The 72,089-nt window shown below is 35.3% G+C and overlaps 1 protein-coding gene across 2 annotated transcripts; it reads left to right on the top strand.

Moving 5' to 3' along the window:
- The first annotated feature begins 11,879 nt into the window (after positions 1-11,879).
- On the top strand, positions 11,880-56,275 carry LOC131060764 (uncharacterized). 2 transcript variants are annotated; one of them, XM_057994141.2, is made up of 3 exons: positions 11,880-12,256; positions 54,934-55,348; positions 55,509-56,275. In XM_057994141.2, the coding sequence occupies exons 1-3, from the start codon at positions 12,033-12,035 to the stop codon at positions 56,220-56,222; spliced, it is 1,353 nt and encodes a 450-aa protein (XP_057850124.1). In that variant the 5' UTR covers positions 11,880-12,032; the 3' UTR covers positions 56,223-56,275. The 2 variants fall into 2 exon arrangements, with proteins under 2 accessions (XP_057850124.1, XP_057850125.1); XM_057994142.1 differs by lacking the exon at positions 11,880-12,256 and adding an exon at positions 54,126-54,228.
- Positions 56,276-72,089: the final 15,814 nt, after the last annotated feature.

The following is a 72,089-nucleotide window of genomic DNA, read 5'->3' as shown; positions in this document are numbered from 1 at the left end:
ATAGGGGGATCATCATGAGTGTCTAGGAAGATGGGATCTTGGTCAGCAATTGGATAGAATGATAAGGTTTCAAGATCTTGATCTTGATTTCCTTTAGGACTCATTTCTTCATGCTTTATTAAATTATTCTCTTGATGTGGGGTTGGACTTTGGATATGCACAGGGGATTCTAGCAAGGAATCAATTTTTTGACATGAGGGAGATGGAATTTGAATGGGATCTTCTATAATAGGTTTGATAGGAAATGAAGCACATGGTGGCATTGGGTCTAACATTTTTGAAGCATGGAAGGGAAGTGCATCATGAACTGGATTATCTTGGCAATCAATTATGGATAGCCCTTGGAGAATTTCATCCTTAGGTGTATCATTTGATGAGGATGATATGGAAGGGTGTTGCAAAGCTTCAAACGGTGTAGGGATAGAGGCCACTGGAGAGTCAATATGTGTATGAGGGGACGAGCCATTGCTAGACATGAGCATTAGATTTTGATCTTTCTCAGAAAAATCACTTAGGACTCTCTTTAAGAGCTTTGTAATAGAGCTACCTTTCTTTGGAGATGCATTTGAATCCTTGCGAGGTTTTGGCATGGTTGGGTTTTGATGTTGCATTTGTTTAAAAGGTATTTGGTTTTGTTTTGGTGTAACGTTTTGATTTTGAATTGGGTTTAGTTGAATTGGTCTGACATGTTTGAAATTTGGCTTGGTGTGTGTTGCAAGTTTTATTTTTGAATCTCTAGTTGTAGTTGTTGATACTGAGTTTGTTGTTGATACTTGACAGTTGGTTGAACCAATTGTTCACATTATGTGATTGGTTGAGCATATTGTTGAAATTGCACCATTTTTTGTGTTGGTTGGACATGTTGGACTATTGGCTATGTATGTTGAGTCATTGGTTGTGTTAGTTGGAAATGTTGGACCATTGGTTGTGGTGGTTTGATATGTCAGACCATTGGTTGTGTTGGTTAGATATGTTGGACCAATGGCTGTGTATGTTGAATCATTGGTTACGTTGGTTGGAAATGTTGGACCATTTGTTGTTGTTGTGAGATTTTGCCAAGATCAAGAGCTCAATGAAATGTACAAAATAGAGAGACAAAATATAGGACAAGAATTAAACTATATTCTCATCAATAGATAGATGATCAAAAGATCAATAGTTATTCAATATTTACATACAATGAATATGAGCCTACATATATAGGCAAGGCAATATAGATATGTGAGCACACAAACATGACATGTGGCTCAATGAGAAACAAGGGTAGGTAGGAAATAGGTGTGGTAAGTAGGAGAAACAATAAAATATTGCACATGAGGTGGATCACCCACCGAAGGTGGAATTATCACTCCATAATAAGTGGATATGATAGAGTAGTAACAAGATCACACCATAAAAGGTGGAAATTCTCCTACACACACTATCCCAATGTGGCACAAACACCCAGGTATCTCATACCCAAACTACTATGAAATGCATTTCCTAAGTAAACTTAAGTAAGGTGTAATAATATCCACGATGAATAATTATTTACACCAACACCCCCCCTTAAGTGAAACTTAGGGGAATGCACTTAAGTCTATAATGCAACTAAGCAATGCAAGATGGGTCCCGGCAACGAGACCATGTTAGGTACCCATGTATAAATGCAAATGCATGCAAACCAATACAATGAAATCTCTCACAAAGCGGAGAAAGAGAGAAAAACCCAATGGGAAAAAACCCTCTGCCCAAAGAGAGATGAAAACAATACAAGAGAACTCTCATAGAAGTATGTGAGGAACAAAACCCCATGTGAGGAAAAATTTTCCCCCATATGAGAGAAGAAGAGAAGCTAGGAAGCCCCCCCTCAATGTAGAATCAACACCAATGATAGAAGCTCGATGATGTATGAAGAAACTGCTCCACAAACGTCGAACAACATTCCTCCCCTTAGGAAGAAAAAAAACCAAAGGTGTATCCATGAAGTCTCCCCAATCATGAAGGGAAGAGGTATGAAAAAAACTCATGATGAATGAAGTCTTCGAAAACTGCTCAAGTGTCCCCATGTCAATGCTAAAAGATACCCCCTCCAAAGGTGGTAAATTGCTCCACATTGCTGAAAAAGGAACTCCAAGATCTAGTGGAGATGGATGTAGAACAATGTACAAAGACTCACATGTCTCCTCTAAACATAAAGAGACCTCCTCCAACTGTTGTACATAAGAATCCACAATCATATCAACTTAATGATCATGTAGAGAATGAACAAGAGGGTCAAAGTGTTCCCTCGCAACAATCAAAGAAGGATCATCTTCATCAAAGAGAAGATGAATATGATCAATGATGTCTCCCAAATCTGCAATGTAGGGCTCCACAAACAAACCTGCAATGTTTGTCAAGTAATCATCCCATGAAACTAAAGCTGGAAGACAAGATATATCCTGCTACACTGAATCACATGAAGGCAAAATTGTCACACTATCTGCATTATTAGGTGCAATAGCTGATGTAATATCAATAGGAGGATATGAAACGCAAGGCTCAAGAACAGGGTCACATGTGAGAATCGCCAAGTTCAAGTACCCAAAGTTCTCCTCAAAATCTGAATCATCACAAGAAGTGTGATCATCATGTGAAGAATCATCATATGTGAAATTATCATCATCAACAAAATCTGAAAAGGAGTATAACTGAGATGCATTATCAACCACCCCAGTCACAATAATAACTCTAGTCTCCAAGTTTCTAATGAAAACTGACTCAGGTGTGAACTCCACAATTCTCTTAGTTGCCCCATGTGTGTTTTGATAGATGGAAAGGAGATTGTTTGTCAAATGGGGTACACACAACACATTATTGAAGGAGTTATCCCCAATGGCAATAGATCCTTTACCAATCACATCCATGTATGTATGATTGCCCATTAAAATCTGCAGCATGGTGCACGGCTCAAATGAAGAGAACATAGACTGCGAAGATGCCATATGATGAGAATCCCTTGAATCTAGAAGCCATCTCCCTGAATCATGACTTGTAGTAGCACAAAGAGCTTTTCCTTTTCTTGTCCCAAAAGAGTGAGTCTTCCCACTTGTTGAAGCCATGAATGCTTTCTCTTTCCCTTTTGATTGTGACGAAGTGGAAGTTGATGAATCATCCTTCTTGTAGACATTAGGTAAATCAATGTTGTGCTATTTGAGGATATGTGTGAGCTCATCAATCTTCTTAGAATGGCAATGACACTCCTCATAACCAAAATTTTTACAATAGGCACAAGTAGGTCTCTCCCTCTTTGGTGAATTGTCCCTCTTGGAAGAGGATGAATCTCTTTGTTGTGGAGAAGGTGATGCTTTGTCCTTAGGCTTTGATTGCCATTTCTTCTTGTTTGAGTTGTCCTTTCCTTGATTTCCTTTGTTCCCTTGATTTGCCACTAATGCTTGGGACTTAGAAGCCTTAAGAATGCCCATTCTTATCAACTTAGTTTGGTCCTTCATCAACATTTCGGTGAAAGCATCAAATGTAGGCATTGTGTAGCTTGAACCCATTGTCATCCTATGGGTTTGGAAACTAGAAACAAATGTTGCATATTCTGTGGAAGTTTGCCCATCAAATTGAAGATCAATTGAGTATCCTTCTTATCAATGCCACAATCCTTGAGTTGTGCCCTCAACTCTTTTTCCTTAGTGACATAATCTTGTATAGTATCAAAGTTCTTGGGATCTAACATGGTGAGATCACTATCAATCTGATATCCCCTAATCTCATCAACTTGACCATATAAGTCTTGAAACTTTTGCCAAGCATCCTTGATTAGAGTACATTTCTCAATATTAAAAATGAGATCCTTTGATGCATACTTTCTAAAGGTACCAATTGCCATGATATTTTTAATGAGCCAATCCAAGTGACCAACATGATCAGCCTAAGGATCAGCGGGAGCAACAATAGTTCCATCAAAGTAATGAGTTAGTCCTTTTTCCATAGGTTTACTCCATGCATCAATTTTCCAAGTAGCATAATTATGAGGAGTTAAGAGATGAAACTTAGAAGAACCCATGGCAAAAAAAAAGGAAAGAACACAAGAGCACAAAAGCACAAGAGAAACCCCCCAAATTCAATCAATCAAAGTACCCCCCCCCCCAAAAAAAAAAATGATGATTTTGGCACTTTATATGTAGTGCGTGTACAATAGGCCACTTGCAAACAATGGCAAGGTGGACTTCTGATTTTGTTTTACAACTGCCCCAATAGGCTGAGAACTACAAAGCAAAAGACCAACAAGATAGATCTATGCAATACAAGTGCTAAATTGGCCAAAAAAGACCATATTCTGAAAGTATAATTTCTATCCAAAATCGCTGCAAACTGATAGCATATAATGAGAGTAGACAAAAAATTATGCACTTTCAAAAACAACGACACCTGAAAAGGAGTTCATATGAGCCCAAATGGAGTCCCAGAAGTTGTAGAAATGGGGATTGGACAGGTACAGTCACCAAAAGCTGAGATTTCTGAAAAATCTGTCAATCAAAATTAGAAATAATGCCACCATGAGAAAGTACACGAAATTATAGCCCATTTCAAAAAATAATTGCACCAAGAAAGGAGCAAAAATGAGCAAGATATGGCCATTTGAAGTTGAACTGCAAAATTAAAAAGCTCAATGAAGGGGGCCTACCAAATTTTCAAAAACAATGATGACTTCAGCAAAATGAGGTTAAATTTGACGCTCGTATGGCCATCGCCAAAACTTCACCTCGCTGCTGACTGGGCGTCCGTACGGTACGGACTGACACGTGTCATAATTTGATTCTCTAAAAAAGTGACATGGTAGGTGAGTCAGCAGATGACGGGGTGCTAGCATGTTGTGCTGATGATTTGCCAGCCAACTTGGCTGCTGACTAGGTAATGACTTGGCTGCTGAGTGGCGGTCGACGTGGCGGAGGGGCCCGACAAGCGTGCACCAAACAGAAAGGAGGCTGCGAGGTCTGCTTGAAGGAAGTCAGTCGATGGGAAGTCGGTGACAGGCGGTCAGGTCGGTGCTAACAGGGAGGCGGGAGGCAGTGAGATGAAGATGTTGGTGCCGACGAGTGGCAGGGAGGCCGGTGTCGGCGACGACAAGGAGGCTGACTGAAAGGAAGCTGGAGCCGGGAGGCGGGAGTAACATCGGCCAGAGCGATTGCACGGGTTGGTCAGTAGGGGCCCACAGTCATCGACAAGAAGCAGTCGGAGGCGACGGGGAAGAATGGAGAGGTCGGCTACCGGCAGCAGTGGAGTCGGTGGCCCTGCAAAAATTAAAATCTACAGTACGATGGTCGGCGGGGGGGAGGAACCCCCGTAAGAAAAGATTTTTTTTATTTTTTATTTTTCAAAAAACTTTTCAAAAGATTATTGCGAAATGAATGAAATTTAAAAAAAAAAAAAAATCACTTATGCCTTCTTTTTTTTTAATTCCGAAATCCGTACCGTACAACCCAAATTGGGCAATTTTTTTCCTCCAAGTCCCAAATTTGACTTTCACCAAAGTAGACCGAATTTCTACTCAAAAATCATGGAAACAACCACCTGGACACAATGGCGAGGTCGGATCTGGTCTAGGACACCTCCAAAAGATGCTACTCCTCAGATCTGCCTCTTGACATCGCAATAATGGCTCTCAAAGATGAATCAATGACGCTCTAATGGCTCTGATACCATGTGAGATTTTGCCAAGATCAAGAGCTCAATGAAATGTACAAAATAGAGAGACAAAATATAGGACAAGAATAAACTATATTCTCATCAATAGATAGATGATCAAAAGATCAATAGTTGTTCAATAGTTACATACAATGAATATGAGCCTGCATATATATGCAAGGCAATATAGATATGTGAGCACAAAACCATGACATGTGGATCAATAAGAAACAAGGGTAGGTAGGAAATAGGTGTGGTAGGTAGGAGAAACAATAAAATATTCCACATGAGGTGGATAACCCACCGAAGGTGGAATTATCACTCCACAATAAGTGGATATGATAGAGTAGCAACAAGATCACACCATAAAAGGTGGAAATTCTCCTACACACACTATCCCAATGTGGCACAAACACCCAAGTGTCTCATACCCAAACTACTATGAAATGTATTTCCTAAGTAAACTTAAGTAAGGTGTAATATTATCCATGATGAATAATTATTTACACCAACAGTTGTTGTTGATTCAAGATTTGATTGAATGAAGTTTGATCAAATGAGGTTTGACTTGGGATTTGGTTGGTTTGATTTGGAATTTGGTTAAAATTTGTGCTTGTTGCTTGAAATTATTTCAGCATGTCTATTTGTGAGATGAGAGCTGGTATGTCTGGTCGTTTGAAAAGAGTTTTTACATCAATTAGATCGAGGTTTGGATTTGGACCTTGAAATTTTTGAAATGTTTTGGACATTTGGGATCTAATCTTTTCATTCTTTTTCACTTGTGTTCCAAGATCTCTTTTTCTCGAGCTTGTTTCTCCTCTAGTTTTCATATTTGGACATTTGTTTCGTCATAAAAAGTTTGATCAATGTTGCCTTGTTGTTGGGTTGGATAGAATTGTGATTTCCTTGGATCAAAACTTGATTGTATTGTTTTATTCATTGGACCAATCATCGGTTGATATGTCAAACTTTGTTGCATAATAGGAGCTTCAAATCTTGTTTCAACAGGTATGCCACTCTGCAATGTTTTTGAGATTTTTGAATTTTAAGGATGCAATAAGATGCAAGTAATGGAGTGAAAAATGCAACCTAAGAGGACAATAATGCAACTTGTGTTTTTGGACCTTTTTGGAATTTTTTGAAATGATAATGAAATGAAACTAAGTGCAACCTTGAAAGATGATCATGCAACCTAGGACAAGAATGCAATCTATGTTTTTGGACTTTTTGAAATTTGGACAAACTCTTGAAAAGAAAACCTAAAGATGCAACCTTTGGAAATTGAGATGAAGTCAAGACCTTAATTGATAAAAGGGCAAAGGACAAAAAGACAATATGACGACGTCACACCTAATGCTTGGATACTAAACTAGGTTTGACAAATGATGTTGATAAATTGATAACTTTTTGGAAAAGGTCAAGACTTCCTAACAACAACTTAGGGTTTAGTCTAAAGTTTTTATTTTCAAGTTTGAAAAACCTAATTTTGAGACTAATATGCAAGAGGACAATGATAATGACAAGACCTAAGAATATGATATGGTCTCAAGATATGATATGATCTAAGGATATGATATGATATAACAAAAGGATATGAACCAAGGATATGAATGCAATTATTTGACAATGTCAACCTAAGACAAGACCTAGGGTTTGAAGTGTGCAATGATAAAGCCAATGTGATATAGATATGAGAGGACCAATGACTTTGGAAAATGCAAAAATGCAACCTAAGCCAAGACCTAATTTTAGGATGATGATGATAATGCAATGAAGACTTAGGTAAAATGATCCTAAACCTAAGTGCAAGAGAGGACAAATGACTAAACAATGCACCTAATATGAAAGGAGATGGATGTATGCCTTAAGACCTAAGTTTGGATTATGAAAAACCTAACTCTAAGTGACATGAATTTTGAAACAAGGATATCCAATGTTTTGACAAGCCATGTTTATGAAATATTTTTGAATGTTGGATGAATACGTTGAAATGTTTTGGACCAGGTTTGACTTTGTTTGAACATTGTTTGGGCACTTGTTTATTTTGAGAACCAAAGTTGATTATGACTGCTTGGGAAGATTGTTTTGTTTGTCAATGTTTGATGTGTTGATTATGTCCTTTGTTTATGATTCACTTTAACAAGCACATAAGATAAAAATGTTTGTTTGACTTTGAAAGAAGACACTCATGCGCATTCGACAACAAATCTTAAGGCTGGCTAGGACAATACTTGTTGAATCCTCTTACCCATAGTACTACATTCAACCAGATAGTTAGAAGCTTGGTAGCACTGACTCCACTCCACGTTACTCACTTCTCGGGCATACCAAGCTTTGAATTTATTAGGTCATCACTTCCCAAGAAATTTGCTATCTTGAATTGAGGGGCACATGAGGGATTTCTTCGGTATGTGTGTATCACAACACTTGAGTTAACAAGTAGAAGGTTTTTAACAAATCTAAACACAAGGGCTCATAGTTAAGGCATCCATACGAGTGGCCATAATCAACAACATTTTCCACTTTGTTAAAGGAGGCCTCCTAGCCTATAGAGGTTACGCTCTACAGGTTTTTATGTACCATATAGGCACTAAGGAAGACATAACGCCATTATGGTAGCATGTAACAGTCGTTGTTTGGAACTTTCATCACAAACAGATTTGTTTATAGTGGCTCGGAAGGGCTTGGCTTTAGCCTACTGCCACTTGGGTCATTCCTTGTCACCAATGCCTATGCGAGGTGCCAGACAGATTGGGAGACAAGCCCTCTAAAGGTAAAAGCACACAATCGAAATAAAAGAAGACATGACAAACAATGATTCTTTAACCTTTAGAAAATGAAATATTCTCTACACTAAGGCAACCAGTCTTGCTTCAAAATTTGCATGATATGAGTTCATTGATCCATTTGCATCCTAGTTAAGACTAGATGAGGTTAATTCCACCTTAATTTGAAAAGGATTTGATCAATTTAAACCATGATTAAATGTAATTTATTGTTCATTTTAAACCCTTTGCATGCATGAAATGTGAAATTTGTTATAGTTCTTTGATCCAAATCCTAATTAAGGCTATGTGAGAATCGTAGGATTAATTCAAACCTCCTAATAAAACTATATGAAGAATTGTTGTTCATTGTATGTTAATAAATCCTACATAAATCATTGTTTAGACTCCATAAAGTGCACATGCAACAATAGATCCTCACATAAAACCTGCATGCAACCACAAATTAGTTCAAAAACCTACATGCAACAATGGATTAGTGTAAAAAACCTACATGCAACAATGGATTAGTGCAAAAAACCTACATGCAACAATGGATTAGTGTAAAAAACTTGCATGCAATAATTGATTAGTGCAAAAAACCTGCATGCAACAATGGATTGGTGCAAAAAACTTGCATGCAACAATAGATTAGTGCAAAAAACCTGCATGTAACAATAGATTAGTGCAAAAACTTGCATGCAAACATATATCAACATCTAAAACTTGCATGCAAATAGATTCATAAAATTGTTAGATTTTGCATGTTCACGTCAGGTTTACCAAAAAATATAACTAGGAATTTGGGGATAAACATCAAAGCATAAAAATTAGCTAACCACGAAAGATAAAATGCTATGAAAAGAACTCCTAATTCAATCAATAAAGATATGAAGACAAAACACCTAAAATGAAATGCAAACCATCACAAAGTGCCTCCTCCATGATTCTCCATTGCCATTCTTTCTCCTTCAAATGCAAGTGAAATGCAAGATTGCAAAGTAAAATTCGTAGCATAAGGTTACTCGAAGCGTGGTTAAAATTGAATGAGAAAAGAGTCCAATTTATAGGCAAATTGAGGATTGATTGGATGGCTAAGATTGATTTGAGATTGAAAGTAATCAATGGACAAGATTAAATGAGATGACTTGTTAAGTGAGGACAAAAAGGAAATTGTATTTCCAATGTTGAGGAAGAAATAGAAATAAAAAGAGATAAGTGAAAATAATTATTGGAAGCATCTATTTTCACCAAAATATGCCAAAATGAAATAGAGGAAAAGACTAGTGGAGAATTAGCAAGTTGAAGAGATAAGGGAGATAGAAATTAGAAAGCAAAAGAGTTAAGTGGGGTCATAAATAAAAAAAACAAAATTTATTTATTTTACCCACACATGGTAATTAAATAAATTAAAATTTTATTTAAATAAAATAATTTGAAGAAGGGGATTAATTATTCATGGAAGAAAAATTAGCTTAGAATAAAGGGATTAAATAATTATTTAATCAAAGAGGAATAATTAGGATTAGTCGATTAAGATCAAGATTAATTGATTAGAAAGAGATAATGATGAAAATTAATTAAATAATAAAGATTATTTCATTAATGGTTTAGAAGAACAATAATTAAATAATTAAAAATTATTTAATTATAGGAAATTAGCAGAAGAATATTAGTACTAATCAAATAATTAAAATTATTTAATCTATTTAGACCAAAAAGGTTAGTGAAAAGTGTCGTCGAAGACTTAGAACAATTTTCACTGTCTACATTAATCTTTTTGGATTTGTGTAATTTCTTCTAAAAAATCTATTTGCAAACAATTGTGTTGTACTAGGACCAAGTTCCCCAAACTTTTATGAAAAAGTAATTTTAAAATAACAAATTTCTTTAGACTTATTATTTAAAAACAAAAAAATCTTTTTGAATACTGTTATTCTATATCCATAACCTTTTTTAAGAATAAGTTCAAACATAGGTTTTATTATTATTATTATTTATGTTATGAACTATTTTCTTTAGGTTTTGTGTTTTTTTTTGAAAAAATTATACAAATTTTTATGTTGAAGCATTTTATCTATACTTATTTTTTGGTCTTAAATTTGAACATAGATTTTTTTTTTTTTTACATAAAAAACTTTTTAGTACAAAATTTAACCATAAAAATTAGGATTACTTTTGAAAAATTTATTTGGAGATTACTATTTCGCATCCACTTTTTGTGCCAATTTTTTTGGATCTAATTTCAACCCTTTATCATTGAAGATACACAATATGACCAATGATTTAATTAGTGTTGAATAAGGATTGAGGTTTTAGTCACATTAGATGCATTGTACTCCTACCTTACATTTATTGTTATTGATATTGTTGCATTAAATTTAAAGTGGCATAATATAAATTTCAATTTAAATAATGAAAGTTTAAATTTAAAGACTATAATTTTTAAAATGATCTCTCCACGTATTTAACATATACTTTTTAAAAACCATAGGAACCCCATATCGAAGTCATTGTGATATGCTACCATAGTATTTTACAAACCATAAGAACCCTATATTAAAGTCATTGCAATTTGCTACTATAAATTTACAACTAGGAAAATAGAGAATCCAAAGGAAAACCAATTATTTAGCAACAAAACTATATTAAAAAAAAACCCATCCTCTACACTTAGCCATATCAATAGATTAAGAGGGGCTTCACTCCTTTGAAGAGGATTCAACAAAAGTCAAACAAAAAGTAGAATGATACATTAGATCATTAATAATATTGCCAATGCATTCAGAAACAGCTACAAAGTCTTTATATCTTCAACATTGTTTCATATATTTCTACCACCAACACGACACCATCCAACGTGACACCATCTTAAAACATGAGGGATTAAAATGTACGTGGATCCCGTGTTGCCACTATAGGCACCTCCCAACATAATAATAATATTTGAATTGTAAATGGTTGTGAAATTTAAGATAAAAAATATAATCTCAAGACTCTATTTTTAAGTAATTATGTCGACGCAACTCTACAATGGCAACAAGCTTTCTTATCTTTGTAAGAAAAAGAAACAAGAAGCTAACGCAAAAGCATTATTTTTTAAAAATATGATTAATTTTTTTTTCATTTTTATTATTTTGCTAATTATTAGAAAAACAGATTTTTTATTTTCCCTACTTTAATTCTATTTTAAAAATTTGATATCTTATATAGAGATAGACGATATGAGATTCTATAGCCTGCTCCTAAGGGGACGTAGAACGTCTATTTGCCTCGATTTACGTAAACATGTGATGGACTACATTTGACGTCTTGCAACGTAGAAGATGGAGATGTCCACATGGCTTGCTCAAAAACTGCATGCAATCAACTATATCCAGATGGCTTGCATGCAAACCTATCGTACCCGGCACACAAATCAACATTCCTTTTTAAGCGTCATGGCACAAAGTGCAACTCTATTCTCTGTATTACTATCACAATTTACATCTCTAATGATTGGTTTAGTAAGACTAATTAGCAAAGGGAAAGGAAATAGCCGAGCAGATTGGCAATGGCGTTAATTAGTTGTATTGTCTCACTCTCATCACTACTGCAGAAGAGGGCGCCATGAGTAATCTCTCAAAATACTATGAAAAACTTGTGGTGAGAAAAAGACGTGAAGTGGAAGCAGGGCAGGAAGAATTGAGGGTGGTGGAGGGGCATAATGATGATAATGGGAAATCGGGATCAAATGCTTCGGAGCATTTCATCAGCAGATATTATTTTAACATACTTCAGTCAATGGGCCACGCCGTTTGCATATTCAAGCTTTCTGGAGAAATTGCTTACTGGTATGCAGTTCTTCCAATAAATTTGGGGTTTCTTGTTTTTAAATTGCTTCTGTTGGTTTTTATTTGTCTTTTTTTTTAAATCTATTGTTTTGATAAAAGTAAGTAAATTGCCCAAATGGGGTTTGCATAGTTTTCCGAATAGATTTCAACACTGAAGAATTTTCCACTTCATATTTTGGCCTATGCATTTCAAGAAATAGGATTAGGATTTTTACTTAGGGCAATGTTTAAACAAATTAGTTTGCCAAGCATTTTGGGAAATGATACAGGGCTTTTGAAGTTTATGAGGATTTTGATTCGATGTGTGCGTATACATGTACATGTACATATACACACACATTGTGTATATGTGTACATGTATATACGTACTGGGTATATCTATATTTCTAAAGGATAGAGTAGCGTATGGCTAACATATGTTAACTCCATTTTTGCTCTCCTTTTATATGTCCATTTTGTTTGGCATGTGGGCTCCCTTAAGCGAACTAAAAATATTTTAAATGAAGATTTCTAATTCATTTTTTCTCCTTTTATATGTTCATTTTGTTTGGCATGTGGATTCTCTTGAGCGAACTGAAAATCTTTTATATGAAGATTTCTAACTCGTTTTTACCTTGGACAAGACTCATCCATATTAAGGTTTTACTCCCATTTTGCAAAATACACCAACTTACACCCTTTTACAAATTAAGAACTATTTTAGTGTATAGATTTATGTATCATTAAATAAAAGTGTAAAGGAAAATGAAACTTTTATGTTTTACTCCTATTTTGCAAAATACGCCAACTTACACCCTTTTACAAATTAAGAACTATTTTAGTGTATAGATTTATGTATCATTAAATAAAAGTGTAAAGGAAAATGAAACTTATCCCAACTCAAAGTGTTATCTAAACTTAAATGTAAATAATATATACATGGATTGATCTAAACAATGGAGCTAGGCATAGGTATTAAGAAGAAAGCATACATGAATAAGGTTAATGGTGCTTATCTTTAAGACAAATGAATGGTGAATGTGTCTACTGATGCATTGAAAACAAGGGACGCAATGCATCAAGTCCCTGTCAATAGTGTAGTTAGTTTAGAGTAGGTAGAAAGATAAAGATAGAGATGAGAATTGATATATGGAGCTAGTTTGAGAGATATATACCGATAGAGAGAGATAATGAGATAGAGAAAGGGAATAGATTAAATAAGAAATATGGAGGGATGGAGATAGAGGGGCGAAGAGATATAGATATAGGGGGTCTAGGAAGAGGGAGAGGGAGAGAGAGTGATGAACTTGAGTCTATAGATAGAGGAATATAGATATAGGGGTCTAGGAAGAGGGAGAGGGAGAGAGAAAGATGAATTTGAGTCTATACATAGAGAAAGATGGAGGTAGAGAGGGAGAGGTAGATAAATAAATAGAAGGTGGAGGGAGGGAGTGATATATATTTCAAAGATATAGAGAGATAGATGAAGATATAGATAGTGATATAAAGAGATAGTGAGAGAGATATATAGATAGAGAGGGAGTTCGTGAAGTAACATACTTTGTAAATTATATTCAAAGTATAATCATTTATAAAAACACAATCTTTTAAGTAAGCATAATCTCAACTTAAACATTAAATTATGTAATGGTAAAATATAAATGTGAATTTTATATATTTACTAGAATTTACAAGTAATGAAACATATCAATTTTATAGAGATATAGTGGAAGATAACTGAGATAAATTTCTTAATTTAATATAATTTAAAAATTAAAATAGAATAAACTAAATGCAAACTTAGAATATATCAAAATCCAAATAGTAATTTAAAAAATTCATAACACATATTAAACTTATTAAATTAATTAATAACTAATAAAAAATAAAAAAATTAATTAGAATTAAAATATTAAGAAAATATATACTAAAAAATAGTAAGAAAGATAAAATCAATATTAAAAATAGAAAAATATTATTAAAAAAAATGAAATTTAAAAAAGATAACTATACCTCAAATAAAATATAAAAAAATAAAGATAAATTATAGAAAAATTGTTAGTTAAAAATAAAATAAAATATTTTAAAAAGGTATTTTATTTTTATTTTTAATTATGTAATTTGTTTTTCATCTTTTGATATTGTAGACTATGAAATTGTCATGTTTTTATTGTATCAAATTATTAAAACTGACTAGAAAAAATGAATATATGAAAGGAAAAATTTAAAAAATATATATTAATAATAATGAATATTTTTTATGATATTTTTTTAATTTTTTTCAATAAAAGTGGATTATTCCACTAAACTTTTTTATTAATATTTTTTTATTTTATTTTTTACACAAGATTCAAAGAGCATACCAGAGGAAAGAACCCTGGGAAGAAAACCTCTGGTCACAGCTCATAAAATAAACCTATAGTATCTAGCAGATCAGTTTATACACCCCGTGCAAAACCACATACAAAATGCGGTCACAACACCTATAATATCAGTTTTACATAGAGCCCATATAATTTTCAAATGTAGACTCCACAATTTCTTTCAATGGAAGAAGACATAATTTTCCAAAGCCCTATGCCAAATCCCATGAGCCAAAAACCTTCCTGCCAAAAAAGAAAGTATCAAAAAACCTTTGGAAAAACACTATTGTATCAAATACCATGAGCTCGAACACTCCTCCAGACAACGAACATGAATACTTGAAATGAAAGGGGAAAGCGGGAATAATTATCATCATAAAATTTTACATCAACATTACTCAAGAAAATCACATAACTATTGTTGCAAACCTTCCATACCCTAGAAGGAATTTCCTCAAAACCCACCTCTCGCTGATTAGCATTGCTATCAATGGCTAAATTTGCCAAATAATCTACAATCTTATTAACTTCTCTGTAACAATGGGATAACAAAAAAGATTCAAACAATTCTAATTTTTGTAAAATTAGATCAAGTATATACTGCAAATTCCAACAATTTGATTTCTTTTTCATAACACATTGAATAATCATCATAGAATCACCTTCAATTATTAAGTCCTTAATTCCCAAAGAGATTGCCATATCCAATCCAAAAGACAAAGCATGAAATTCCGCATAATTGTTAGTTTTAAAACCAATAGCATGACACTTAGCTCGAATAAAATTTGCATTGTGATCATAAATTACCATGCCTACCCCAGCTGGCCTAGGGTTACCACGAGAGGCCCCATCAAAATTCAGTTTAAAGTGCCCCTTCGGAGGAGGTTTCCATCTAGCAAAGCATCTCTTACCTATTGCATCATGAATATTTTTTATGATATTGTAATTAATAAAAACATTAAATTATAGATATGTAAAGGGGTTTTATTAGAATGGCTATGTGTTTATGAGAGTATGGTATGAATGTACATATTTGAAAATAATTTTAAATGCTACCAACTTAATAAAAAAACCCTAAACAATATTCTATTAAAATTCAAAATTAAATATAAGATTTAATTTATTTTTGTTCCACCTTTAATTTTTATCAAATATCTTAATTACTCAAGGGCATAAGATAATGATCAATATTAATACTGAGAAGAACATGAACTAAATCAAACACAAGAATATGTCACCCATTCGTATGCTATTACATTAAGATATTTTCATTGAAAGAAATATAAAACTAAGCAAAAAGTGACACAGTATGCAAATTTAATCATTATAATTAATCATGTACATAAAATATCTCCTTTATATATATATATATATATATATATATATATATAACTTTCAAATTCACAACTATACTACCTTTTACAAAAGTTCTTATCTACGAAATATAATTACTTTTTTATGAGTCACAATCGAAGCAGTATTTTTAGTTTTTCCTTGGAGCTAAGATCCAATCAAGTAGACTCGAACCTAAGACCTCCTGTGTAGGAGGCTCGCAACTAACCATTGCATTGTGGGGTCATCCCTTACAAATTATAATTTTAAATAAAAATATTCCTTTAAAATTATTTATTAGAACAAACTTACGCCCAATTTTGACACTTAATTTAAAAATTTATAATAATTATGCATGGGTAATTGGGAATGGAATTTGTATGTGAAAAAGGAAGAAAGTTTCTTGTAAAAAATTATCCTCTAAAAAACATGCATAATAAAAAGGCTATAATTACATGTTGTACAAGAGTGGAAAATGATGTCATCACTAAGTACTCTTTTTTAATGTCATTTCATCTTTTTTGTAAGAGTAATAATGTCTTAATATAAATTGGTGATTTTTTTGTGTGGGAAAATTGTTTTCTCACCCACACAAACCAATATGAATGCAAATAAATGATATTTTTATAGTCATATAAAATAAAAATTAAATTTAAACTATAGAGATTTTGATGAAATTTTTTAATTCTATGCATTCATTGGTTAAACTAGTTGACAAAAACAAAAAACAATGACTCGCAAGAACTAACTAGATAATTTGAATAAAAAAAAAGTAAGATCTACATTGATGCTTTGCCTCATAATTTACACAATTTTTGTGTTTCTATTTGGGTTGAGTCCATACCTATGGATCATTTTTGCTTTTGTAGATTTCTACTATGACACATGGATCTAATCTACTAGATGTATAATTTTATGACTTGATTTATTGAGTCTATTCGTGTCTACTCTAATATCTAGATTGTGGGTGTTTATGAATACCTTTAGATGATTAGTAGATCACTAAATGACAAGTTTTCCTTGTCAACCTTGGGAAAAAGTTTGGCTTTATGATCATGTTAGTGATTGAAACCAACAAATTCTAGCCATGCAAATGCTTCTAAGATTATTGTGCAAATATAGATACATTTTGAGTACTCTAATGTAAGTGTTCCTAGCTGGTTCCTTAAATGTGAATGATATTTTCTTGATGTTTTGTTTTGATAAATAAATGCAATGAAATGCATTTAATTAAAAAGACAAAACAATAAATTGTGTAAACAAAAGGAAACAATGAGAGTTGGTCAAATTTGTAATTTGAATTTTCAAATTGTAGGGGTCAAATCTATGGTTGTAGGATCAATTTTGCATGAACATGGAAGTGACTTCGGTGTATCTAGGAAATGGTAAAATCCATGCGGAGAATGAAAGTATGGGGATATCTATACATGGATGGGCATAATAAATGTATAATCTAGTTTGTTATATCAAAATTTATGTGCTTAAGGTGGGGGATAACTATTTAGGACTATGTAAATGAATGAGCAAAGGTGTGAGGAAAGATGAACTTCACACAAGATTGCTCCATTTCTTGATATTTAAAATATTAAGTCATTCTCTCAAAATGAGCATAAAACTAAATGAGATGCGGGAATGCAAATTTCATCATTACATTTTGCCTTGACTTTAAGGTGCATGTGAATGGACTACAATGACATGTACCTAAAAGTGTGTGTCACTGAAAAATATGTATATAAAGTACATATTTAGATATAAAAGGATACCCGAGATCCATATAAAGTAATGGGAACTGTGTGTGTGAAAAGTGGACCTGTATCTGTATTTGGAATACACAACACTTAAATTAAGTCATTACATGCATGGTTAGACAGATATAAACGTGAATAATAAAACCATAACAAATCAACCCATTGCCTTCTAGTAGATGCGAGTTTAGATTGCTCTCAGATTGCTAAGCTATCCAGTGACTAGAAAACACCTAAACGAAGGATTTTTAATCTATATGAGCATGGTTTTAAGTTAGATGAATGCAAGATTAAGCTAGATATGCAAGATCAATCCAACATGATTTAAGCAATATATGAATATTTAAGCTAAATGATTTAAGCAATATGAAATAACTAATATGCAATATCTCAATGAAAATTCTCAATGAACCTAGAGCAAAATCAGCATAATAACAATATATTCCCCTAGATTCTTGAATGAGAGATGAGAGCCTGAATTTATACAAAATTCAGAAAGAAACCAATGGCTGAGATCAAATGATGATGAGCGGTCAAGATTTTCCAAGAGGAAGTACAATCCAGGTGAATTGATGTGATTGGATGCTTTTCTCAGTTTTAAAGGAAATTGGACTAAAATTAGGATAAAATCAGGAAAGAATTGATTTATTCTCTATTTCATTCAATTTTAATATTTAATTGTTTTAATTGCTTTCTCTAAGATTATTTATCAATTTTTAATTTTTTTTTTTCAAGATTATCTCCAATCGATTTATTTTCTCAATTTTTTAATTCTTTCTTGGTCAATTAATTCCTTTTTGATGATTTATTTCCTTTTTTGAAGATTTGTGCTCATAATTTCCAATTCTTCTTTCTTGATTTGTTTCCTTTTTTGAAGATTTATGGCAAATTGATTTATTTAATTAAATATGCTAGGATATTTAATAAAATAAATAAGATTATTGTTTTAAAAATGATTTACTTGGAATTATTAATTAATTAATATTGGTTGATTAATTTGCCATGTGACATTTATGATTAAAGAATTAATTATGTGCTCAAGATTGATTTAATTGCCTTTGGTTAGGACCTTGGTGATGTTGTCGAGATTAGGGGTTCATAGTTTAGATGACCATTTTTAGGGTATTACATTTGCCCCTCTTTGAATTAATGTGCGAGCAACACGTTAGTTCAAAGAATAGTTTATGTCTAGGAGATACCAATTCTGAACTTGATTGATCATGAACTAGATGAAAGCGAGGTGTTTAGCTTGTTTCAAAGCGACGAAGCTAAATGAAGTTTGATTAAAGCGATACCGTTCCCGAACTTGATTGAACTTAGGAACGATAGAAAACAAAAGATACCGAACTTGAACTTGATTGATCAAGAAGCGGATCTTACTGATCTAGAACTTGATTGAACTTACATACAGTGAGTGATGATAAAAATCGATCTTGAACTTGATTGATCAAGACACGATGAGCGAAGATAAACTGTCCAGCTTGATCCAAAACAACGAAACTGAACACCTGCTTAGATTGAACGTGATCAAAGAAACTCTTTAAACCCTTGATTGAGTTTAAACAAATAATTAGCTAGATGAAAAGTGATGAAACCGATTAACGTTAAGAGATTGATTTAGATGAAGACAATTATCAGCTTGATTTGAAGCGATGAAAGTGATATGCCCCTAGAGATTGATATGATTCAGATGATCGAGAAATCTCAACTTGATGTGAAGCGATGAAGCTGAGATGCCCCTTAGCGATAAGAATTTGATTGATTTTCTTTAGTTGAAAAAGATTTTACTCGACTTTCAATGAAGATTTGAATTTTTTCTTGACTTTGAAGATGTGAGGTCATAAGGTCACTAGTATGCCCCCTCGGGAGTGAAATCGAAAGATAGCGAGGGTATATGATGATTATAGGCAACTTTTAGCGATGATAAGTTATTTGAGCACAAAGATTAATGTTGAAGATTAAAATCAGAGTTAATGTGAGAATTCAATTGAGATTTAGCGTTGATTAACGAGAAATTGAGCGCAAATTGAAGAAGAGAATGAGCAGTTGATGAAAGCGCTAAGTGGTCAACATCGTGAAATTTCGATGAGAGAATTGACATCAGATTTTGATTTCGATCCCGAAAATGGACTCAAGATAGCTGATTTAGAAGCTCTTGATTTGATTTCATCGTACTTGTGTTGATTGATTATGAGATTGTGTTCTATATGCTTGATTCTATATGTTTGCATATCTTTTCAATATAGATGAATGAATGCAAATGGAATATGGATGTTTATTTTTGTTTCTTTTTCATATGCAAATAAATGATGAAAATGAGTAACTAGTAATGCAAATGTTTATTTTTCTTCATGCAATAAGATGAATGCAGATGAGTAAATAATGAAATGTATGAATCTATATAAAATGCTTATGTATACAGCTAACATCTCAATACAAGTACTCGATCGGAGAAACGATGATGAAAAAGAGACCACTTAGCTGAGAAATGATGATGCTTCCAACTCTCATTCAGAAGATAAAGAGATCATTGTTACCATACTGAAATCACTCTAAATTCACAAAATGTAGAATGAAATGCAAAATGAGATGCAATCCTAAACCTAGTCACTGGATTTTGAAAAGCTTAATTGTCATCATTGAGCATTTTACAACCACAACAGGCAGATTAGAGTTCCTTTCTTTTCATGTGCAATATTAATTATCTTGTCCGCAATGACCCTTTTTTCATTCATATCCTTGGACAGATTACGCATGGACCTAGATTGCACAATAAAGAAATTACCTCAAAACAGACAAAGAAATGACGGGAACCTCCCTGTAGCATTCAAATAAGCGGAGTCGAGGTATGTGTGGCAATTTCACCTGAATGTGAAGGCACTTATCATAGACACCTAGCTGATTAGATTTTTTCAGATCATCAGAATCATTCCTACAAGCAGAAAACAATGAAGATATTATGCCCCCAATCCTTGCTCCTCTTAGTCGAGATAGACTTCCTCGAGTTACTCAGAGAGATAATAATCGAAATTCAATAAAAGACATCACACAAAGAAATTTTTTATGCATAGCTCAAATTGTTCAGTGATTGACTCGGAGTGGACAACCAGGTTTCACTGACGTAAAATTGACTTGGTTGATACTGCTTAGGACATGTAATGTGCTCTTGTTGATTAACCTAAGACTATGACATTGATCAGTTTCAAGCCATGAGGGTTCCAAAAGAACCAGGATGTCATGAAAGTGACTAAAAGATATGTACAAGCGAAATCAAAGATGCAACATTTTAGTACAAGAGATAAGACTAGCCTGGACAAAATCCAGCAGCCATACTGATCTATGTCATTGTTTTGATTTGTGTGATCATTGATAGGGATGTCTGGTTTCAAAGAGTAAGTACCCTGTATAAGACCGATCTGTCTGGTTTCGAGTGTACCCTTCCTTGTATAAGACATGTTGATGTTTGATAGAGTTTAATAGATTGATTAACAAGACATGTGATAAGTTTGATTGCAGACTTGGAGAGTTTGTCTGATGTTGATTTAGTTTGATGGATAGTCTATGATTTATTGCTTTGATTTTTTCAATTTATTGATTTTGTGAGTTTTTTATTTTTAGGATTTTGTTTAGGACATTTTATGATTTTTTAGGATTTTATTCAGGACTTTTTCTGATTTTTAGGATTTCTTCAGGATTTTTATGATTTTGATGTTTGCCCCTAGTGTCTAGCAAGGCAAAAGGGATTTTGAGTACTTCAATAGATAAGGGAATGATGGTGGACACTTTCAAGGACTATCTCACAACGTTAATCCAAGCACAGGGTCTAGATATAGCAATGTAAAGCAAGGATTTTAGCGATGTAAACCAAAGATTTTAGCGATGTAAAGCAAGGATATAGCGCAGAGAATCAAGGATATAGTGTAACGAAGCCATATGTTCCAAATAAGTGGCCATGTCAAGAGGTTTGTGGAAAACATGTTTTTGCATTTTGTCCATAGTGTTGATCAAGATCAAGGGATAGATTTGGATAGGAGACAGATATGATAAGCAAGATCAAAATGGAGTAATGAAGGATGTAAGCGAGCAATGGATAGGAGCTAAAGGGTGTGGGTCAAGTGCAATATATAGGACATACAAAACCTGTAAAGATCCTTAACCTTGTCAAGATCAAAGGTGGAAAAGGGATATGAATGTAGATAGAGCAAATGAGGGATAATGGAGGATGAAGGATAATAGATGGATGAAGGATAATAGATGGATTTACATGGATGGAACTTGCCCCCTGTGTAAAGTGCAAAAGGATAATGGATTATGCATGACGCCTGTTTGCCAGGTTTTCATCATGGTACTTGCCCAATGTTGGCATATGCACACTCCAATGAGACAGTGAATGTGATTGAAGGTTTTGTCATTGATGGCAACCTTACAATCCTATGACACTGACAAAGAATTACACCAGCAAGGCATTACATCGGCAAGATAGTTCACTGGCATCAACAGATCACACTCTACATCGACACTCAGATCACCGACACCAACACAGAGAAAGGAAGCATACCGGCACAGAGGTCGACAGGATTTTTGTTATATTATATTTTGTTTATTATTATAAAAACTTTGTAAGCCGACTTGGCAAGTTGTAAAATGACTCTTATATATAAGAGAGATCATTGTAGACATTTTGTAAGTAATGGAAGCGAAGAAAAAGAAGATATTAGGCAGACCTATTATGTGAAATATAGGTTAAAGGTTTTATGTAAAGAACAGAGCAGAAACCGGTACTGGATCAGGCATTACAGATGCTATTGTAAAGCAGTACAAGATATTGGATTTGTATAATCCACATTGTAAGTCAGTGAGACTTCCCATTGAGTAGTGAGCTCTAGGCAATTGGCCTTCCTGCATGTGCAGACCCCTCTTGTAAGTAATATTCTCTTATTGGCCAGTAAGTGGATATTGTGGGTCACAAATCCCATCGAGGTTTTTCCCACACCGGGTCTCCTCGTTAAATCCTTGTGTCATGGTGTGCTTTTCATGTGGATGTTTTTAATTCTGTTTATTACATTATTTCTTGCATACCGATACACTGTTATAATATGTTTTGCATGTTTTAAGTTGAGAAATTCTAATTACCGGTCAGATACTGATTCACACCCCCTCTCAGTATCTGTGGGATTCCTAACAATTGGTATCAGAGCCTGGTCCTCTATTTTCAGAAGCCTAACAGCTTGAGGAAGATCTTGACACCGGTAGATATGGAAAATCCGATGAAGCAACTTGAAGGAGCTCTCTCAGACTATGATACAAAAAAATTGAAAAATATCAAACTAGAAGATGATCCAAAGGCGTCTCAGGATATCATTCAGGCACTTCAAGAGAATCTTACTATTGCAAGAAATAAGAGAAGAGAACTTTGTGAAAAAATGCAAAATGAGAATGATGAACAGGAATCACTTAATGATATGTTAAGTAAGCTGAAAATGGAGAACATAACTACAAAGAATGAGATGCAGGATATGGCTATGAGATTTTGTAAAGAGATTGAAGATAGGAAGAAGAATGAAGAAGAATTGACCAGAAGACTAAGTGATGCAACAAATGAGAATACAAGGCTTAGCTATGAAAATGATTTATTAAAGACAGATCTGATGCACACTCAAAATGACTCCAATGAACTAATGAGGCAGAAAGAAGTCTTAGAAAGAGAGCTAGAAACTGCAAATCAACATAAAGGAAAATTCAAGAAAAGCTCAGAGGAACTTGGTAACTTGCTAAAGAATCAAAACCCTAAAAGTGACACTTCTAGAATTGGCTTTGAAGTTGGTGAAAGCTCTGGTACTGCAAACACACAGGATCACAACAAACCGATAAGGCAACCTAATGCTTATAAATTCAATGGAAAATGCTTTAACTGCAATAAGTATGGTCATAGAGCAAATGAATGTAGATCTAGAAATTATCAGAATATCAACACACCCATCGGTCAATGTTCAAAATGCAACAAAGTTGGTCACAATTCTGAAAATTCCAGAATGAATGTGAGATGTTATGTTTGTGGAAGATTTGGACATTTATCTAATCAATGCAAAACACAAACTGGCATAGGTTATGGGAAAGCTATTCAGAAGAATAATGTGACTTGTTATGCATGTAACAAGATTGGGCATATTGCAAAATTCTGTAGAAGTAAAGGATCATGGACAGACAACAAAAGTTCTAACTTGAAAGGTAAAGAAAAAGTTGAAGAGGTTAAGCAAGAATTCTCAAAACAATGGATTAGAAAAGCTGATCTAAATGTTGGGAATACTCCTCCATTGGTAGAACCAATCAATGCTTCACCGGCAGGACAAAGTAATGCTTCACTGGCAGGACAGAGTGATGCTCCATTGACAGGAAGTTCTTCATCAAATTGAAGAATGTTTCCTTGAGGGTTTGGCAATCTAATGACACATGCTATTATTCCCTCGGTTAGAGATGAGAAGTTGGAAATTACTTCATTACTGGCAAACAATGTTAAGTGAATACTTAACCGACATGCATTAAATGTGGTAGATGGTAAATTAACACTATAAATTTGTGGTTTTAGCTCCATTTCATTTCACCGTGATTTCAAACATTCGTAGAGCATGAAATTTGCAGAGGTAAGGAATTTTAAGCAAAGAGGCAAAGCACTTCAAGCAATCAATCCATCCAAGATAGAAAAAAGGTATTTATCATCATGGCATCCACCTCTGCACTTGAATATATAGCAAACCTACTGTAGTCAAGGTCATAAAACGCCCTAGGCTTGTATTTCAACTAGTTCTCAAAGTAGTAAAGAAAGATGACAATATAGGTGCTTTCTCACAAATACCAAAAGGAGTTGTTTATGCTGAAGACCCCAGAATTTACATTCACTGCAACATAGAGGAATTGGGAGATGAAGAGATCAAAACTATGTATAAAACTGTCATATGTGATAATTCCGGAAATGTGAAACTAGAACATAAAATCATTGAAACCCTAGGATTTACTGAAATCCTCTGCATTCCTGAATTTCCCAAGGATGTGATTAGGATAGTCTTAAGCAGGGTTCATGGTGAATTTTTCTGGTTAGATGCAATTCACAAAATCACCAAGGAGGCTATGAAAGCTGTCAAAGAGTTACCAACCACCGGTACTAGGCCAGATAAAACCAAGAAGGTCTCAAATGACCTAGTTACTAAGCTAACTAGTGCTACATCTGATAAAAGGTCCTTAAGAGTCAATGATGTAACCGACATCAATGTAAGGTTTATTAGCATGATATTAGGGTATAAGGCAACTCATGCAAATAGACTCAATTCAGTTTCAAGTTTATGCATTAAGAGTGCTTATGGCATGATCACAGATAATGTAAGGATTGATATATGTGAGTGGTTGAAGGATGAGTTAATTGACAACCTAGGCAAGATTAAGAAGGATAAGAAAGGAACTTTTAGGTTTGGAAATCTACTAGTATGTTTGATGCTACATATAACCAAACAAGTTCTCGGTATAGGCTACAAAGAACTTGGATTTGATATACCGGTAGGTAAACAACTAACATAACTATTCAACAATATGGGAGAAGATAAGGAAAACAATATCCATGATTACTTTCAAGCACTTAAGGCCAAAATGAAGAAGAGAATCAGATTATCACAAAAGATTGTTGACAAGTACAAGGATGAAATATGTTTTGTAATAAAAAAGGATGAAATCTGGATGGAAGCAGTCATCCCAAGAACAATCTGGGTAACAGAGATGGGCTATGAGACAGATGATCATATAATTGAGACTTATGCTAAAGCACTTCTGGAAGCACCAAATGAACCAAAGGAAGAAGTATTTGGTAGTGTTGAGAGTATAGAAAAACAAATACAATCTAAGAAGAGAGTGAAAAAGGTTGAGGCAGTTGTGAGAAGAGGCTCTAGACAGGCAAAGGCTATTAAAGAAGACGTGTTAAAGAAAACCGGTATCACTGAGGATGAGCTAGGAACTCTACAGCCTGAGACTCATCTATCACCGGTAGGCACTTCTTCGGAAAGTGACATGCCTCAGCTTTCAAAAGAGTTGTAAGGAAAAGAGATCCCCTACCGGCAGCCACACCCTCACCTAGGAGGACAAGACAAAAACAACAAGCAGTGAGATCTTTGGTTAAAAAGACTACACCAAAGAAGAAACTGACACCCAAAAAGAAGAAGAGAACAAAACAAAACCTGTCTCCTCTTGACATACTATTGAATGAAATTACAGAGGAAGGGAAACTGAAGAATATAGAGAAATTGTATGACACTCTGACTGCAGATGAAAAAGAACAAGTAGAAAACAGTGTTATATTGCATATGGACATGTATAAGAAATTTTTGATGGAAGTTGTAGATGAAGTACCAGATGAACTGTTCCAAAGACTAGAAGCAAGGAGACAAGTAGTAATAGAACTTGACAAGAAAATCAAGATAGAAAAGCTACTTGTTGTGTACCCAGTGAACTCACCTAAAGAAATTGATGATTTAATTGCTGAAGCCAACCGGTCAGTATTCTCTATTGCACACCGGCACATTGCATTAATGGTTGGAAGAGTCAATGAGGTGACTGAAGAAATAGAAAATGGATGGGATATATTCCTAGTTGAAAAAGAAAAACAAGAAGAATACAGGAACCCCAAACCAATAAAGGTATATCAGAAAGAAAGAGACAAAGGAAAAGGAAAGGTTGGTGGACCTCCGAGTATCAAAGTAAAAGATAACTTACCCCCACCTCCTTTTACATCACCGGTAACAACAACTACAGAAGATCAACCGGCAATTGAAAGTATGGATGTAGAGGATGTCAACCCTAATCCTGAAGTCTTATATACAGTAGATGTTGATACACAAAAGATCAACATTGTGGTAGACAAAGATACAACTGGTAAGACTGAAATGGCTAGTGAGCCATCGGTAGCTGAGCAAACTGATAACACACAAGAGAAACCAACAGATGACAAAGAGCAACAGGCAGGAACTCAAACTGAGACAGAGCAACAAGAAGTGCAACAACAACAGGAACAAGTACATGAACAAGTTCATGAGGAGACAGTGCAACCGGCAACTAGACAAGTACACAAACCATTGCTTAAAGAAATTCAAACACAAACAGACCTACCAGAGGTCACAACAAGCTTGGTTACTTCCTCCACCGGTGGAATTCAGAATGTTGGTTCCTCCTCAGCAGGCCACAAACCAACAAATGTAATTGAAGTACTTTTGGATTCAACCAAAAGGATAACAGATTGTAGTTCATAGGCTTATAAAGCTATAGATGACACAATCCCAATTTTGAAGGTAATTGCTCCTAACTGTAATATAGACAATAAAGATTCTTTAGGACAACTTGATACTTTGTGTAAATACATCATTGAGAACATTGAGAAAATAAAGGAAGAGACATTGAAGGACAAGGTAGAAATTGAAAAACAGAAATTCTTTGAAGATCAAATAAAGAAGTGTACTAGGAAATTTGACACACTTCTACCGGAACTGTGCAACTTATTAAAGGAATACAAAACTCTGTACAAAGACACCTGCAAGACAAACTTTTTGACAGTAGACATAGATAAGAAAATAAGAAAGGTACAGGATGAAATCAATAAACTTGCTGATAATTTTGTTAACTCACCTGATACATTATCAATTTTTGAGCAAAGGATAACAAATTTTGAGGAAGAGTTACTTAAATTAGAAAGAGAAAAGGAGAGAATAGTGAATAAGGCAAAGCATTTGAGATTAAAACTAAGTCCAAGATTGGACTATCTAGCATCATTGCGGAAGGAAATATCTAAGGCACTGATACAGGGACAGAAAACACCGACTGAGCATATGCAACACCTCACAGGTATAGTTAAAAGAACAGAGACAACAATAAGAGACAGTAAAAAGTTTATGGAGAGTATAACCTTGATTTTGGCGAATCTATTTCAAATTATAACTACCCAGTTACAAGGTTGAAACTACAAACTCTACTGACATCTTGACAACCTTTGTCATTGATGCCAAAGGGGGAGTAGTGGTATGAGAAAATTCAATATCACAGGAATCATATGCTCAGGGGGAGCACACATTTTTGGTAACATTTTTTGGACTTCACAATTTTGGATACACTTTTGAAATTTCTCATGAGTGTTGCCATCAATGCCAAAGGGGGAGATTGTTGGCATATGCACACTCCAATGAGACATTGTATGTGATTGAAGGTTTTGTCATTGATGGAAACCTTACAATCCTATGACACCGGCAAAGCATTACACCGGCAAGGCATTACATCGACAAGATAGTTCACCGGCATCAATAGATCACACTCTACACCGGCACTCAAACCACTGGCACCGACACAGAGAAAGGAAGCATATTGGCACAAAGGCCGACAGGATTTTTGTTATATTATATTTTGTTTGTTATTGTAAAAACTTTGTAAGCCGACTTGACAAGTTGTAAAATGACTCTTATATATAAGAGAAATCATTGTAGACATTTTGTAAGTAATGGAAGCGAAGAAAAAGAAGATATTAGGCAGACCTATTTTGTGAAATATAGGTTAAAGGTTTTATGTAAAGAACAGAGCAGAAACCGGTACTGGATCAGGCATTATAGATGCTATTGCAAAGCAGTACAAGATATTGGATTTGTATAATCCACATTGTAAGTCAGTGAGACTTCCCTTTGAGCAGTGAGCTCTAGGCAATTGGCCTTCCTGCATGTGCAAGCCCCTCTTGTAAGTAATATTCTCTTATTGGCCAGTAAGTGGATATTGTGGGTCACAAATCTCACCGAGGTTTTTCCCACCCCGGGTTTCCTCGTTAAATCCTTGTGCCATGGTGTGCTTTTCATGTGGATGTTTTTAATTCTGTTTATTACATTATTTCTTGCATACCGGTACACTGTTATAATATGTTCTGCATGCTTTAAGGTGAGAAATTATAATTACCGGTTAGATATTGATTCACCCCCCCCCCCTCTCAGTATCTGTGGGATTCCTAACACCCAAGGCGCCACAAGAAATAGTTTTCACTCGTGGATGAAATTATTTCTCTTTACTTTTTCTTTTCTGATTTTTTTCATCATTTTTTTTTCCTTTTTTTTGGAAGATAATGGAGGCATGCTAGGGGATGGAAGAAGGACCCCAACGTCTCGCTGCTTTGGATGGTACCCTTAGAATATGAGTTGCAATAGACGATGGCTATGAAGGTATGCTCAAAGTTGTTGGCAGGATAATGAAATGAAACTAGGGCAAGGATTTATGCAAAGGATTGGATAAGAGGGATGGAAGGGTGAAAAAGAGGTGTTGGATAATGGATGGGATGTTGGAAGAATTGTTTATGGATAGATAGAAATGTTGGAAAGATCAACATTGGCACACGCCTTGAGGGATGGTGGACATATGGAGGAGAAGTGAATCTCAGATTTTGAGATTTGGATGGAGGAAAGGTTATGTATTTGGGGGCATAAGAACCCAAAATGGATGAAGGAGGTGATGGAGGAATAGAATCCAAAGGTTTGGATGGAGGAACAACAATTTTGGATGCCAATTTTGATTTTTCTTTAGACTGTTGTGCTTCAATCAGCCACTTAGGGATCCACATGGTTTTTTAATTTTCATGATTTTGTAGTTCCTTAGAGCACATTGCTTGTACAACTGCCTTAGGAACCCATATAACTTTTGACTTTTCTTCTTTCTTTGTGGGCCTTTGTGGTATTTTGTATTTTTCTTAACCTTAATTGACCATATGAACCTCATATGAGCTATAGATCTAAGGTAAATAGTTGATTAACCTTATGAACCTCATATTTAGAATTGTTTATAGTTCCTACTTGACCATAAAGGAAATTTATGACTTATCTTCTTAATATTTTTCTAAATTGGTTTAACATTAGGTTCTATGAAAATGTGATGCATTATTAGTTTTTTAATAAATAATAGTCATGCCCTAATATACAAAGATGGTTCCAAATGCTTATTAGTTGGTCATGTTACATTGCTTGTATATGTTTAGGAAATATACCATTTAAAAGATATTTTCTTGATATTTTTTTCTTGTCACTCTATTGAAAGTACCACAAATTATGTGTTATATCTTCTATGAAGTGTTGAGAGGGAGAACTATTTGAAGGTGTTGTTCTTATAGTGTGCGTAGGGATATGAGTAATTAGATTGTGATTACCATTATTCTTTGCTAAGTTATACATGATTATTAATTTAATATTATTTAGATAATTAATTCATCCTAGGTGTTATATTTAGGTATCTAAGTTGGCCTAGAAGAAAGCCATGGTTTTATTAGGTATATATAGGAGACAATGATTAGTTTATTATCATATTGTGAATTTTGGTCTTATTGGTGATATTTGGAAGTTTTATCCCTTAAAGTGGATTATTGTTCTTTTTCCATTATATTATTATCTTGTGCAATTTATTTGATTATAAATAGTATTGGCTCATGATCTTAGAAAGTTCAAAGGGAAAGAATGAAAAGTTACATGGATAGAAAATTCGCACATAATATGGATATCTACAAGTTTTATTGCAAGAATGCAACCATTTGGCTTTGCCAATAAGATTAGTTATTTGATCTTCATGTCCCATGTCAACAATAGGTTACATTGGCATCCTTATACTTGGAATTATACCAATTAATTTTTATCGTTAGCTATGTGAAGATAAGAAAAAAAGGGATGTGTTGTCACATGGTTGGATTTCCAAGAGGAACTCATTACACGTTATGATGAAAATCTTATGGATAGATTCTTTAGCCAACCTACCAAACTAAGGAAAACAAGTGTGGTCAAATTGAATTTATATATCTTTATGGCTTAAAGGAACAAATTAAATATGAGGTATGCATGCTCTACCCAAATCAAGGGGGCTTGGAGGACCCCTACATCATCATTTCTTCACCCATGAGATTGAAACCTCAACAAATTGAAGAATAAAAATCCATATGCTTTTGTTTCAACTATGATGGAAAATATAGTAAATAATATAAACGTGTTAAAGAAATTGTTCTACATTAAGGGCACCTATATTGAAGAAAAGGATGAAGAAGAGGTTGGTGATAGATGAATTAAATGATTTACTTCAACTATCTCCTACCATGCTCTATCAAATATTACTACCCTAAAAACCCTTAGGTACTAGGTTTTTGTTGGTGTATTTTTTATGCACACGCAACTTAGAATAAAATACCCAGAGATATCATATTCTCTCTTGATCAAAATATTCTATGTGCTAAACAAATAGATTGTGTGATCACAAAGATGACTCCAAGGTTCCAAATTCATGTGGATAGTCTTAGTTGGTTCGTTGTGATATGCTAGTGATCTCAAGGGGGACTTACATAATTGTTCGAGAAGTGAATCAATTAAAGGATTTTTTTGATTGCCGACACTTGTAACTTTCTTCTCTTTTTCTTAAAATGATTGTGCAATAAGTTCTCTTTTTTATCCTACTTCTACAAAGACTTGGAAGAAAGGGAAAAGGGTGAGGGTTTAGGAAGATAATTTTAATCCTAATCTAATTCTATGAACTCTAGACACAAATTGCAAAGGTGGAATTAAAAGCATTTCTTGATTCGCCAAATTTAACAACTACACAAGGACGATGCTATCTTCTAATGAATTTAAAAGATTTTTATATTGCTCATATTCACCAACATTTTGAACAATGAATATAGAAATAGAAGTTAAGTTTTCATTTATTGGATCAGACTAACTTTGCACAATAATTGAAAATCATCCAATTATCAAAAGTATGAACACATCCATTCCACATTAAGCAATTCTATCAAATATTTCATTCAATATGTCAACTTGAAAATGAAATCTATTCTATTAAGAGCCAAGAAGCCATGCTAACTTGCAAAAGTAGACAAAATTCACCAATTGAACAATGAATAATGTCTTAGCACTTAAGAAGTATCACTACAAGAATTTCTCATAATTCTCTCCCTTTACAAATGAGAGGAGGGTTTACATAGGCACCCCATTACAACGCAATGACAGAGATTGATCCAAGATCAATGACCAAGATTAACAAATAAAACCCTAATTAGGGTTAATTACAAAAAAAAACTCCTTTTGGCCAATGAGAAAATTACAATTCTTTGGATAACCAATGAGAAAATAGGAGTCATTTAATATCTTTCACTTATTGAGTCTAGTTCATTGCACCTGGACATGTATGACTTGGAACCCTTGGATTGGTTGATTGAGGACTGGGATGCCACCTCAGCTTGCCTTGCAGATTTGATTCCCATCATGAAGAAGTGTTGATACCTTACTCTTGGATTTCCGAAGGAAATGGAAGATGATTAGAAAAAATTTCTTCATTCTCATTGTGTCTTGAACTTATTGCTCCTTGTTGTGGAATCTTTTGTGTTCACCATCATTGTAAAGTTTTCTTTATGTTCAAACTAATCCTCATCTTCACTTTGATCTTGTGCTTCTTGAACAATCCTCCATATCAATGAGTTCGTTCTTTTGAATTTGGATCTCCAAAAGAAATCCAAGGTCGATGTAGAGCCTTTTATCCTTGGATTCCACCTTGAAGCGTGAATGTTATCCTTCCATGCATTGTGGAATCATCTTTCCAACTGGTTCCTTTGTTTCATCTTCACCTTTTTGGAAATCCCTTCATGAGTTGACATCGATCTCTTGAAAATCATAAAAAAATTCCTAAGTTAGAACAATGGATTTTGATATTCACTTAAGGAATTACGAAGGATATTTTTTATTTACTTATGGATTTCCAGAAATCAGAATGAAAATCAGACTCAATTAAGTTTGATATAAAATTAGACTTAAGAAATTTTTTGGAAATTGCAAAATTGAGTTTGATTTTGAAATTTTCTTCCTGCGAAAAGCATAAAAAGCAAGATTATCCCTTGATGAAAGTTGAAGAATTTGAGGTGGGAAATCATTTGCAAGTCTGAGAATAAGAAATGAAACTTGAAGTGCAAATGAGACTGGAATTCAGTTTATCAACCTGAAAAATATTGAAGAAATTCTTCAAAAGAATCACTTCCAACTTGGCCTGATTTCTTCTTGCACCTGAAATTTACTTTAAAATTCTACCCTACAACTTGAATGGAATTCTTCTAAGAGCTTGAATTCTTAAGTGTGAGAGACAACTTGTGGATAATGGATTCCCAAAGTTTGTGGTTATAGGGAGTTTGATCCTTGTCTTGCTTTGTTTTTTTGTTTTAAAATTCAATGGAAATTTCCTTTCCTTCCCTTGAGCGAACTTTATCCTTGCTTTAATTTATTTTCTTTAATTCACTTTCCAACTCTCTCCTTTAGGAAAATTTCCTTGTGTCTTTAGATTTTGCTTTAATTCACCTTTCTTTGACACTTAGGTGAATTCCTTTTTGTTCCAACCTTTTTTGCTTTATTCATCTACCTCCAATACTTGGGCGAACTTTTTCTCTTGTTGGCAATATGGAGGAATTGATTATGTGTTGCATTGATGTTTTGTCATTGATGTCAACACTAGCTATTATGGTTGGTTACCGACAGACAGGTTTTGGTTACCGGTAGAAGATCTTGTGTTTTCGGTAAGGGTTTAAGGTTTTACGACAAAGCTTTTACTGAGAATCTTTGACATAATGCATAAGTGGTGTTGGTGCGGCTTCTAGATGGAATTCAAGATGCAAAAGGTGATCCTTGATCGTGCCTCGACTGATTGGAGACATCGGATTGGCATGGTGGACCCAGTTTAGGTCTGGTACGTATTTAGGTTATAGACCGGTATCATGTTAACGTGTTATCTACCCGTTACCAGGATGTTTTATGGATTGGTTAATGTTTTTTTGGTCTAAAGCATACATGGCATATCATTGTAATATGGATGTATGTAATGATCTTATTGTAATATCTTTTAGGTGGCCAACCTAATTGGTTCAGGCCTTAGAGTTTGTATAAATTGATGTAAGATCTCATTGTAGATCATGGTATGGGAATGAAATATGTTCGTGGTCTTGGAATGAAATATCATATGTGAAGGAGATTTGGTCGATCATAGGTGATCGAATTGGGTTTAAGTAAGAGGTCAAAGGCTTTCAGTATTGAGCTTAACTGGGACTGTAATCAGGCATGGTAGATGCTATCTCTGGCAGTTCATTCTTCTGGATTATTGTCCAATTATCTTGAGGTGGTTATAACCTCTCTGTAGTTAGTGAGACTCCTTTGTAATGAACAGTACGCTCTAGGCAGTGTGTCTTCCTGCATGTGCAGAACCCTTATTGTATCACATACTTTCTGCAGAAGTATCATCTGACTGTGGGTAGGCTTCCCACCATGGTTTTTCCCTTTACTAGGTTTTCCACGTACAAATCATGGTGTTATGTGGTATGGTTGCATTGTGTTAATTCTCCATTTCATTCTTAAGTTTTATTGCTTACTGGCATCTGTTTCTGCTATTCTGGTATGCAATGTTTATGTGCTCCGGTTAAAAGTTATAAAGTGGTTTGATTAATATAATATGTTGACAATTGATTCACCCCCCCCCCCTCTCAGTTGTCCATCGGTTATCCTAACAATTGGTATCAGAGCTTTGGTCCTCTTTTGCAGAAGCTTAACCACTTGAGGTAGATCCTATGGCAACTAATACTTCAAATCCACCGACAACTATTTTCAGAAGAGAAATCCCTAAGCTTGATGGAACAAATTATGGGATATGGAAAATCCGAATGGAGACTCATCTTAGATGTCTTGGAAAGGATATTTGGGAGATCACTGAGAAAGGATATACACCTTATGATCTGACATCTGGTAATCCTGCTCCTGCAGACTTGGACAAGAATATTGAAAATGATTGCAGAGCTAGAGAAGCCCTCTTGTGTGCACTTACTGATCAGCAAATCATGGGATTGACTGATAAATCATCTGCAAAGCTTATGTGGGATAAATTACAAATTCTGAATGAAGGTGACCCTACTGTCAAAATTGCTAAACTTGATGGTTACTGGGTAAGATATGAGAACTTGAAGATGGAAGATAATGAAAGAATTGCTACATTTATGGAAAGAGTAAATGAGATTGTTATGGGAATTCAATGTTGTGGAAGATCTCTGAGTGAAGATGAAATAGTTTCCAAAGTCTTGAGAGCCCTTCCACCAGCTTACAAGATGAAGGCGACTGCAATTAATGAATTGAGAACAATGTCAAACACTTCAGTTAACAGAGACATTCTGATTGGGAAATTATCTGTTTTTGAGCTTGAAGAATTTGGACCCTATGGAGTTGTAAAGTATGAACCTGCTTTTCATGCATCATCATCTACCGACAAAAGTGATTGGAAAGCCCTGTATGCAAAAGAATTGGAAGATATAAGGAAAGAGGATGAAGAATTTGAGAAACTTGAAGCCTTATTTGCTAGAAGAGTACCTAAAGGACTGGCAGGATGTAAGTATGAAGGAAAAACACTTTTTAAATGTTTTGCATGTAATAAGATTGGTCATTTTGCATCTAGATGTCCTGAAAGGAATGCAAGATTTGAAGAAAGAGTTAAGAAATCATTTAAGCCTAATTAGAACAAATATAGATTAAAAAACAAACAATGCTATGTAGCAGATGAGTAAGGAGTAAGTGATGACTTTGAGGATGAACTGATAACCAACTTTGCTAGTGGATCCAACAATGGAAACTGGTAATAAGATTTTCTTAACTTAAAACATGTAGAGCAAATTAAACTGTGTACCGGTAAACAGAAAGTAATGCAATAAACAGAGATAAAAACAACCACATGAAAAACACACCATAACACAATATTTTAACGAGGAAACCCGGTGTGGGAAAGACCTTGGTGAGATTTGTGACCCACAATATTCACTTACTGGCCAATAAGAGAATATTACTACTACAAGAGGGGCTTGTACATGCAGGAAGGCCAAGTGCCTAGAGCTCACTGCTCAGTTACAAAATGGGAAGTCTCACTGACTTACAAAACGGATTATATAAATCCAATGTCTTGTTCTGCTTCAAAATAACATCTACTATGCCAGATCCAGTACCGGTTTATAGCTCTACTTCATACATAAACCCTTAACCTATAATTTGCATAATAGGTTTGCCTTATTTCACTTAATTACCTTCCTCCATTCATTACATCTCCTCTTACAATGTTCTACAATGAACTCTCTTATATAAGAGCCATTTTACAACTTGCGAAGTCGGCTTACAATGACTTTACAATAATAAACAAAATAAATTACAACCAAAATTCCTGTCGGCTTCTGTGCCGGTATGCTTCCTTTCATTGCCGGTGCCGGTGGTCTGTGTGCCGGTGTAGAATCTAATTTTGTCGGTGCCGGTGGATTGCCTTGTCAGAGTCATAGGATTGTAAGGTTGCCATCAATGACAAAACCTTCAATCACCTACAATGTCTCATTGGAGTGTGCATTTGCCAACACTCCTATGGTGACAAGTGAAAAATTATCTATCAAAGATACATCTGCACCGGTAAATCTGACAAGGTATAAGTCTATGATTGGTGGCTTGTTATATCTAACTCAGACTAGACCAGATATTATGAATGCAGTAAGTATTGTTTCAAGATATCAAAGTAATCCTAAAGAAAATCATGAATGTGCAGTAAAGGAGATATTCCGGTATTTTCAAGGAACAACAAAATATGGTTTATGGTATTCTAGATAACTTCACTTTATGTGCATATACAGATTCAGATTGTGTAGGAGATACTGATGACATAGGAGATACTGATGACATGAAGAGCACTTTTGGTGGAGCTTTCTTTCTTGGAAAGAAATTGGTTTCATGGATCAGCAAAAATAGTCATGCATTTCTTTATCTACTATAGAAGCTGAATATGTTGCAGCAACAACTAATTGCACTCAAGTCTTATGGATGAAGCAAATGTTGAAAGATATCAAGGTAAATTGTAATGAACCAGTAGTTATCTATTGTGATAACTCTGCAACTATTGACATGTCTAAGAATCTAGTATTTCACTCTAAGACTAAGCACGTATCAATAAAATATAACTTTTTGAAGGACAAGGTGGAAGAAAAGGAAGTCAAACTGGTTTATGTGAACACTAAAGAACAGATTGCAAATATATTCACTAAACCGTAGTCTAAGGAATAATTTGAGTATTTGAGAGACAGGTTAGGGGTATCTACCCCTCCAACAGAAACTTAATTGATGGAGCAGACCATCAGTCCGATATGCATCATCAACTTTATCCTTTGCTCTGGGTTGATGTAGTAGTGCTACTACTCAGGGGGAGTAGTCAGCTTTGAGATTCACAAAATTTTGATATCTATGTCATATCTTTGGCATTGATGTCAAAGGGGGAGAGTTATATGTGAAAAACAAATGTCTATGGGAGAGAGATTTAGATCAGTTTCAGAGTGGACTGCACTCCTTAGGGGGAGTTGCTGGGATTATTTAGTTTTTCATTGTTATATCTTCTATAAGAATTGTTTGGCACTTCTTGGCACTTAGATGTTTTATTTTTCACATCTAGTGTTGCCATCAATGCCAAAGGGGGAGATTGTTGGCAATATGGAGGAATTGATTATGTGTTGCATTGATGTCAACACTAGCTGTTATGGTTGGTTACTGGCAGACAGGTTTTGGTTACCGATAGAAGATCTTGTATTACTGGTAAGGGTTTAAGGTTTTAACGGCATAGTTTTTATTGAGAATCTTTGACAAAATGCATAAGTGGTGTTGGTGCGACTTCTAGATGGAATTCAGGATGCAGAAGGTGATCCTTGATCGTGCCTTGACTGATTGGAGACATCGCATTGGCGTGGTGGACCCAATTTAGGTCTGGTACCTATCTAGGTTATGAACCGATATCATGTTAACGTGTTCTCTACACGTTATCGGAATGTTTTATGGATTGGTTAATGTTGTTTTGGTCTAAAGCCAGCATGACATATCATTGTAATATGGATGTATGTAATGATCTTATTGTAATATCTTTTAGGTGGCCGACCTAATTGGTTTAGGCCTTAGGGTTTGTATAAATTGATGTAAGATCTCATTGTAGATCATGGTATAGGAATGAAATATGTTTGTGGTCTTGGAATGAAATATCATATGCGAAGGAGATCTGGTCGATCATAGGTGATAGAATTGGGTTTAAGTAAGAGGTCAAAGGCCTCTTGTATTGAGCTTAACCAAAACTGTAATCAGGCATGGTAGATGCTATCTTTGGCAGTTCATTCTTCTGGATTGTTGTCCAATTATCTTGAGGTGGTTATAACCTCTTTGTAGTTAGTGAGACTCCTTTGTAATGAGCAGTACACTCTAGGCAATGTGCCTTCTTGCATGTGCAATCCCCTTATTGTATCACATACTTTTGACAACTAATTCACACCCCCCCCCTTCTCAGTTGTCCATCGGTTATCCTAATAGCTCTTGCCTCTGACTTTTTCCTTTTTCAACTTCTTCAATACTTTGCCAAACTCTCCCTTCTCAACTTTGGCAAATTACTTTTGGTTCCATCCTTTTTGCTTTATTTACTTTTTCATCTTTCCAAAACTCAAACTTTTTCCTTCCATGAGTTAGGTGAATTCTTTCATGTGCCTAGTTTTTTTATTTTAATTCTCCTTGTCACCAACATTGGAAAATTCCTTGTGCTTTATTTCTTTTTCCTTATTTTTAATTCATCTTAACCTGACTAAATTTCCTCCTCATGTTGAGTGAATTGTTTTCTTTTCTTCCTTGCTTTAATCCATTTTACCCTTAACAACTTCTTTTCTTCACCTAGGGCAGACTTCATGATAATACAAGGAGGATTTTCTTATGCCTAGGCAGACCTTTTCTTAAGTTAGGGAAATTTTCCAACCAAGGGGACAAAATTTTCTTCTTCACAAGGAAGATTATGCTTCCCTAGGACAAACTTTGCTTGTTCACAAGGAAGATTATGCTTGTTGCTAGGCAAACTTCACCTCTTGATAGGAATTTTTTTTGATGTTTCTATACTTTTTCCAGTTTTTTTGACCTTTTTCCAACACTTAATCACTTGATCTTTGTAGGGTTGAGGAATTTTGTCATGAGGTAGGGCAGAGTTGTTATGTGCTTTGGAAATCTGCCACACTTTAACCAAAATTTTAGATTTTTCCTTCCTCGAAGTGCAATCACTTAAACATTTTTCTCACCCAATCTTGGGTGGACTTTGCATGGTTTTGAGGATCTTTTACATGCCCTAAGGTGGACTTGCTATGGTCACAAGGAACTTTTTTCATCTCCTTGAGCGGACTTTATTATTTATAAAGAATTTTTCAAGTTGCCAAGGCGGACTTCATGTTGCTTGAGGATTCTTTCTCTCCATACCATGGGTGGACTTGGTGTTGCCTTGGAAATTTCTTCATTGCTGAATGAACTTTGATATTTAAACAAGAAAATTTCACCATTCTTGAGCAAACTTCATGCTTAGTCAGGAATTTTCTTGACTCGTAAGGCTAACTCATTACTTGACCAAGGAGATTTTTTCTTTTCCCATAGAGAAAATCATGAAATTCCTCCATGGATAGGCATTCTTCATGATTTGAACAAGGAATTTCTTAATTTTGGTTTCAGACTTAGTCATTTCTTCCAGATCTTCAACCTAGCTTATTTAGGAATGCATCTTTTGTATTTGAAAATTATTTGACAATTGGTGCATTCTGTATGAATTCTTTCAATATTGACACTTCCTCTAACCTTGAAACCATCCATGATCAAAAAAGGAAAAAGAAACTTTCTATTTTTAGAAAAAAAAGTAGGTCGAAAAAGCAGATTCCCAGATTGGCCCCAAAATGCCAAAAAAAACTTTCTAAATTTAGATAAAAGCAAAAAGCAAAAATCCTAAAACAAGCAAGTTGTCAGAATTGACCCCGAGAAATTGTGATTTTACTCTTCCGACCTATCTGAGCCCATCTGTAGCATTAGAACACTAGTTCGACCATTCCTTCACTTTCTGACTCTGGTGACTCCTCCAAATTTCACAAAACTTGACTCATTTGTGATTCTTAGAGACCCTAGACCTAAGATGCCAAAACCCTAATCTAAAAAGCAAAAAAAAGGGGGTCCCCATTTGCAATGGGGCGATGTTAAAAAATGTCACAACAATTCCTTTAAAAAATAGAAGGAAATAATATTGATTAACCTATGAATATGCTTAACATTATTGTAGCATCATAAAATTGTGACCCTTGCAATTTTCGACCACATTAGGGTCCTCACACATGCGAATCGAATCCCTAAGCCTGATCGGAGACCAGAGACTTACTCAACACCTGAAACTGCATCTTTCTTGCCCTCCACACTGCCCGAACTGCATCCTGTCCTGGAAAAAAGGGCAGGACAGGGGCGTGCCACCCCTTTCCCTGCCCTTTTTTGGGGCATGACCCTTTCCAATTTTGCATTGGAGGTTGTGCACTGAGCGGGAAAACTCCCCCAGTGTCGGCTTGTGACAGAAAATCAACTAGTTAACCCTAACTGACAAGTATATAAGTTGCATTCACCTTCCCATTTGTAGGAGAAGAAAAAAACAAGAAAAGCATCCATAAGTTCATGAGATCACACATTCAAGCATTCAAGCATTGAGCATCTCAAGTCTCCTTTCAAGGCTAGGTGTTGCATTCATGTCAAGGATTCAACCATTGAAGAGGAGATTCATTCCAACATTCAACTTCATACAAGCAATACTATCAACATTTCTATCACAACCTCCCTTGAGGTGTTTTACATTTTAATCTTTCATTTACATTTACTTGCAAGTACTTTCTTTCATCATTTGCTTAATTCCAAAACTGGGGTTTGACCTGAAGGCAAACCCCCAATCCCAACCCGTTTTCCTCTCTTTTCTGTGTGTAGGTTGTAGGTGCGCAGCTGTACTTTCGGATTTGGACTCCATTTACAGAGGCAAAAAACCTTTTTTGTTTCACAGATTTTTCGGAGGACCATGTACACTTTCGCCACGGTCTGGGCAACTTTTTCTCAAATTCATAGGGTGGCTTTGTCTCGACATATTATTGCTAGATCTAGGTGCACAACTTTATCCTATGCTTCTATCTCGAGTTATAATCAGATCTTTGTTGCTTTTTCACTTGGTCATAAGTACACAATTCAATCAATTCAAATCTCATTCCAGAACAAGGGATTGACTTACCACTCTTATATCACTCGAAATTCAATCTCCTTCTCTAGAGGTTGAATCTAGTGCATTTTCCCCCCTCTTCTAATGTAATGTGTGAAAAGTGTTTGAAGGAAAATCTGAAGTGAAACTTTCATCTCTTCTCATAGGGAAGAAAAGCTTTCCTCTAGATCTCTCATTCGCTCATTTTTCCCAACATTTTTTTGGTTAACTCGACGTCTTGCATGTTTTCCTTTGATCAAAATTGCAAGTTTAATTTTTTTGCACACTTAGTGGTCAATTCATTCGAAACTCTAGTTTTAAAATTGAAATTGAACTTGTGTTTTGCTTAGATCTAAAAATTGTGTTGTTTGTCAAATTCAATTTTCTCCTTGTCTTCTTCAATTTGCAAAATCAACTTTACAAAATTAAGTGGTTAATTGTTCAAACCCTAATTTTCAAAAATTATCTTGAACTTGTGCAAAAATTGAATTTCCATTCAATTTTCTGATTTGTGACTGTTTTTAGATTTGTCTTCATTCCTACCTATCAAATTTTTAATTTCCTTCTTCTTTTCAAAATTCAAATTTCAAAAATTAAGTGGTTAGGTCATAAAACCCTAATTTTCAAAATTAATTGGATTTTCTACAAAATTCAATCAATTTCATTCAAATTCAGATTATTAAACATTTTCCAAGGTGTCCCTCCCCTTTAGGTTTGACCCTTATCAAATTTGCAATCCAATTCCCTTTTTCTTCAAAACCCTAATAGGGTCCTATTTTCACATTTGAACATTGATTTTGCCTATCTAGAAATCGTAAAATCCGCCAATTTTTTGGGATTAGCTTTAAAATCATCGTAAAATTCATCCCTGAAAATTTTGAAAAAAGTTGGTTGAATCGTGTGCATTTTCGCCACGGTCCTCGACTTTTTTCCCGAAATTTCGACAGACTGTTATGATTGTATTTAATAGCCTAAATCCAAAAGATTGGTTGCTTTTGTTGATTTTTGATGCCTCTAAAATAAAAAATATCTCCAAAATTCAACATTTCAAATTTTAATTATAATTTGCCCTGAATATATATATATATATATATATATATATACTTGAGTGGTATCCCCTGGGCCCTAATTTTAAAATTCCAATTTCCTTTGAAATTGTGTCATTATCTTCCTCCATTAAAAGTTCAAACTATTTAATCATTATTTTCTTAAATTTTGCATTACTCAATTTCGTAAGCTTTGTTCACAATTCAAAATTTCAATTTTACCTCTAGTGCATGAGTTTTACCACTATTAGTCCTACCTATAATATCCCCATTAGACGAATCATTAGAATCAAGGCCTCCCAAGGTTTAATCATTGAGGAGATGGAGCCTAATTTGGGTGACTTCTTTAATGAGGATAATGTTAATGCTTCCCATCGTAATCATGAGCCCATTTATCCCATTGATGAATCCCATGATGAAGAAGAAGCTTTAACGAGGGTCTCCATAGATCAACTTTCAAAATTGGACAATCAGTTTGATAACTTTCAACAATGGATGTCCCAAGAATACCCTAATAGTGAAGCTCTTCCATTAATTGAAGGCCTTGAATGCATGATTCAAAGTGATAAGAATGGAATTGATATATTGTGTGGCATTGTTCATATTGTTGATTCTAATGTCATGCCTATCAAGAGTTGTGTTGAGAACTTAGGTTATTCACAACCTAATTAATTCTTCTATTCCTTTGACCACTTCAATGGCTAGTATTCCTACTTTCACTTCAAACATCATGGATACATCAACTCAAAATGTCATTCCTACAACCATTGGTCATGGGGGCAATCCCTCTTCTTCATTTAATCCTCCATATTTACCTATGTCTTCCATAAGTATTCCTATTATCTCTCAACCAATCAATGTGACACAAGGGGGCAATTCATTCAACAATTTTGTTCCTCCTTTAATTGTCATGTTTCCTACGCAATCATCACCTATGCCTACTTATCATAATGTCTCACCACCTTATTCTCAATCCATGCCTTCCTTCAATAACATCACACCACCTTCTCAATCAACCATGTCTAACATCAATTCTTCTACCGAAGCAACCATTAAAAATCTTGCTCAAACCGTGTCTTCCTTACAACAACAAATTGCTTCTATGAGTCAAACCAAGTTTAGTATGCCTACCTTTGATGTTGCGAGCTCACTTTCTCTTGATATTGTTAAAGCCATGCCACCTAAGCATGTTGAGGTCCCTCAATTGGAACTCTATAATGGAAAAGGTGATCCTCTTACGCATGTCAAAACATTTCAAACATTGTGTACTGATTTTGCTTATGATCAGAGATTGCTTGCAAAACTGTTTACAAGATAATTTTAAGAGATAAGGCTTTACAATGGTATTTCTCTTTGCCTTCTTATTCCATCACTTCTTTGCAACAACTAGCAAATGATTTCATCCAACATTTTCAAAATAACATTGGTCCTGAAATTACTTTGACTGATTTAATGCATTGTAAACAAGGTGTTAAAGAAAAAGTGACTGATTTCATTGGTAGATATAAGCATTTGTGTGCTCAAATTTCTTTTCATGTACCTAATAATGATATTCAAAGAATTTTCAATTCTAATTTGCAATTAGATATTAGGGAAAAGCTTCTTTTGTTCGAGTTTATTTCCTTTCCGCAATTGTGCACAACACTCCAAAACTATCAACTAGTTGTGAGTCAAATGGAGCAATCCACTCCTATGGCTTCGAGTGATAAAGGGGAGAATGTTCAACAACCGTTTACAAAGCTCAAACCAACAAAAGGCTTCATCAAGTTCCATGATACAATCAACAACAACAATGTGAATGCTACAACAGGTGTGCCTTCTATTTCTAAAATTTTCAAAAGAGAAAGACAATTTACTCCTTTGAATGAATCTTTACATAGTATTAGGTCTTAGTTGTTGCAAAGAAATGTTATCAAACTTCCTCCTATAAAACAAGTTGATCCTTTTAAACTTGCATCCCCTTATTTTGATAACAATTCCTTTTATCAATTTCATCGTCAGCCTAGTCATGATACTGAGAAATGTTTCGCATTGAAAAGTAAGATTCAAGATTTGATTGATAACAATACTATATCTGTGGTAGGTGTGAATGATAAGGGAAATAAATCAGTAGCTCCTCCTAATCAAAATCTTAAATTTTTTACTGATCTTTTGCCTTCTCATATCTCTAATGTGATTGAGACTGAGTATACTTCTTTCTCCTCTGAGGAACTCACTTCCATGGCTCCGAACTTGGTAAATATGGTAGAAAAACAAGATATGCCTAAGGATTCTTGTATTACATTTGACCCTAGTGAGACCATTAGAGCACCCGATGGCCCTTTATACATAGCTGGGAAGGTTAAGGATATAGCTTGTCGTGGCGCTCTTGTTGATCCCTCTTGCATGGTTAACATCATCACTGAGGAGTATCTTTTCACTTTACGATTACATAAACTAATATATGATGTCTCTAATGTAGTTGTGAAGTTATTTGATGGATTCTCTTGTCCTACCATTGGCTCTATCACCCTTCCTATTGAAGTTCATACTAAATCTATGGATGTTGACTTTTTTATCATACCCTCTTCTGAGCAATTCCATGTGAAGTTGGGCTATCCTTAGCTATCTTCCATGAAGGCTATTGCTTCTCCAATCCATAAGTGTTTGAAATTTCCTCACAATGGCGAAATCATACCTGTGAACCATAGCTTATGTAGACAATCCAAAAGAAGTCCTAGCGTTCCTATTGATTTCTTTTGGCCTAAGCAATTTCAATCTCTTCCATCAAGGAGCGATTCTCTTTTTCAATCTTATAAAAAATGGAAGAAAGATATGATCTTATCCTTAAGTCAACCTAGATCCCCAACACTTGACATTCCTATCATACTTGATGAATTTCTTCCCCTCACAGATAGAACTAATCTCCCTCCCAAGGAAGATCTTCAATCTATTCCTATGGATGTGACTATGCCTTCTCCTAAGAAGAACAACAATATTCCTCCTAAGGTTAGACCTATACCCCCTCCTCATGATGGACCCAATCTTCTTCCTACACCTAACATTCCTCCTTTATATGGCACAGTTCCACCTCCTTCCTCCTATAGAGAGAAGAGGCTTGCTTCTCCTCTTGTCCAACCTAAAAGACCTCAACCTAAACCTTGAACTATCAGAGAGAAAAACTTTCCTACTTTTCCAAATGTTCCTCCTCCTTCTCAACCTTCTACTAAGACTCGATAGAATCGTTGTGCGAGAGAACGCCGACGAAGATGTCGTGTTTGAGCTCGTGAAGTTGTTCCTCAAAATATTCAATCTCCTAGAACTCCACCAATTGACATGATTCTCTTTTCTCCTAAGCAAGATGTTCAACCTACATCTCCAAATCATAAGTTGCACAAAACATGTGATGATTTTACTCCTATTCGTGTTTGTGCTCCTCTTTCTATAAATCTTGATGAAGAAATGAGTGAAAATGTTATTCATGATGGCAATACAACTTCTAATGCTTCTGATAGTGATTATGAATATCTTGTTGTGGACAAGCATTTATCAACTGAATTTTCAGAAACCCTAATCCTAGCTCCTAGAATCGAACAAAGTGACTTACCACATGAGCATAGTCTTTGTTTGGATCTTGTGATAGCTCCATCTGTTGCGTTCGATGTCACTCCTTTGGCATGTTGCCCATCTTATTGAAATAGTGATCAACAAGATCGGGAGGTGAATGTCATGCTAGATTAGTAACATTAGCACTTTAGATCTCTTCTCCCTCTCCTTTCTTTCTCTTTTGTGACAATTCTTCTATGTGTATCCCTATTCTTCTATTGTTCCCCTAATGTCTATTTGGGGATGATGCAAAGCATTGAGATATTTTCTTGGTCTCTTTCATGTTGACTCAAAAGACTCTTGTTTTCCCTTTCTTCCAAGGAAGTTCCCTTTCTTTGGGGAATGATGATTATTATATGCATATACATATATGATATACATGAGTTATCATACAACATACTGACCCCAAGGAAAGCGAAACTGCCTAGTGTTTTGTGTTCATTATCCTTGGGTTTATTCCTCACTTGGGGGCTAAGTCCTTGCGATAATGTGCTCCCTCTCTTCTATCTCTCTTGAGTGTATCCTACCTTAAAGAAATCGCTCCCGATAAGGCACGTACGATCACTTTAATGTGGGGGCATACACTCCGCTCATATTTTCCTTCTTGATACTCAAAGTTACTTAGTAAATTTGGTTTTGCTTTGTAATCTTTGGTATCCTTGCTTTCATGACTCATAGTGAGGGGAACCTTGCTACTTGCAGTCATGGTTTTTCCCTTCTCGATCTTTCATTTTACTTTGTCAATCGAAGTCGTAAGATCCTAAGTCCACTGGGGGCTTGGTGCATCTTGCCTCCTTGACGTGGTAGAAGTCTTTCAATCTTGTCTCCTTCTAATTTACCGATAGTATTGGCATATGCTCATACTCCTGCTAAAGTGGGGGCTAAATGTAGCATCATAAAATTGTGACCCTTGCAATTTTCGACCATATTAGGGTCCTTACGCATGCAAATCAAATCCCTAAGCCTGATCGGAGACTGGAGACTTGCTCAACACTTGAAAACTGCATCTTTCTTGCCCTCTGCACTGCCCAAACTGCATCTTGTCCTGGAAAAAAGTGAAGGACAGGGGCACAACTGTACTTTCAGATTTGGACTCCATTTACAAAGGCGGAAAAACCCTTTTCGTTTCACATATTTTTCGGAGGACTGTGTACACTTTCACCACAGTCTGGTCAACTTTTTCTCAAATTCGCAGGGCGGCTTCATCTCGACATATTATTTCTAGATCCAGGTGCACAACTTCATCCTACGCTTCTATATCGAATTATAATCAGATCTTTGTCGCTTTTTCAGTTGGTCATAAGTACATAATTCAATCAATTCAAATCTCATTCCAAAAGAGGGGATTAACTTACCATTCTCATATCACTCAGAATTCAATCTCCTTCTCTGGAAGTTGAATCTAGTGCATTTCCCTCCCTCTTCTAATGTAATGCGTGAAAAGTTTTTGAAGAGAAATATGAAGTGAAACTTTCATCTCTCCTTGGAGGGAAGAAAATCTTTCCTCTAGATCTCCCATTCACTCATTTTTCCTAACATTACAATTATCAATCTAGTAAATTGGAAAAAATAATTGAACAATTTTTTCTACCCAAACTTTAGAATTTTGGGAACTATGATTGTAGATGGAGTTGTAGTTATTTGTTTAAGGTTCCCACACTATTAAAATATCCATAAGAGAATGTGTCCTTGATTTCCCTATGTTTTCTATCCCCATGGTTGAAATAGATGTTTTGAGAGTCTAGTGGCTCACTATTTTAAGAACAATTGAGATGAACTTTTAAGATATTGTGATGTGGTTTCATTCAATGGGTAAAAGAAAAGTTATTAATCTCACACCAAACACAAAATATGATGATTAAGGGGTAGATAGAGGTGTGACTCAATTGTTGCCATTAGAAACTTGCAAGAGTTAAACATTCCTACATTGCTAAATATGTAAGCTATTTTGAAAGATAGGCCAAGAGGATTGCATTCGATAAGATATATTAATATGGCCAATTAATCAATGTTGGGGTACCATTTGCCATCCTTAACCCTTTTTTAAGGAACACTAAAAGGTTAGAGAAATGAACACATTTCAATGCACAACATGACACGACCTGATACATGGATAGAAAATGTATACAAACCCAAATGTAGAATAACATCAATGAAAGATCATCATCATGAGGAAAAAGAAGAAAATAAAGTCTCCTAACAATCGATGGTATAGTGCTTAACTCCTCCTTGACACAAATGAAAGGAATAAAAGAAAAGACTAATTCATAATCACAATCTCATGTTTCACTCATTCAATCCTAAAATCATAGATGAACACTTTCAAAAGAATGGATTCACCATACCAAAGCATTATCTCGACCATTCCATAACTGGGGGTTCAGAAGGGAGATATGATAAGTTTCCAAAGTATCATGAGAGACTAACCACTCTACTATGTTATTACTATTCAAGGTTGTTAGGCCTTTCTCATCAATGTGGCCCACACACTCAATATATCTAATCATATAGTTGCCATTGAGTTCATCTTATATGCATTGAGGATCATCTCAAGTACCTAGTTCTATGATTGAGATTTACAATATTTGGGTGAGTATTAATGTTTTTGGATGAATTCTTCCATCGTATCCATCAAAATCGATAACTTTACCTTAAATAAAATAGTTTTAAACTAAAATAAAATAACTTTTAAGTAAATAAAATATTTTCAAATTGATATCTCTTGACATTCTTTAGATGATGTATTAAAGATACTTATACATATAATTTTTTATTTTTAACCTTAAAAAGAAAAATAAAAAATACAACATTAATTTTTACTTTAAAAACAAATAAATACTAAAATAATATTATATTAATTTAAATAAATTAATTTTTTTTAATAAATTCATAAGTTTTAATATTTAAATTTGTTAATTGAAATATTTTTAAAATAGTATACTAAATATTTAAAATAATAGATTTGTTAAATTTATTTTAAAGAGTTAATTTAAATTTGTTAAAGTTTATATATTAATAATTAACAATCTAAATTAAAGAAATGTCAAAGCATTAAATTTTAATCTATTAGATATTTTTCATAATGGTAAAACATGGATGAAGTGCCCCAAACCTTTACAAATAATGCTCCATTAAACAACTATTCATAAATAGCAAAACTTGATCAACATATAAACAACAAACCCATAATTGAACAAGAGCACAAACACTACTACAAGCAAACAAAACCAAGAAAGAGCACAAACACTACTACAAGCAAACAAAACCAAGAAACTTAGAAGGTATAACTACATACTAGCTACCAAACAAAGTTTGACACTCAAGGATTACATAAAAAGTGCCATACTCAATCTTAGACATCTACACACCTTAAATTGGTGTTAGATTGGGAGACGAACTTGGGAAGACCTCCTTTGAACAATAGTCCATGAATCATAGTTCACAACGTCCTTAAATTAAGGAGGGGGTAGAACACCTTATTTTGCATAAACATGTGGATTGAGTGAGGAGAAGAGCACATTATAGGAGGAAAAAAAGGGCATCTAATTGAACATAATCGAAGCCAAGACTAAGGGAATGGAAGGAAAAAATGTGGACCCAATAGGAATCATTGAAGGAGTTATGACATAGAGGTATGCTTTGTGAAACCATCAAAATATTATAATATTATAATAAATGTAACTTTTAATAAAAAATTAATTTAAATAAAGTAGTATATAATATTATATAATTTAATAAACTTCCACTATCAATTTTTTTTTCTGATTGCAAGCTATATGACTACCCATCATCATCAATGGGAAAATGGTATAATGGGTGCTTTAAAAAAATATAGGGATGATGCTAACAAGGTTTGTGATATTGGTACACATGATTGGGATGATCAATATTTTAGGGTGCTATGGGCATACCAAAAATCATATAAGGGTAAAAAATATTGTCCTAGAAATCATTCATTTTGAAACACCTCACTTACTTTACTTCAAAGTGAGTAGTGAATTGTAAAAAAATTATAGTTCATTAGTTTAAATTAAAAAAAACATATTCTCATTAGTTTAAATGATGCACTTTGACACTTAATGCATTAAGTGATGGATGGAGAAATGGGATTGAAGCTAGAAAAACGAGCCATCTTATATGTCAATTATCATCATTGTAGTTGATGTCAGATCACTAATACCTCTGGGAATTTAATCTAGCCCAATACTCTACTTTCTAGCCCATTTGTAACACCTTTAAGATGTTGTGTGTCATACAAACAATTTATTTTGAGTCTTCTTGGCTCTTAAATTTATATACGTTTAAAATTTTTCATTATGAAGGATTATTATTATATATAATTTTAGAATGAACATTTTATTTAGTATGACAATATCCATCATTACGATTTCATAAATAGTGATTCACAAATAACCCATCTATCATTTTTTGTAATGAGCTTCTTATTAACTCATTTCATTTGGTGATTCTTGGAGGGATGAAGCAATGATATTTGAAGTATCAAAATGAAGCTCGATGTGGTGTTCAATGTTAAACATAGATTTGTACCAAGTAGCTAGAACATATTAAGGGGATACTCATCTAATACTCTTCCAACTAATATGTGGTTAGGAATGTAGTTACATCCCAATAGTTTAATATACTAATCTTGCTATTTCACTTTAAAATATTTTTGCATGTATTGTGCCTTATAAATATTCCACTTTGGAGCTTCTATTATTTTTCCATTTTACAATGTTTATGAATATAGTTTTTCTATAGTGCATGATTATTAAAAAAAATTAAATCAACTATATTTTAGAATTTATCACTTATATTTCATTAGTGGTGATTCAATAGTAATTTAAATCTCATGAGTTCTTCTTGATAATATGAGACTCACACAACATTCAAGGTGATGATCACAAGAGTGAATCGATGTGATTGAAACTCATTAAGTAAACAATTACATAACATCAATCATCACCACTAGGAATTGTCGTTAGTAATTGGGTCTTTGTGGAAGTGTTCCCCTTAATCAAGGCCCCCTAGATTGTTACTCCATTCATTAAAAAAATTGAAGTATTGCATGCCCTAAAAACTATTCATTTGGGAGCTTTGGCTTTGGTGTTTCATAGTGTATAATAATTAAATTATCATTTTTGGGGAATTTAACTACTTAGGTTTGTATCAATCCAATTATGAGCTTGAATAGTCCCTTAAAAACTCATTCCATCACGTGATTCTCACACTGGGAAAAGTAGTGGGGTTGGAAATAATTAAATAAACAATCACATAGTATCAATTGAGTAGTAGTAGTGGGGTTCGAAATAGTGAAATAAACAATTACATAGTATCAATTGTCACTACTCATAAATGCATCCAATAACAATTAATTTCTAGGAAATCAATTACTGGAGTTGGAATTAATGAAACAAACCATCACATAGTACAATTGGCACTACTCATATATGCACCCAATAACAAATAATTGTCACTACTCATATATGCACCCAATAACAAATAATTTCTAAGAAATCACTTATTTAGTACTATTTGAGCTCAATCATGGTTGACCATAGAATTTCCCAACAATCAATTCTACTTAGTTTGAATTAATGGAACAAACCATCACATAGTACAATTGTCACTACTCATATATGCACCCAATAACAAATAATTGTCACTACTCATATATGCACCCAATAACAAATAATTTCCAGGAAATCACTTATTTAGTACTATTTGAGCTCAATCATGGTTGACCATAGAATTTCCCAACAATCAATTCTACTTAGTTTGCCATCCCATTTTCAAATCCTTAAGCAAATAACCGTGTTATGAATATTGCATTTGGTGTTCCTTGTTCTTTTATTTCTATGCATTAAGTTTTTTTGCATAATTGTATAAGTATCAAACATTACTTTTAGAAATCAATCACATGTTTAACATCATGTCATGTCTATATTCATGATCAATATTTTATGATTAATGGTTCCCAATAAGTTTTCTTAAATGAGCTTGAGTGATCTATCAAACACTTATTGTATTGAATGATGCTCATAGGAGTGAAACAATGGATTACATGATGCTCATAGAAGAAGCAATACAAAATGAAGGTTAAAATTTCTAGTGACGTCAAAATTCAAAGATAAAAGAAAATTGTCTTTATCATGAGATAGAGTAGGAGATGAAGTGAGGGCATGGGTTTTACAAGACAAAAAGATTTAAAATTCACTGTAGTGAGAATGAACCAAAGATGAAGCAAATGGAAGATCACTGTAGTGAGAATGAACCAAAGATGAAGCAAATGGAAGATTTAAGATGTAGTGAGAATGAACCAAAGATGAAGCAAATGGAAGATTTAAGATGCATACTGACAACTTTTAAGATTGGAATCTTTACAATTCAAAGTGGAAATGTGAAAGATTTTGAATTCATGTCTAATAATGGATTAGACGAGTCCATAATATTATATGAATTAAATCACTAGCTTTTTTAGGTGCAAGCATGAATCCCAAGGCATAAGAAAATTAACATTTTATAAGAAATTAAATTTTTTCCTAATTTTATTTGAGAATAACGATTCAATCCATATTTGACATAAAATTAAAATGGACCTTGTCTCTATTTTTAATGATTTTTTCAACATTTTTCTTGACTAAATACCAATTAATTGAAATATCTTTATTTTTGTTTTATAAGTGTCGGCGCTTCTATCAAACTCCATTTTTAGGCCTCCCATTATTAGTTTATTATCAAAGTTATATTAGATAGAAATCAATGATTGTCCTTCTTGTCAAACTTTATTTTTGTTTTATACGTGTTGGCACCTCTATCTTGAAACTCCATTTTGGGCCTCCCATTATTAGTTTATTATCAAAATTACATTAGATAGAAATCAATGATTGTCCTTCTTGTCAAAATTGTCAATTTTGTCCATTCCTTAGTCTTTTCAAACTAACAAATATGTAGAAAAAATATGATTTCATTTTTTTTTACTATGAAAACATATGATGGAAACCATGAGAAAAGAACACTATAGCTTGTTATATGGACAAGGAATGCCAAATAGAGATGAATCAAGCATTTGAAGGGTGATAGATCCAAAGTGAAATGAAATAAGATATAATGATGAAGAATGGAAGTTGATGACAAGGTTTACAAATAGTTTACTAAGTTCCTTCAACACTCTATTCAAGAAAATAGGGACGACTTTAAGAAGAGAACATAATGTGAGTGGCAATGGCATAAAGGAAATGTGTGTAAGGTGGCAAGTACATGACAAAAGTACATGCAAGTATAACATAATGTGGGTCACTCTTTTTAGTGGTTGTATCAACACAAAATGGTGAGAAATGGTAGAGATAAATGTGTGTAAGGTGGCAAGTACATGACAAAAGTACATGCAAGTATAACATAATCTGGGTCACTCTTTTTAGTAGTTGTATCAACACAAAATGGTGAGAAATGGTAGAGATAATGCAACATAATGACAAGGAGAAACTTTGATCTATTAAATTTAAATGCAGCATTTTGTTAGAGGTTATGCAAACACAAAATGGTTATTAAGGAGGCAATGCATTGAAAAAACTAGGAAATAAAATTAGCTTCATTTGGAGATGATGAAACTAAGAAGAAACTATGCCTACAATGGAATTAAAGTGATAAGCAAGAATAAGTTGTGATATTTACACAGTATTGCCATTAAGAAAAGGTGACTTTAATGGCAAAATGATAAGAAAATCATGACCAACAATTCAATTTTAAAGAAATAAAATAAGATATGGAACTTCTTGCCTCATAATTCTAATTTTAAATGTTACAACTCAACTAGCAATCACTTTATGAGTTTAAAACATTCACAAGTTTCACTGTATTACCATCTAAAAACTATGAATGATAGGTTCAATCAGCTAAGTTTAGTTTTACTCCTTATCATGAGTGTTTTAAAGAAAAAAGCATTAGATTATGACCCTTTTTTTAAATAAGAAAACAAAATGGAGAAGTTCTAAGTAGTTTTAAAAATTCATAGACAAACCTATTTTGAGTCGTGTATTTCCTCTTTTTAATGGATGGGGATTAGATTTTGTTTTAAATAAAATATTTAATGAATACTTAATTGTATTTTTCTCTTTAAATATTTTTCTTGATATCTTGTAAATAAGTTCCTTTAGCACATAAATTATAATAAGAGTTGATGCTAGAATTGAATGACAAAAAATGTCATCAAGTTATGAAGTCAACTATTTGTTTTTTGTTTTGTGGATATATATATGTAAGTTGATGTTAAGCCTATGATACACAATCTTATGTTGAGGTCAGTGATTATGTGTTCATGATTCCAAGAATTAAATTGAATTGGATAATTGTGTTGAGCCTTTCATTGCTTATTATCCATTGAAGTAATAATTTTGTGTGTTCCTTTAGCAGTTTGGTTTCTATAATCACGAGGTGTTCATCCATTTAATCATTTCCTATTGAAGTGGTATATTGGTCTATGATTTATCCAATAGCTGTTATTTGTTGACATTATTTTATTAATGTTTGTTTATAGCCTAATACTAGCGGAGCTTCTTTAATCAATAAAAATATGTGCATATAAATGATTAAAATGTTTATCCTCCTTAATATAGAAATATCATTTTTTTAATAGCCCAATCCTTATATCCAAGACAAAAGTATAGTCAATTAGATATTTAGATTAATATAGAACATCCCATAAAATCTTGTACAATGTGCATTCTTGTAAATTTTGTTAATTTTAGGGTTAATTAGATCTCAACAAGACCCCTTATAATTTGAAGAATGGTTCTACGGTATGTGTTGTTTCATTTTGTGTTGTCTACCAACAAATAAATCCAAACATTAGTAGTGTTTGGAAACTATGAGATACATGAAGCAGGTCTTGCAAGAACAAGAAACAGATCTAATCATTTCTTAACTAAAGACTTTTCATCCTAACTAATTATTTTCTGTTTACTGAATTTTCATGATTAAACATTAATACCTACTAAGTCTTGTATGCGTCTAATTTCACATGAAGTTATTGCCTTGGCTGGCTATGTTGCTTGTCATGAGCTGGGTGAATTAAATCTTTCCTTCCCTTGCGTTAAATTTGTACAAGTCGAGTTTTTTAATAGAGGCAAAAAATTTGCAAAGATCATTTTGTCACAGGGACTGGTAGCACAGATGTATTCATTTGGCATTTCATGTGCTTTAATAACTTCTCTGGGGGAAATTGATTCCCATCCGCAACCAAGGCTGTCTACATTCTTCTCTTCTGTTTATCTTCTTCCTCTTCTGTGCTTTGTACGGGTTTTTAAAATGTCTTCCTTTGTTTGAAATGTTTTGACTAGGTTGTCAGAATAAATATATTATAAATCATGCATCCTTATTTAAAATTTCCTTCGTTAGAAATGTTTCTCGCTCTGCTCTTTTCTTTCTTTAGCAACGCAAAATCTAAATTTCCATTTACATTCTTCTGGTAAGGTTGGTTGATTTTCAAGCTTTGTCACTTGCAGGAATCGTTCTGCTGAGATACTATATGGGTATTCCAGTTCAGAAATTGTTGGACATAATATCGTCCAGCTTCTTGTACACAAAAATAATATCGATTTTGAAAATGAACTTGTTAATCAGCTTGCGCAAGGACATAGCTGGAAGGGGCAGTTGTTGTTTAAAAAGAAATCTGGAGATATTTTTCCAGCATTGGTAACCAACACACCTCTTTATAATGAGAGTGGTGTCTTTGTTGGTGTCATTTCTGTGACACATGATGCACGTCCTCTTAATGGAGAAGCTACTGTAATTGACAACCATTCATCTGTCTCCAGTGAGGCTGGTGATCGTGCAAACAAAAACAATGAGATGGGCAAGTCTAAAGTGGAATTTCAACAGCTGTTTGAACATCCTATTGCATCAAAAGTTTCTAATGTTGTAGGTTTTTCATTCTCTTCTATTTCTCTCTTTTCCAATAGTGAATTACATCAGAAACTGGGGACTTTGAGATCATTACATAGTGTTAGTATATTAGTTTCCTGAAATTCTGTTCGTAACTCAAATCTAATTTGTTGTGTTGGATGAATTATTGAAACAGGCATCTAAGGTAACATCTAAGGTGCGTTCATGGATGCATAATGGTGACAATGTGGAATGTGAAGGTGGGATTCACAGAGGCAAGTGTTCTGAACACCTTCCTCATATTAACCAGGCTTCAGACCATAGAGAGTATCACAATGCCAATTTCAATGAGAAAAAGGCATTTAAAGATACTAGAATATCATTTAATTCTGGCCTTTCTCCACATTTTACCCCTTTTAGAAAGCTTAGGGGTACATCTGAAAGCAACACTTGCAATGAAGGTGAGAAAAAAAAAGGGATTTGCAACACCTTAGGCTCTAAAGCAGAAACGTGGATGGCAAAGAAGGGAAAACTGTGGAAGTGGGGAGGTGAATGTCATGTTGAGGAGATTAAGAATCATTTTGTAACGCCTTGGATGAATATTGATAAGGAAAATGATTCCGAAAATCACAAAAAGAAAAACACAAGTTATCGTAGGGAAAGCTACTCTAATGATGTGAATAAATCAAGGTTTAATGATTGCTCCATCCTTTGGCTATCAAATAATGCAGCTAGTGTGAGTCATAATGGAAGAATTAGCAGTATCAATTGCAGAAATACAAAAAGTCTTGAGATAGGTTTGGGTACTCTGGACTGTGAAATTCTCTGGGAAGACCTTACAATTGGAGAATACCTTGGGCAAGGTAATGTTAAGTTGCTGATTTCCATTTCTAGGCTTCTTTGCATATAAAATTTGCATTTGAAACTGACCAGCGATGTAATTGATATGCAATTTCTGTGTCATTTTTCTGGATTTCCATTATGTATTATATGCTTTTATCATTTGTTTGATCTTTCCTTCATACCTTCTAACAACTGTTTTGAAATAGGAAGCAAACAGAGATGGAAATTTATTGTGTTTCTTCTAGTGATTGTACATCTATGTCGACCTTCTTAAAGTCAAATTTAATTCTCTAATATCTTGGACTACTATATTTGATTCAATTTTTCTTGCATCAAAATGAACGAATCACAAAGACCACGTTAATTTTTTTCCTTTTTAAATGCTTGTATTTACCTTAAATACATCTATCTAAAAACTGCCGAGAGATATCAAGAGTTGTTTTATTTACTTACAAGTTATTTTATATTTTACTTTGAAACTATTTTAATTACTATATACATGGAGACAAATAATTTATGTGCCACTTATTTTAGAAATATTATATTTATTATTAAATTTAATATTTTGATGCAAAAATGATTGTCAAATTCAAGATAAAAGGTTTTTGTTAACATGACACTACACTCTACCCATTGCTGCTATTGTATAATGCTTCTCGGCATGAAAGAAGGCCTTTCAATCTAAAGAGTATTATATTCCCATAGAGATGAACTAAAGGTATTGTTGAGCAAGCTATCTAGTTGTTTGGTGAAGACCTTTGTAATTTATCTTCCTCTTTCCTTTTTAGTTGTCCCAGTGGTATAAAATTGTCCTTCTCGTAGTGGGCAAAATGTGGTGTCCAATCTTGGATTTATGATAATGAATGTTGTACTTACTTTTATATTCTGAAAATCTGATGTAACTGCCTTTTTCTTTGTCGTGTCTCCTACTGCTGCATATTCTTGGGAGCTTGGCCATTTTTAGAATTTTTTGTTGTAGTAGGTATTTGGTGGCTGCAGTTGTGGATTTTTTTGGTGCTTTTACTCTTTGGTGTTGGTGAGATTTTTGGAAGAGTTTTAGGGAGAGTTTTTGGGGATAGGAGGTAGGAATGATGCCGTAGGGTTTTCTCGTTTGCTGCTGTAATCTTTTCTGAGATGCTACATTTATTTAAAAAAAAAAATGATTCCAGAAAATGGAATGCAGTTAACGGTGTTGCATGTCTTCTTTTTCTTGCTATGATTTCTTTCCTATCTGCTATCAATTTTTTTTTTTATCTAGTGACAAATTTTGAATTTGCTGGAAAATGGCAGAAATTGGAGAAGTAACTTGCAGGTTCAGAGAAAAATCTATATCAGTTTTGGTATCAGAGAGATCCCGGGAGAATTTGTGGGAAGAGTTATGAATTGGTTAGAGGGGAGCTGTGGCTATGGCTGTGAATGTAGAGGTGGAGTTGTTTTATGATGTGAAAAAGAGGATAACCAAGCAAGAAGAAATCAAAGAAAGAAAAAGGCAGAAGCAGACAAAAGACAAGTAAAGGAAGATACAAAAATAGGATTTCTAGTTGGAGGAATTATGGTAGATGTTAGAGTAGTATGAGGCAATCAATAATAGGAATGCAAAAAAGAGATAGTTGAAGCAAAGGCAATCATTTGGAAAAGGTGAAAATGGTTGGTGGGAAAAAATACTTCCTTGTGGGCAAGAAATATTTTTAGAGAGGAAATCCGTAGGGTATAAGATTAGCCAAGGGATAGAATTGATAGAACAAGGAAATATTGAATCCATTGATGAGTTAGTAGAATTATTAAAGTGAGTGGAAGGCCCTTCAATGTGATTTACACAGTGTTTACAAGAGAAAAGTTAGATGACTTAGATGAAGATGTTGAGTTGTGTTACCCTGAAAAGGGGGAAAATCACTTACCTCTTTTCCATTTCCAGGATGTCATAACAATGAGAGTTATGACCTATTGCTCCTAACTATCTTTCTCATAGATTTTATGGTCTCTTCCTTACCGTATACACGAAAACCTAAGAATTCCATTAATAAGTAGGATGGTTGCAGTAGAAAAGGATCCTTCAACCACTATTGGATGCCTCTAATATGGGTTTTTCTTTATGAAAGTGTAGGATGATGATGCATGGAAATGTATATATGGAGATCTAGCTCATTTAAATGTAAGCTATGTACTCTCTTATTTGCTTTATGTTCTAGGTTTTAGCATATATTATGCTTATTTAGTCAAGAATCTTTCTAAGTTTTGAATATATACATAAAGAGCTCACCCTCAAATTAAATTTGAGGGGGATAATTTCCTCATCCTCATATTTTGTTAAAAAATTTGATTAATTTTTTAAACCTTTTATATATTCTTATACTCTTTTTTAAATTTGAGGGGGATAATTTCCTCATCCTCATATACTCTTTTTGTATTGTGAGCTCTGTTCTTGCTAGAATTATTATGCCACATTCTTCAATGAGTTTCCCAATCTCTTCTCTTTAATAGGTCTTCTAACATTTCCCTTCCATTGTACTCGCTCATGGGTTGAACTTTGAAGAAAACATTGAAGAGGAATGCAGCCTATGGCTAGAAGTGGTCCAAGATGATATTGTTGTAGAATTAAGCCACATTAGAGATGAAGTAGCAGCAACAATGGAGATCTTTGAAGGCGCCATATTTGATGGTGAAGAAGATATTATAAAAGAGGATGACATTGTGAGAATGCTAGAAGCTGATATTGTAGTGAAAATAGATGAAGTGTTACTCCTATTTCCTTATTTTTGTTCCAAATAGTAAAATCTCCCAATAAAAAACCAAGGAATCTTATGTAGGTTAAAAGCCATTCATTTTAAAAGGTCATTTCTCTATTTGCAATCGGTGGAGGTATATAGAGAGTTGTAATATTAATTTGAATGATTACCCATATGATTTGGTTGTAAGGAGAAAAACCCAAATATTTGATATGAGAGAATAGGTTATTATGACTTGAATAACAATCCCACCTTTCCCTCTTTCATTCTTTGAGAAAAAGGGTTTTGCATCTCTCCATACAACTTTCAAACAACATTCTTGGTTTAGATCCAATGGATTTTAGTTTTTGAAGTGGTAGAAGGTCAAGACCATTTTTTGAACTACACAAAGCTCTAAAGATGTATTTCGTGCTAAGAACTTCTAGGCCCCTAATATTCCAACTAATACAATTTAAACTTTTTTTAACAAAAGGGGAGGGAGATGGCTTGAAACCCTTGTATAACCTTTCAAAGAAAATAGGGATATTTTCTCCTTCCTTTTCCCCTCTTCGAGTTATTTTTGGAGGCGTCAATAGTTTTTCTCTTTTTGAGATCACTAGCAATCACATTTAAGACATTTCACCTTTTGGGGGCATCAATAGTTTTTCTCTTCTTGAGATCATTTACAATCACATTTAAGACATTTCACCCTTTAGTTCCTTTTCTGGGAGCAACTTTTTCCCTTTAAATGTCTAGCTTTGTTTAGCTTGTAGGGTATGACTAGTCTCTTGCAAAGATTCAAGGCCTCAGAAGTCTAAAGCTAGTTTAACACAATCCATTTCAAATGTTATTAGTTTTGTGTCCATTCTCTATATAATGGAGTTCACCCATTTTGTAGTTTTCACAATCTTCATTGATTAAGGAAGGCCACTAAGGAACATGACTCGATCAAGAGGTAGGGCCCATATTATAGAGTTCACCTGTTAATGTAATTTTTCACAACCTTCATTGATTAAGGAAGGTTCAATAAGGAACATGATCTGATTAGGAGGTAATGAGGATTCAATATTCTTGTATAGGCTTTCTTCCATCTCTTCATCCTCCTCAATACTAGAAATTTTCTTTGTATATTCTTGGCTAAAATTCATATTGTCCTAGCGTTATGGGTACTTTTTTTTTATCTCTAGGATTATTAGGTTTCCTAACAATCCTTGTGTTGGTGTGTGTTTTATTACGCACCGAACACAAAATAAAATGTCCAAAGACACTCTATCCTCTCTTGAACAAAATCGCCGCATATGCTAAGACTGCGAGAAGATCATATGGCAATTCCAAGGTTTCTTTTGTCAGGTCTTGATGTGTGGAGAAGCTCAATGGGCGTTGTGATATGCTGGTAGTACACAAAGGGACTTACACTTGGCTCGTTCAATTCACAATGAAGGTCTAGACAATGAAGCTCTATCGTTTGCGTCTAGGATCATGGACCTCAAGAAAATTGAAAAGGAGATAAGGGTTTAGAAGTTCTAATCCATTCCTAAGAATTTAGGAGATGTTATTGACTAGGTGAAACCAATAACCACGCTTTGCTTCACCATGCTAGGACAACTACACAAAGTGGGTGCAATCTTCAAGGGGTGTGCTTATGATTTTCACGTCATGAATAACTACCATCAAATCGAACAATATTTATCCAGACAAAAGTTAAGCATCTACAAAGTACGCTGAGACTAATTTTACACAATGAACAAAAATCATCTGTTCATCAAAAGTATGAGCGAAAGATTCACCATAAAGCAATACTTATCAGATCTTGCACTCGTCTAACATGAAATAAAATATAAACTATGACGAGGGATAAGAACCATGCAAACTCCAAAATAAGAGAAGTAATGACCATCAATTTGAACAATGCATTACTTATTACTTTGGAAGTCGTAAACAACAATTTGCTTATCTCAACATGTTTTGCAACATGCTCCCATGTTTTACAAATGAGGGGTGAGCTCAATTTATAGGCTCTTCAATTACAATTCAATGGACAGAATTCATTTCGAATCAACGACCGAGATTACAAAATAAAACCCTAATTAGGGTTTGTCACAACTAACTACCCCTCGACCAATGAGAAAATTACATTTGGGGACACTTGTCCTTCTGCTAAATATAAACCAATAATAAAATAGAAAGTTGTTGCATTGTGGAGTGTGCCCTCTAGAAGCTTCCGTGGATAAGTCAGGTTCATTGAACCTGGACATGTTGACTTGGAACAATCTGATTGGTTGGAAGATGACGAGGCACCACCTCAGGGTGTTGGATGTCCTCCTTGGTCACTTTATGCTTCTTCCACGTGCTTGCCTTAGAATATATATCCTTGCCGACGACTCTGTCCTTTGCACTTGCTTGTTCCTAGCTTCGATCTTGGATTCTTTTTGAGATTTTGATCTTTTCTTCTTACTTGCATTTGAATCTTTGAGGTGTGGAAGTCTCCCCTTGGAGCAAATGTCTCTACTTGAAGTTATTAAAATTTTCTTTCCTGATTGCTTTGAAATTCCTCTTGCTTGAACTGGATTGATGTTATTCCTCTAAATTCTCCAATTTGTGTCAAGAAATTGTCTAAGTATGGAACTTTCTTTGGAATACTCTTGTCACCATCTAATTCTGATTGGGAGCTTGTCTTCAATTCTTAAAGAGATGAAATCCATCAATAAGTTGCCCTAATTGCTTCAATAAGTCTAGGATTGTATATGAAATCCCCCAAGAAGTCCGGAATTTTTTCTATATTTCAACTAAGTTTGAGGACTTTTCTTTCCTGATGCCTTGAAATTCTTTCAAGTGTCTTGAATTTGGAGAAGAATTCCTCCGTGCTTTCGCCACAATGGACGAAATTGGAACTTTCTCTGTGGAGTATTTTCCAAATTTTGGCTATTCAATTTCAGTTTGTAACACCTTTATGCGGACCTTTAAACACTTAGCCAAGATTTGACTCTTTTGTTGTGGAAAACTCCACACTTAGCCATTTTTTTATTCCCCCCTTCTTTTTCTTTTTTTTTCCACTTGGCAAATTCCAACACTTGGGTTGGACTTTCGAAATTCCTTTCCTTGCTTCAAAAAAAATCCACTTGTTGTCTTTGAAAATCTTCCTTCATTGAACTTGAGAGACAGAGCTCTTTCAACTTTCAAACTTGAGAAAGAATGAGAATCAGAATGGCAATTTGAAATTGATATAAGTTTGAGAAGTTCGATCCTTTTTAGCATCTTTTCATTTTTGGTAGATTCATCGAACCTAGTCCTCTTCTCATCTTCCTCGAAATGGCAACTCAATCCCTTCAAAAGACTTCAAAAGACAGTTTCTATTTTGTATCTTGGTGCCACTTTACACTTAGCCAACTTGTCGTCATCTTGGCCATGTAGGTGAATGTGTTGGCAAGGAATCTTTTAGATTCTTCATGTATTTCAAGAAATTTCTCTAAGTGTTGGGTGAATTTTTGAGAAATAATTCAAGTGCTGGGCAAATTTCTTGACTTTCCAAACTTGGTCAACTCTATTCATGGCGGAGTTTGCCATGTGTTAGGACATTATTTTCATGACCTTGGTGGAGTTTAAGTGTTTCCATGCCATTTCTAACCCTTTGGCGGACTTCATGTGCTTGTATGCAAGGCGGACTTGACACTTGGTCAAGACAATTCACTCTTTGGGGGGCGGACTTCATGCCTTCTCATGCCAAACCTTAACTCCCCTTGGCAGACTTTATATGCTCTCAAGACATTTCTTGTTTGGGAGGTGGCGAACTTTACTGATTGCTATGCCATCTTTGTTTCATTCTTGGCGAAGATGCTACCTTGGCAAGACATTCTTACTTCAGCCTTGGTGGACTTTAGCCTTAAGCCATTTTGCATGATTTGCTAGGGCAGAGTTTGCTCTTCCTTAAACCATTTTTGCTAGGGAGGTGGGTGGACTTTAGGATGGCACAAAACATTGCCATCTTTATCATGGTGGACTTCACCCTTTGGCAAGCCATTTTCCTTGCTTTTCCCAAGCGGACTTCATGCATTGTCATGCCATTTTGACCAAGTGCTGAGCGGAGTTAAAGTGTTTCCATGCCATTTTGGGTAGAGTTTACTGTGGCGCAAGAGAATCTTTTTTCCTCCATGGCAGACTTCCCTTTCTGCTAGGACATTCCTCTCATGATGCATGGCGGGCTTTGCACTTGTTCAAGACATTTCTAACTTTTGCTTGGCAGACTTGAGCATGGCATAGGTGGTGCAGGAGCACCTAAGTTGTCATCAAGCCTCTATGAGGCAAATTATGAAACCTTTGTGTTTTGACGAGTGAAAAGTGATAAATAATGTCTTGAAAGACCATGTGTGATGTAATAAGGTCATTAAGACCATTGAATGTTAGATTAAGTCCTAGTAGGGTCATGTTGTCAATATTGCCCAAAAATTGTCAAATTGTCAAAAGTTGTCATTTTGTGGGAAATAGGTCTCAATGGGTCAAAATTGTTGTTTTATGGTATGTAAGGGTCTCTGTGGACTATTTGTACCCATTTGGATCAATATTGAGTCATGGGAGTCATGGATCAAGTCTAGGTGCAATTTGGAGCAAAATTGTCAAAATTGTCAACAAATTGTCAAAGCAACTTTTGTGTTTGAAAAGGGTAATTAAGTGATTGTTAGTGAAGTTGGTTTCCAAGGTGGTTACAACCGATGGGAGGCCTGCAAAGTGTTTAAAAGGCCCTTCCCACGTTGAGTTTGGGGTTGGTTGATGATCTCATCGAGGAAAATAATAAAAAGCTTGAAGTTCTCTTCAATTTTCTTGAATTTTCTGAATATTACAGTCTGTTCTCACTTGTTTTTCACCATTAATCTTTATTCAACTGCCTTGATCATCCATAGGATATGAAAGAGCAGTGAATCTAGAACATTTCCCTTTTGTTTTCATTTAATTTCGTTTGGTTTTGAGAAAGTTATAGCAATTTTACTAAAAACTGTCCAAACCCTACCTAGGGCTGGCAGCAAGCATAAAAAGATGTAAAACTTTATTTCTATTCAATGTAAGACCCCCAAAATGGGTGCAAAACTATATTATATTATGTTCTTTCATGTAAATGCTTTTGCAGGGCTCACTACTAGTTTTGGCACGTGCTAAGGGTGACACAAAATCTGATTTTTGTGTCTCAGTCTGAAAATGGCAGCGAATTGGTGATGTGTGGGTTGATATACATGCAAGATTGGGCTCCCAAAGGTTTGTTGAGGCTTGGAGAGGTGTGAGGGGTTAATGCAGACCCTAATCAAGTGTTTGCGGCCCTTGATTGGCCAAAATACTCACCATTTTATGACTGTCCCAAAGCTGGGTATGTTCCTGTCCTAAGGAACTAGTGGACTGAGATTTTGAGATTATGATGTAATGAGTGAGTTTGATGAGTGGAGGACAATTGGGGAAGGTGTGTGGGAGTCCTTAGTAACCCTTGGAAGTGTTAGCAAGCCCTAGAGAGAGGTGTCGGTTTAGGTTATTATGACTGTCCCTACACTTTGTATGATTGTTTAAAAAATAGTGAATCCACATTAAGCATTGTGATGTTCTCTTGGGTGGTTGGGGGGGGGGGGGTAGAGAACCTTTAGGGAGTGTGTTGAGAAGTCCTCATAAGGATTTCAAGAGGGGTATATGTATTTGGGAGCATCCATTGCATGTTGTGAGTGGAGTTTGGGAATCCTAGAGAGGGATTGTTGTTGAGTAAGTGATTACCAAAAGGGTGTTGGTAGAGGTGAAGTGTTGGAAAGTTGGGATTGAGATATGAGCATGTTGTTTTGCCCTAGTTGAGTGTATGTCAAGGGTTGGAGGTGTGTTGAGAAGCATGGGTGTGTTGTTGGAGTGTTGAAGCCTTGTGAGGGGTTTGTGAGTGAGTGAAGAGTTATCACCTAATCGGATAGGTGAGTTGGGAGAAAGATCTCCTTTAGTTGATTGGTGTGTGGATGCTCTGCATCAGAGCAAGGGAGCAGGTTCCTTGAAGGAAGAAGTTGAGAAGTTGAAGGCAAGATGCCTCCAAAAGGTGGATCAGCAGTTGCTAGGGAATTGAAAGCCCTGAAAGAGAAGGTTGCAGCATTGGAAGCCAGAGATAGAAGGAAAAGAGATACTGAATGTGAGAGTGAGCAAGAAGAAGAAGGTGGGGATGAAGTCCCTCAAGGGGTAGAGTTGGATCCGAAGGAAGCAAGGATAGTTAGGCTCCTGAAGGCAGTGAAGGTAGGTGATCACAAGGCTAAAGTAGATTTACCAATTTATTGAGGAAAACTAGATGGAGAAGAACTCATAGATTGGATTGGAGCATTAGAAAACTATTTTGAATGTGAATAAGTGGAAGAGAATCAAAAGGTGAAGGTGGCTAAGTCAAGATTGAAAGGACATGCTCTACTTTGGTGGGATTGTGTGCAAGCTGATAGGTGGAAGAAAGATAGACCAAAGATAACTTCATGGAACAAGATGGTAGAGAAGTTGAAAGCAAAGTTCTTACCCAATGGCTACAATGTTTAGTTATACAAAAGGCTACAAAATCTGAAACAAAAGGATATGGATGTGTAAGCATACACAAAAGAATTTCATAAGTTGGATATAAGAGCAGCACATGAGGAAGATGATGAAGAGAAGGTGGCAAGGTACCTTAATGGGTTGAGGTACAATATTCAAGATGAACTTAGTCTCACAACACTAAGAATAATAGAGGAGTGCTATAAGTTGGCTATGAAAGCTGAGGAAAAGTTGCAAAGAAGGCAAGAGAGACAAGAAAGAGGTAGAGGAAACACCAACAGAGGAAGAGGAACAAGACAACCTCAAGAAGACCAAGGAGATACAAGCAAAGGTAAAGAGCAAGTTACTGATTTTAGAGGAGGCTTTAGAGGCTCAAGAGGAAGATTTGGGGGAGAAAGAGGTTCAACCACATTCACAGGAAGGTGTTGCAATTTCAATGAAATTGGTCACCCATCATTCATGTGTCCGGAAAGACAAGGATCATCATCAGGAGGTGAAAGAAAGGTGAGAAGAGGGTTCAACTTGTGCAAGAAGAGGATGTAGGAAGTGTCCATTCTCCAAGTCAAGGATGTGAACTAGAAGTTGGAGAAGCATTGATGCTAAGGAGAACACTCTTGAAGACATCCAAGGACAAGGAGATTACTCAAAGGAGATCACTCTTCAGAACCAATTGCAAGAGCAAAGGTAAAGTATGTAAGATGGTAATAGATTCTAGTTCAACAAACAACATGGTGTTTAAAGAAATGGTGGATAAATTGAACTTGGAAAGTGTTGTGTGTTGCACACACTCCCTGTCGCCGACAGGGTCCCCCTCATTTCTTTTCTAGTCTTCGTCTTGCCAGGTGTATGATTTTGATTTTTATTCGCCATTTTGAGTTTCAGCGGGTAGTAGTGAAGCAATGAGCTATGTAACCATTAGGAGATGGGGCGTCTGCTAGTTTTAAGTCGCATGGCCCGGGGGTCACTTTGCAGAGAGTCTCACAATTTGAAATGTTCAAAATCAATCCAAGGGAGACTAGGTTTTAGCATAAGCCTGGAAATTGGCTAAATAGGCAAAAGTGTCAGTCGTCCCTGTGTTTGCAAAATCGCTTTTAGGGCCGAAATTGGCTTTTAACATCAAACTTTTCATTTTATCCTCCCAGCCCGAAATTGGGCAAGTTAGGTGTAAATGAGGAGTAAAGCGCTTAGTTTGAAAAACTTTTCAAAAGGGCCTTCTAGCCCGAAATTGCAAATAGAAAGGACGTTTCACTTTTAAAATAAAATTTTCAAAACTCCCCTAAGCCTCGAAAATAGGCAAACAAAGGAAATCACGCAAGTCATATTGGAAAGGCGTTAACTTCAAAAACTTTTCAAAATAGACTTTCAACCCGAAAATGACAAGTGAAAAAACGATAAACTTTTCAAAACGCCCCTCTTGGCCGAAAATCGCGAAATGTATAGAAGGCGTTGATTTTTGAAAAGTTTGCCAAAGTTGCTGTCAGCCCAAAAATGGGCAAATCCAAAAGCGCGAGTTAAGTAAAATGGCGAAGTTTGCAAAAAACCCTTTTACCCCGAAAATGATCTAAAGTCGCACCAAAAGGAAAACTTTTCATAAAGCCTTTCTCAGCCGAAAGTAAAAATCGTGTAAGAGGTAAGGCGTCTTTTTGTAAAGTTTGCAAAAGTGGCTTTTAGCTTGAAAATCGAAAAAGAAGATGAATCGTTAACTTAAAAAATTTGTAGAATGCCTCCTACCGAAAATTGCGAAATAGAGGAGAGGCGTTATTTTTTTAAACTTTTCAAAAAGCCTTTTTAGGCCGAATTTTGAAAATTGCTTTTCAAAATGGTGTTTTAACCTAAAATAATGGAAGAAGTAAGGCGTTTAACTCATCAAGTTTGCATTTCAATGGTTCCAGCCCGAAAATCTACAAGTGGAAATCGCGAGTCATAGTGAGGGCGTTATAACATTTTTTTCAAAAACACTCTCAGCCAATAAAAGATCATTGCGATTTTTCCTAATAGGGCGTTGTTGGCTTCGAACTTGGCAAGAGCCTCTCTCCAGCCGAAAATCGCGTGATAGGGTTTTATCTCAAACTTTTCAAAATGCCTCTCTTAGCCGAAAATGCGAGTTAGAGAAATTGGAAAGTCGGCGTTGATCTTTCAAGTTTGCAAAAAACCTTGCTGTCCAAAGTCGCGCCAAGAGGGAAAATTAGAAAAGGCGTTACACTTTGCAAAATCGTCCAAGTCTCTGAGATTTCAGGAATCACACGTTGCGGAAGGTCATTTTTGGCCGAAGGTCATCCTGCATTGGGCAGTTCGTCAGGTAGGATTGGATTCCCTCCTTTAAAATCGTTAATATTGCAAAATTGGTCATGATTTTTGAAAATATCAAGCTGAACATAGTGCAAAACAAAGCTTGCCAGGAAATTGACCGTTGAAGTAAATTTTTGACAGAAATTTTCCAAAAAAAAAGAGAAACTGAACTTAGGCAAAACTCTTCTCCAAGTGCAAAAGTTGGCAATCATTAAAACATCCGAGCCCTGAACTGCAACCAAGTAGCAAATTTTAAACAGAGCCAGCTTAATTTCCTGTTTCAAGTAGCGTTTCATTTCCACTTAATCAAGCTCTTTTATTGAAGCATCATGCTTTTTCGAATTCAATTTGATCATTGGTTTTACAATGTGCTAACATCATCCTTTGTTTTGACTAACCCGTTCGCTTCCTTCATCTTGTCTCGTAATCCATGTCCGGTTATGCAAGATAAATGCCTAAATCGGTGGTAGAATCCTCAAAGACACCTGGTGCAACCGGAACATTTTGGGTCTCCAAATCTGACATTCCCTGCAGAGGCGAGAAAATGAAGTACCGATACCAAAAGGGAGGAGTTAGGGAGTCAAAAGTCTAGAGCATATGGGAGAACATAGGTGATACTGATTTGGGCCACATAGACATTCAGGATTTCAGAATCAGGGTATATTTTCCTAACGCCTATGGCAAGCCCAGGCGGATGATGGAGAGTGGTATTGCTCAGGCAGCATATTTCCCTCCATCCGTGCAAAATTCTGAACTAGTAGTTGAGGCTGCCAGACATTATCAGCTAGAGACTAGATTAGTGGTCCTAGAAAATATGGTGCTAGCTGATTTCACACCTGAGGCCATTGGGGAGGCATTCGACATCCCAATTCCCGATAATCTTGTTGCTACAACTATTGACGAGGCGCAGGTTGCTTATGACATGAATCCTGCTAAATGCAAGACATTGATAAACGAAGAATGGTACAAGGAAAGAAGGTCCCCAAGCATTAGGATCAGTAAAAAGATCCCCAGAAGTGATTTTTATAATGAGTATGGCGACATGGTCACCCTACTCAGCCGGGTTATGGGACTCCCTCAATCTAATTTTTTTAAGCAATGGATGTTCTACTTTACAAAGCAGGTCTTTGCCGGGAAGTCCAAGTTTGACTGGGCTTAGATCATCAACGATAATATCTATATACAGCTGGTCGAGCTTGAAGAAAAGAAGTACTTCGCCATGACTTCCTACCTGATTTACATGTTTGCCCGACAAAAGCCACTGACAGGGTTAATCAAGAAAGGTGAGATCGGGAATGGCCCAAATCAGGTAAAGGTGTATGAATGCTACCCTCAACTGTATTACTATGACATAGCTCAAAGAGAAAAGAACAACATTGCTTACGCAATTGGTCAGTATGAGCGTGTCAATGACGCCTTTACAATGCGCCTGGTCCGGGTAATACAAGGAGGATTGCACATAAGGCTTTCAGAGCAGGCTACCATTTTGATACAGAAGTATGGCGCATGGTTTATCCAATTCCCTAGGTTCACTTACCTCAGGATAGCAGGCTTTGAGGGAGCACCATTCCAATTTCCACGCTATCTGACAGACAAAATAGTCCTTATGGAAGTCGCAATACAGGCACACCCAGCAGGCAGCCTACTCAGAGATAAGAAACAATTCGGATTCACGTTCCCCATGATCTTGGGTGACCTCGATGTGCATTTCAAGAATTCAGTACAAGCTGATGAGTCATTTGCTGAATTGGCATCCTATGGCCTACAAGAACATTTCCCGAGGAAGTGTTTCGATCATGACAATTTGGCAAAGAGAGCCTATGGTAGGCGCTACAGAGCAAAGGCATCAATTGAGGATTATTGGAGCAACTGTTCCGATGACTATGAGGTCCGACGACGTGAGTATTCTAGGCTAAGTGTGCAGCAAATGCGGCTTTATGAGTACCGTCGGGTCCCAGATTAGGTAACAGATTATGGCAATTGCTTGCAAGTCCAAGAATTTGAGGCAGTTAAGTACCTCTTGCCAGGCATTGATTGGTCTCAGGATCCAATTACTGATTTTGAGGCGGTCATGGAGGCTCCAAGAAGGTATACCGATCACTGGTTATCCCAGCAAATCGAGAAATTGACCCATGAAGGGATTCAATTTACATACAATTTGATGGGCAGTCTCGATTCCCAGTCTTCGGAGGATGAGGGAACCTCAAGTGCACCAAAAGAAGAGGTTGAGAAACCCGCAAAGAAGAGGAAGAAAGCCAGAGCCAATAGAGGGACTTGGACATCAAAAAGAACCAGAAGGGAAAAGATCCCTATCAGGAGGTCGGAAGTCAGTTCGTCATCCAAAGACCCCAGTTCGGAGGATGATGTAATTGAACTTGACTATATACCTGCTCCACCTTCCCAGAGTGATGTTGATGCGTTCGAGGCTAATAATCCTTCGGTACAAGGTGAGCCAGATGCAGAGGTCGGGATCGTTGGCTCCGATGAACCTGAGAACCTAGTTGAGGTGGGAGAAATTCCACCTAATCAAGAGGCTGGTAAGCGTGAGCTCACACAGGGAAGTTGGCATGAATTACAATTGAATAGTGCTGGCAAAGATGACACCACCGTTGAGGGAGAACAAAAGGGGGATGAGACCCAGGAGCTCGACAAAACTGAAGAGGAACTATCACAAGGGGATACCCGACAGCTATTCAACGAGGTAGGGGAAAACTCAACCATAAGTAAGGAATTGGATACTGCGTCCGTTCCTTCCATGACCGATCAATTGCAGATAGGCAGTGAGCCAGCTGAAACCTCCAAGGAGCAGAGTGGGAATTTGGCAATAACATCCGGACAGACCATCCCTCAAGACTGGTTAATTGCTCGTGCACATCGGAAAGTAGCTGTCAAGCCACCTATCAACTTGGAGGATATCTTCTCTCGCATATGAGAGATAAAATCCAAAGGTAAGAAAAAGACTAGGACCTACTCCCAGATCACTAAGGATGAGCAGAGGAACCACACCATTCATATCGCTACCTCGCCTACGGATAAGCCAGTGGATCAGATAGCGTTGGCCGATTACAGTATTACGACCATCCTGATAGGGCGAGCCACCAAAGAGCAAGAAAGGGAAGAGTTCAAGGATTCCGTGCAGAATATGCTCAGACAACTCGACGAAATGACTGCTGAGAGAGACATGTACTGAGTTTGTGCTGAGCAAGCTGAGGGATACATTGATCACCTGCTGGAACCATTACAACATGCCCCTGAATCCCATGTTCCCCCATTGGCATTGGCACAAAGGATTGCAACCGAGTTTGAAGGAGTACGTGAAACCGCCAAGGCTGTCAAGGAATGGATTCGTCAATTAAGGAAAAGGGAGAGCGGATCATTGAAGACGTAAAGGAAATGGCCTACCACCGAGAGACCATTCTTGTCAAATTGTTTGAAGTAAAGAGGGAGTGTTTCAGGGTCCATGAGGTGGTTGGTACAATTCTTCCCCTCATAAGGGCTCTTTTCTGGACCCACACGCAGATTCCCACATTGTTCGCTATCATGGATCCCTGTGACATCAACACTTTAAAGGAGTGGTACTGGACCGCCAACATGAAGAATGACACAAAAGATACCATTAATAAAGAGCAGGAGGAATGTGAGGAAATTTTGGAAAACATGAGGGATCTTGGTGGAAAGATCCTTAGATCAATGGTCCTGGCTATAAAAATAGTTTGTCCGATAATCAAGTGCAACCAAACTGGGAGGATAGATTGAGAATTGATAAGGTCGCATACTCCATGGAAGACCTAGAATTTGCCAGTGGGTTGCATTCGGACATTAAAGTTTTGAGGCTCATCGGTCTGATTGGAAGGATGGGTTAAAGCATGTAGATTGCCACTTGGAGGGTATGCAATATAAAATACGCCATCCTCCTATGCCTTCAAGCATGGTGCTGTTCCAGCTATGCATCAAATTTCAGGAATATGTTCGGGCAGAGCGTACAACAGTTCGGGACATTTGGAAGGAGTATTTGCACAACGAGGATGAATTTTTGGAAAAAGGGTCCACATCAGGAAAGGAGAAAGTGCTTTCCTAAAATACAAGTTTCTTTTTTAAATCTTAAAATGCACTTTTCAAACATAAAGTTCATTCCTAACTACCAAAACAGTTGTAAATCTTGAGCTCTGTGCATGTGCACTTTTTGGAGCAACTTTTTGTTGAGTTATTGATTACCTTTTTGGTAGTTATTGTTTCTCCTTTTGTTGTTGCTGATATTTTGCCTCCCATTTATGGGTATGGGTAGTTTTGATAAAGGATGAATTTTGCCCCCCTTGATTAAGTTTAAAATCTTGGCCATTCATCCATTTTTTGGGAATTCTATATAAAGGGTTTAGTTCCTCCTTTGTTAGGGGCAGAAAACAAAGATTGTTGCAAAA

The sequence above is a fragment of the Cryptomeria japonica genome, chromosome 10 (genome assembly GCF_030272615.1).
Source record: "Cryptomeria japonica chromosome 10, Sugi_1.0, whole genome shotgun sequence".
NCBI classification, from domain to species: domain Eukaryota; kingdom Viridiplantae; phylum Streptophyta; class Pinopsida; order Cupressales; family Cupressaceae; genus Cryptomeria; species Cryptomeria japonica.
This window is presented reverse-complemented; position numbering and strand designations above follow the sequence as displayed.

Coding starts and splice junctions, on each gene's coding strand:
- LOC131060764 (XM_057994141.2), top strand. CDS start 12,033: ATGAGTAATCTCTCAAAATACTATGAAAAACTTGTGGTGAGAAAAAGA. Junction 12,257..54,933: donor TCTGGAGAAATTGCTTACTG/GTATGCAGTTCT, acceptor TGTCACTTGCAG/GAATCGTTCTGCTGAGATAC. Junction 55,349..55,508: donor CATCAAAAGTTTCTAATGTT/GTAGGTTTTTCA, acceptor TTATTGAAACAG/GCATCTAAGGTAACATCTAA.